Source organism: Rattus norvegicus, chromosome 18 (genome assembly GCF_021556685.1).
Source record: "Rattus norvegicus strain SHRSP/BbbUtx chromosome 18, alternate assembly SHRSP_T2T, whole genome shotgun sequence".
NCBI classification, from domain to species: Eukaryota; Metazoa; Chordata; class Mammalia; order Rodentia; family Muridae; genus Rattus; species Rattus norvegicus.
Window position 1 is genome coordinate 44,933,822 of NC_141551.1, and position 72,089 is coordinate 45,005,910.

Consider the following 72,089-nt stretch of genomic DNA (forward strand, 5'->3'; position numbering starts at 1 on the left):
CGTATATAATAAACAGTGTGAACATAGGCAGCTTCATGTATAATAAACAGTGCTTGCTACGCTTCACCCAAAAGGGGCGCTCAACGAAAATCACTATCTAGACAAATACAAGAGAGCCAAGAACGTTCCCATTCCAAGAGTTACATCTTTGAACAACTTGTGATGTCGTTTTTGTTCATAAAATAAAGTGTGTAGAAAGTCACACTGTTGGTACTTGGGGAGTAACTTCCCCATGCATTATAAACTTTAAAATATAAATTAAAATTTAAAATATAATTCACGCTTTATTCTTGCCTCATTGTGGATGCGTTGAAATGAAGATCTCATCACACTCTCTAAGCTCATGGCTCAAGTGATCCCACTGCCTGTGTCCCCTGAGTTTAGTTCATGCTTTTAAAAGACTTCCTTATATCCAATGTAGAAACTTTTTCAGTATTATATTTCCCTTTTATGTCTATAGTAGGCTTAGGGCAATGACTTGTATTTTTCCTCATCCCTTAGAACTGCTAAGAAATGTTTGGTTATATTTTTCAACTCATATTAAATTTATCAATCTGAAAATACTATTTTTATTTTTTAACCTATATAACTAAATGAAAGGAAACATTCATCCTTTTTGCCTGAGATCCGACCAGGCTTCATGTTCCTTTGTTCCCACATTTGATCGTGTGGTGGATCAAGTGACACTTTGCTAACGTGCATGATTCATAAAAGCCACGTAAGGACAAAGCACTCACCCTACCGACACTGGTATTTATCTTTCCCTCACCCCTTTCCTTCCTTTCTTCTCTTCCCTCATCTAACTGTGCACCTACAACCTAGCTCACAAACAAAGCTACCGTCAATAACATAGATCTCTTGCTATAAAAGCACAGAGACAACAACTGTGAAAATAGCAAGAAGTATGAGGAAGTCACTTTTTCTTACTGGACATGCACCGCGTTCCGCTTTCCAAATATAGCTTATGATTCTGTTATTGTACCACTGTGCTTTGCACTTGCACACCGGTGGCTGTTAGAAGAGCATTGTTAGCAGATGGGAGTCTGAGGGGGAGGTGAGTGGCAGTGTGCTGTACCCTGGGTTTCCTCAGGTTCGTATCCTGAGACAGGCATCTTAGTACACGTGCAGATTGAAGTTGTTGGAGTTAACACTCTACCCTGCTGGATAATTCTGGAAGGTGGCTAGGATTTGTCACTGAGTAATTCTCCCTGGAGGTAGCACTGTCCCTGGGGGATGAGAGAGACAGAAGTATGTCACGGAGGAGGAGAAAACAAGGCCCTTTGCTTTTGATTAGAATTATTAGTATTCGTATGAACTCGGTTTTTTAAGTGTTTGTAATGCACTGAAATATTCACACCAACATGCAGTTCTATCTAGTGGGAGCGTACCTACTGGGAGATTGAGGGTTATGTTTATGATCTACAATTCTAAATAACAGTATGATATATATGCATTATCCTTTTCTTTAAAAAAAAACTTTTTATTGATTCTTTGTGAGTTTCACATCATGTACCCCCAGTCCTGCTCATCTCCCCATCACCTCATATCTGCCCTTCACCCTTGCAACCTTCCCCCTCCAAACACACACACACACACACACACACACACACACACACACACACACACACCAAACCATAAGGGACATCTTATTATGGCAACTGGAGTATGTCAATGTGTATATCCTATCCACACATCTTAACTTGCAAATGTTCATTACAATGGATCATTGGTCTGGTTCAAGATCTCTTGACTTCTGTGACACCATCAATGTTGGATCCTCACCGGGACTCCTCCCAGTTATCTTGTTGTTACCCTGTATCAGAAAGATTCTGTAGCTTTGGATTAGCAGGACTGCCCCTTTCCCCTGTCCCAACTGTTCATAGAAGATATAGTCTTTGGGGTGGGCCACTTCAGAGCCCTGGGTCTGGGCCTGAGTAGTAACTGAACTGGTCAGCATACTGGCTCTCCCTTATCTGTACCACCAGGGCGAGCTCTCCAGCACTATTCTGGCTAGCGTTGCCGTCACTGAGAGGCAGAGTTAGTAGCTCTCCTGCTCTCTCGTCCTCACAGCCATCTCTCTTGACTACCGTAGGTGGCAAGGGAAGCATCACCTCCTCCCTAAGCCACCTCATGACATAGGAGTGGCAGGGACAGCTCTCCCTCAATCTCACAGCTGGCTCACACATGCCCTGACACCAGGGTCAACTCTGTTGTGCTGTCCAGGTGAGGTGCAAGGCCTGCTGTCCAGTGTTGCAGCTGGTGAAGGGCAGGGATTGTTCTCCGCTCATGACCTGCGGGCTGTGTTCCCGACTGTCTCAGGTGGCAAGGGGCAAGGGGGAATCAACTCTGCATCCATACCACTCCACCACAGACGAGCAGTGTGTTCAGCTCTCCCATACTCACCCCTCAGGGCCAGCTCACCCATACCCCAGCCACTAGGGTCAACTCCACTGTGCAGCCTGGCCAAGGTGCAGGGCCAGATTTCCCAAGTGTTGCTAAAGCTGAGAGATGGAGGCAGCTCTCCAGAGCGCCACAGCCAGTGACAGGGTCAGTTCTGCACAGTACCGGCATATCCATGTGGTCCCCAGAGGCTGCACACCCCAGGGATGTCACCATGTTCTCTAGTGATAATGGATATCGACACCGACACTGCCTGCTACTGTGTAGCCATGGACTCAGACATGGTCCTTAGCAGAAGCTCGGGCTGGGACCTTACCAACCTCACAAGAGGCTATTCCTGTCCACTGAGTCTCCAGTTCCATCTCTCTCTTCATAATGCCTAAGTTGTTCCACTTCTCTTTCTCTCCCATCCCAGCACCACACACATGCACATTGTAGTGGCTCCAGCTGCAGGATGGCCATATGGCTGGCAGGGCCCCTGGGAGACCTCAGTCCACGATGTCTTGCATGGCAGCAAGCAGTGTCTAAGGCCTGGCTGTGCTGTGCACTGGAGGGCAGGTCTGTGGGTGGCACAGCAGAACGCAGGTCTCTCTGTCTTCCTCCTCCTGGGCTGTGTGCTGCCTGGTTTGGTTTGATTTGATTTTTATGTGTCCTAGGCATAAAATAGCTTTGGCCACCAAGCCAGGCGTCGAGCTAGGATGAACAAAGGACTGCCATCTGCTCTGCTCCTGACTGATAATAAGAACATCACCATTCACAAGGTGTCTCTTCGCCCACTGCCAGGATATTATTACTCTTTTCTGAACAAATGGAAAGAGCAATATAAATTGTGCATAAAAAACTAAACATGTAAAATAGAATAACAATTCTCCTGAAAACGGAAGTAAGTCCTGACACCTGTAACCACAAGGATGACATTATAGGTGAACAAGGGTGACACTGTGCCAAGTGAAATAAACCAGACAGAAAAAGAAAAAAACACACAATCTCATCTACATGTGGGATCCAAAAAGATGAAAATGTATAGCAACAAACGAATGGTGCGTACCGAGGACAGAGCAGAGAGGAGAGCGGAAGAGATGGTGTCCTGGGGTTTCTGTTGCTGTGAAGAGATACCATGACCACAGCAACTCTTCTAAGGAAAGGCATTTCACTGGGGCTGCCTTACAGGTTCAGAGGTTTACTCAGTCCATTATCATCATGGTAGAAAGCACGGTGGTGTGCAGGCAAACAGGGTGCTGAAAGGGGAGCTGAGAGTTCTACAACTGCAGGCAGAAGGAACAGAGAAAGGCACTGGGCCCACCTTCAACATTTGAAACCTCAAAGCCCCATTCCCAGTGACACACTTCCTCCAGTCACATTTCCTAATCCTCAAAAAGTGCCCTCCTCATGAGCCTATGGGGGGCATTTTTACTTAAACCACCATAGATGGGGCAAAGGGTATGAAGTTGCAGTCATATAGGTGTCTTAGGTAGGGCTTTACTGCTGTGAACAGACATCTTGGCCAAGGCAACTCTTATAAGGACATCATTGAATTAGGGCTGGTTTACAGGTTCAGAGGTTCAGTTCATTATCACTAAGGCAGGAGCATGGCAGCATCCAGGTAGACATGGTGCAGGAGGAGTTGAGAGTTCTACATCTTCATCTGAGGGCTGCTAGCAGAATACCGGATTCCAGGAAGCTAGGATGGGGGTCTCAAAGCCCACACCCACAGTTACATACTCACCACAGCAAGGCCACATCCACTCCAACAGAGCCACACCTTCTAGTAGTACCACTCCCTGGGCCAAGCATACATAAACCATCACAATAGGATAAGTGTAAAGAGGTCATTATAACATAATGACATAATATATAACATAAGGAGGGCGCCTGGGTCCAAGTTTCATTATAGAGCCATAGAAGAAAAACAGCATGAACTTGGCACCAAAATCTCACATGTAGATCAATGGAATGAAACAGAAACCTAGTCATAAATCTGTGGAGCTAGAATCACATGAATTTTGACAAAAATGGCACATGTACTCACTGTAGAAACGATGCTTCTTTAACAAATGATGCTGGGGAAACCTGATACTCACATAGAAAGGAATGAAACTACTCAGTATCTCTCACCTTGCACAAACGTCAACTCCAAATGGACCGAAAACCTTAATGCAAGACCTAAAGCTTACCTCTGACAGAATTAGTAAAATATGCAAAGAACTAGAAGACTAAACAGGAAAACAGTCTATCAAAAATGGAATAAGGAACTGAGCAGAGTTTTCAAATGAAGAAATATAAGAGGAACACAATTCGAATGATGGGGTCCCGTTTCATTCCTGTCAAAGAAGCCATCAACAAGAAGACAAAGGGCAACACTGGAGAGAGTCTAAATGCAGCCACTTGGGAAATCGGTGTGGAGAGTCCCTAAAATCTAGAACCACCGTATGATCCAGCTATACCACTCCTGGGGAAAAATCCAAAGGACTGTATAATTTACTAAAGAAACACCCGCACATTCCTGTTTGAAGCGGTTCTATTCACAATAAAAAGGAAAGGGAATCAGCATAGATACCCATCCACAGATAAGTAGATAATAAAAATTTATAAATCCACAATGAAATTTTATTTAGCAGAAAGAATGAAATTATGTAATTTTCAGGGAAATTGATGGAACTGGAAAATATTAAATTAGGTGAAGTAAGCCAGGCTCAGACAAACTCAAGTTGCCTCTCATTTGTGGATCTTTGCATTTGATTTTTATGTGTGCTTATCTAGTAGGAGTGAGTTTGTATAGCACCCTGGAAACTAGAAAGGGCCCCATGACAGGTATAGGAAGAATCATTGGGGGGGGGGAGGGGAGGTCAGGGAGAGTAATAGAACACGTGTTATAAGAATAAAAGGGGGCACTACCTGAGGACCCAGCTATACCTCTCTTGAACACATACCCAAAAGATGCTCCAACATATAGCAAAGACTCATGCTCCACTATGTTCATAGCAGCCTTATTTATAATAGCCAGAAGCTGGAAAGAACCCAGAAGACCTTCAACAGAGGAATGGATACAGAAAATGTGGTACATCTACACAATGGAATATTACTCAGCTATCAAAAACAATGACTTTATGAAATTCATAGACAAATGGATGGAACTGGAAAATATCATCCTGAGTGAGGTAACACTCACAGAAAAACACACATGGTATGCACTCACTGATAAGTGGATAAGTCCAAATGCTCGAATTACCCTAGATGCAGAGAACACATGAAACTCAAGGATGACCAAAATGCAGATGCTTTACTCCTTCTTCAGAAGGGGAACAAGAATACCCTTGGCAGGGGATAGGGAAGCAAAGTTTAGAACAGAGACTGAAGGAACGCCCATTCAGAGACTGTCCCACATGTGACCCATACATATACAGACACCATGGATGAAGCAAAGAAGTGCAGGCTGACAGGAACTGGATGTGGATCTCTCCTGAGAGACATAGCCAGAATACAGCAAATACATAGGCGAATTCTCAGTTCAGGGACTCCCATTGAAGGAATCAGAGGAAGGGCTGAAAGAGCTGAAGGGGCTCGAGACCCCATATGAACAACAATGCCAACCAACCAGAGCTTCCAGGGACTAAGCCACTACCTAAAGACTATACATGGACTGACCCTGGACTCTGACCTCATAGGTAGCAATGAATATCCTAGTAAGGGCACCAGTGGAAAGGGAAGCCCCTGGTCCTGCTAAGACTGAACCCCCAATGAATGGGATTCTTGGGGGGAGGGCGGTAATGTGGGGCAGAATTGGGAGGGGAACACCCATAGAGAATGGGAGGGGGAGGGGTTAGGGGGATGTTGGCATGGAAACCAGGAAAGGGAATAACATTTTAAATATAAATAAGAAATACCCAATTTAATAAAGATGGAAGAGAGAGAGAGAGAGAGAGAGAGAGAGAGAGAGAGAGAGAGAGAGAGAGAGAGAGAGAGAGAAAGCAGGCTATTGAGGGTTTAGGGCTATGAGACTAGGGAGATGAGGAAGAGGAGGGTACAGGAGGGTCAACCAATATCTGGTAGTAGGTACTATAATATCATAAGGTAATCTACTACTGTGCATGCTAACACACACACACACACACACACACACACACCAAACAAAACAAACAAACAAACAAACAAAACAGAGGCCAGTGAATCAAGCCCGTGGCTCACTTCTGAAGTGTAAGTTTTATAATGATTTCTGCAATTTCCTCTTAGGTCTCTAAAGGTAAAAGTTGTTCTGTTTCTTCATCTACAGGTGGAGGATAAAACAGTTAATCTGTTTTCTAATTTAAAGAATAATATGCCTCACCCATGTTCTCCACCTTTGCTTTCATGGAAGCCTTTTCAAGAAAACGCGGATTCAAGATGGCATATCTGCACCACCATGGAGCTTGTAGGACACGTTTGGCCCCCAAACAACTCTTTAGAGATCTGTAGCAAGAATAAGGATGGGTACAGCCAGCAACTACAGAAAGCTGTATATAGTAATTAATTAAAGCAGTGCAATCTGAGCCACAACGATCACATGTGTTAGCTGTCTGGTGGTGGAACACACCTTTAATCCAAGCACTTGGGAGGCAGAGGCAGGCAGTCCTATGAGTTTGAGGTCAGCCTGGTCTACAGAGTGAGTTCCAGTACAGTCAGGGTTACACAGAGTAACACTGTCTCAAAAACCAAACAAACAAAACATCCTTTGTATGTGTTATAGGTACAATATGATAAATAATAATGCCCCCAAAAGGAAGGAGAAATCTACCTGAGTCACATTTCTGTCATTTCTCTTACTGACATTAAGTTAATGTAAATCTGAATCCAATACCAACAAAGAAAGAGGAGTATGGCAATCTCCAGAGTAACCTAAGGAAGTAATGAAAAGAAAGAAAGAAAAGGAACATTACCGAAATTAAAATCAGTGAACCATTCCTTTTTCAGCGTCTCCCTGTTGTCATAACTTGTTCCAGCCTTAACACAGAGTCACCTAGGAAGAGACCTCAAGTGCAGAACTTCCTAGATCCAACTAGCCTGCCACCATGTCTGTGATACATTTTCTTAATCTCTGATGTAGAAGAGCCCAGGCCACTGAGTGAAGTTCTCTCCCTGGGTAGGTGGGCCTGACTTGTATAAGAAAGATAGCTGAATACAAACCACGGGGCAAAACAGTAAGCAGAGTTTTCCCATGGTCTCTGCTTTGCTTTCCCTGTCCAGGTTCTTGCTTTGGTTTTCTTCAATGATGAGACTGTCACTTAAAAGTGTGAAGTGAAACAAACCATTTCCTTCCTGTCTTAGTTAGGGTTTTACTGCTTTGAACAGGCACCATAAAGGACAACATTCAATTGGGGTTGGCTTACAGGTTCAGATTAGCCCAGTGTCATCAAGGTGGGAGCATGGCAGCATCCAGGCAGACATGACATAAGAGGAGCTGAGAGTTCAACATCTTCATCTGAAGGCTGCTAGCAGAATACTGGCTCCCAGCAGCTAGGACAAGGGTATTAAAACCCACACCCACAACACCACTCATACTCCAACAAGGCCACACCTCCCAACAGTGCTACTACTTGGGGCCAAGCATATATAAACCATCACACTCCCCAAATCATTTTTTAGGTAGAGTGTTTTCTCACCACAACATCAAAGCAAACTAACACATTTTCAAAGTTGATGTTGGAATTTAAACCCAACTGTGTTGATCTTAAAAGATGGGTATGTTTTTAAATGAGTTAGTATCTTATTAAAGGACTAGAAGAAACTAGCATAGGCCTTTGTCTGTTTGCCTTCTTGTCACATGAGAGTAGAGTGACCTCTACAAGCAGCAGCAATAAGACGTTGCTAAAAATCAGAGTAGCTCAATCTACAGTTAATGGTTCCTACGGGAGAGAGAGAAACATTGTTCAGTAGTATAGTTACTGATAACTGCCTGTGCTCCCAAAAGCAGTGGTAATTAAACTCATTGGTTCAGACACACACACACACACACATACAGAGAGAGAGAGAGAGAGAGAGAGAGAGAGAGAGAGAGAGAGAGAGAGGAGAGAGAGGTGTGACAGTAGGAGAGCTTTCTGGGAAGAGGAAAGAGAAGAGTAGGGGTGGGATAAGAGAGCAATGAGGGAATGAATCTGATGTTAAATGAGAATATATTACATGCATGTATCAAAATGAACCTCTATACACATATACATATGTATATGTATATATACATATATTTGTTAACAAATCACTTTTAATGGGGAGAGGCAAAAGAATCTATTTAGGCAAGCAGTGAAGAAATGTGTGGTTCCTCGCTTGCCTACTGAAGTACTAGGGTGTTGCTTTGTTGGGTCTGCTGAGAGGACTGTGTTTCTGCAATAATATAAAATAACCTGGGGCTGGGGATTTAGCTCAGTGGTAGAGCGCTTACCTAGGAAGCGCAAGGCCCTGGGTTCGGTCCCCAGCTCCGAAAAAAAGAACCAAATAAATAAATAAATAAATAACCTACTGGTGATTCCGTTTAACACAAGAAAGTGGAAGCAGAACAGGTGCAGGAAACCTTCCTCCCACACTAAAACCAAATATGATTGTGGTGAGCATCACAGATTTAGAAGAGGAATAGACATTTAAAATAACCTAGAAATACCAGCAAGATAATTGAGTTGCATATTCTAGCTCAGAACAACAGTGCTGGAACCGTGACTGTGAAGTGAGTCACAAACATGAAGGCTGTCCATGTGACTACAGTGTCAGCATTTCTAGTCCAGACAAGGATCAGTGTTGATACTGACGGGGAGAGCAGGGACTGAAGCCACCATCACCCATAGCAACAGTCAGCTCACATGCCTAGATCAGCAGCACCACAAATGAAGTGACTCTAATCGTTAGCTGTGACTTAGCCAACCTGGAGTCAGGGGAGGAATTGCTGGGATCAAAACAGCTAACAACTTCAAGAGAGCTTTTCTGGGAATAGTGAGCACATTCCCCTGACAGAGTTGCTCTGATTGGCAGAGCACAGATAGCGATGGAGAGTATATCCTTATCTTCTACCTGAGCTGTCTATCAAATGTCAATCACAGCTTTGTGAACCCAGTTCGCAGGATTAAACTATTATGGCATGTTTGCAAGGATGCTTGATGGCTACCATGGCTGTCCTGTGGAGTTTTCCAGGTAGGGAAGAGAGGTCTTTGGCAGGAGGTCATCTATTGAAGTAGGCATTGCCATGCTTCCCTCTAGCAGGGATCGTGCCCACATCAAAGACCAGCACCTCCTTCTCCGGGTCAAGGTGGTCAGGTCGGAGAACGTGCATTAGCTCTTTCCTCATTACCACCACCATACAGAGATCATATGACCTGCGCTGAAGAGGAAGACGTGGAGGTCACCATGATGGTGTGGCTGGTGTACATGATGATCAGCCTGAAACTCTGCAACAGACACATAGAAGCCATGAGCAAAGCAGGTGACTTATGAACCACAAAATGGTTTCAGATATGACTATTCCTACATAAGAAAATGTGGTTTCTCTGATGATCTTGATGGACCCATGATTAATGACTTATAATACTTACTAATGATTTGACAAGAGTACTACTAGTTATCAGATTTAACAAATTCATCATGAATTGAGAGATTCCATCAAAATCAATGATTGTGGAGAGAGAGGAGAGAGAGAGAGAGAGAGAGAGAGAAAGAGACAGAGAGAAGAGAGGAGAGAGAGAGAGAGAGAGAGAGAGAGAGAGCCAAAAGTGGGATCATAACCAACAAAGGAACTAGGGCCAGATACAGAACACAGAACACATAGTAGTACTGTGAGACCCTGTGAATCTGAATTCTAAAGAGCTTCTCTAGGACTAGCAGAATCCTGAAGGACTCCTGCCTCCCTGCACCTCTGACTGTTTTTAAAAGCCAACATTTAGGCCAGAGTGGCTCAGCAGGTAAAGTGCTGAGTCCAGTGCCCTGAACTGGATCCCAGGACTCATATGGTAGGAGAGAGCCAAGTCCCCAAAGTTAACCTCTGACCTCCACATGTACATTGTACATGTATTTACAAGCCCACCCCTCTCTCTCTTTCCTCTATCTCCCTCCCTTCCCCCTCTTTCACACACACACACACACACACACACACCTTTTTCATTAATTCACTAATTAATTTACTTTACATCCTATTCACAGCTTCGAAGCTTCACCTCCCTCCTCTCCTCCCAGTCTCTTCCTCTCATCTCCCCTCCACCCACCTCCTCTTTCTCCTCAGAGAAGGAGAGGCTCCTGTCTTGGTTAGGGTTTCCATTGCTATGACCAAGGCGACTTTTATAAAGGTGAGCATTTAATTGGGGCTGGCTTACAGTTTCAGAGATTAGTCCATTACCGTGGCATGGAGCATGGCAGCATCCAGGCGGGCAGACATGGTGTTAGAGGAGGAGCTGAGAGTTCCGCACCTTGATTCGAAGGCAACCAGGAGAGACTGGCATCCTCAAGCAGTAGGAGTAGCTCTCTTTCACAATAGGTAGAGCCTGAGCATAGAAGGAGACCTCCAAAGCCCACCTCCACAGTGACAGACTTCCTCCAACAAGGCCACACCTCCTAACTGCCACTCCCTGTGGGCATAGCATATTCGAACCACCATACCTTCCAAATACATTAACCCACTTTGGTATATCTAGCTGCAGTAGGACTAGGTGCATCTTCTATTGAGGCGAGACAAAGCAGCCCAGGCAGGGGAAAGTGTCCAAAGGCAGGCAACAGTCTCAGAGACTGTCTCTGCTCCTGTTATTAGGGGTCTTACATAAAGACCAAGCTGCACGTCTCTCACACACGTGTGGAGGCCCTAGGTCTGTCTCACGCATGCTCTGATTGGTGGTTAGGTTTCTGTGAGCCCTATGAGCCAGGTTAGTTGATTCTGCAGGTTTTACTGTGGTGTCCTTGACCCCTGGCTCTTCCAGTTTTTCTTCCATCTGTTACACAGGTTTCGCGAAGCTCTGCCTAATGTTTGCACGTGGGACTACGTGTCTTTTTTCATCAGCTTCTGTATAAAGCCTCTCAGATAATACTTATGCTAGGCTCTAAGAATAGCTCACAGTAGAGTCTACAAGTAGAGCAGAATATCATTAACAGTGCCATGGTTCCCTCTCTCATGGCACTGGTGTCAAGTTGGACCAATCATTGATTGGCCATACTCTCAATTTCCGCTTCCTCTTTATCCCTGCACATCTTGTAGGCAGAAAAAACTGTGGGTGGAAGGTTTTGTGGCTGGGTTGGTGTCCCCATCCCTCCATTGAAAGTCTTGCCTAGTGACAGAAAGATAAACATAATCTTTAAGGAAAAAAACGATAAAATTAGCATTCCTCTGCTTCTTAGCTGTTAGGTATGTGAGGTATAGTGAAATCCTTCTGTTCATCAGATGAGACACTGTAGTTATTTACCAACAGGGCTAGGGTTTAAATTTTGAAGCAACAGTAGAAGGAGTGAGTTTTGCTTTTTTTTTTTTCATTGTTGGTGGGTTTTCAAAAAGTTCTTCCTCAGAATTTCACTGTGACCCTGAAAAAAGAGTTATAGGCAACTAAGAAGGCTGAGAGTTGTAGTCATTCCTAGAGCTAAAACCCCTAACTGGTTATCCCACACCAGTCCTGAAATCATATACGTACAAGTAATGCCTATATGACCTGAAGTCGTATTTACATATTTATATAAGAGAGAGAGGGGGGGGGGGAAAGAGAGAGAGAGAGAGAGAAAGAGAGAGAGAGAGAGAGGAAGAGAGAGAGTGTCTGTGTAACACTAATAATAAAGAAAAAGAGACTCTGAATTTGAGAGGTGAACAGGGTACATGGGAAGAGTTGGAGGGAGGAAGAGAAAAGGAGAAATCATGCAATTATATTTTAATTTCAGTTTTGTTTTTAATAATAATAAAAATTCCCTGCACAGAATCATTGCAAGCATCTCACTTTATGGTCACTGAAAATATCTGGTCTGGAAAAAATAAAGCAAGGGGAAAGTAACAATACTTCACATTTACATGGTATTTGTTGGAAGCACTGTGCAGAATGTATTTTTGTGTACCTAAGATAAATAAATTCTTATTGGATAAGGATAGTCCAAAATGCCTCATCAAATTTGAATATTTGAAAATGTCTTATTTCCACAAAAAATCTTATTCAAGTAGTAGATATTAGGTGGGCACAATTCAATCCATAATAGCATGATAATGTAATTAATTTACGAAGAATATAGCTCAAAGGAAAAGTGCTTGCCTGTCATGCACAAGGCCTGTGTTCAATGCCAACATTAAGCGGGGGGGGGGGGGGAATAAACACACACACACTTTTTTTTATTAATCATTCCATTTGTTTACATCTCAAGTGATATCCAACTTCCTGGTTACCCCTCCACAAGTCCTCCATCCCACAACCTCCCCTTCCTCCCTCCCCTTGCCTCTATGAGAGTGTTCTCCACCCACCCACCCTCTTCCATAACACCCCTCGAGCATCTCCCTATGCTGGGGCATCAAACTTCCACAGGACCAAGGGCCTCGCCTCCTGTTGCTATCAGACAAGGCCATTCTCTGCTACCTATGTATCTGGAGCCATGGATCCCTCCCTGTACACTCCTTGGTTGGTGATCTAATCCCTGGGAGCACTGGGTAGTCCAGCCATCGGATGTTGTTCTTCTTATGGGGTTGCAACCCCCTTCAGCTCCTCCAGTCCTTCTGCTAGCTTCCCCACGAGGGTCCCTGAGCTCAGTCTGATGGTTGGCTCCAAGCATCCACATCTTCATTAGTCAGTTGCTGGCTGAACCTCCCAAGGAGCAGCCATACCAGGTTCCTGTCGGCAAGCGCCTCTTGGCAATGGCAACAGTGTCAGGTTTGGTGTCTGCAGACAGGATGGATCCCCAGGTGGGGCAGTCCCCCGGATGGCCCTTCCTCCAGTCGCTGCTCCATTTTTTTGTCCCTGTTTTTCCTTTGGACAGGAACATTTCTGCGTTAAAAACTTTGAGATGGGTGTGTGGCCTCATCCCTCGACCCAGGGCCGTGCCTATCTGCTGGAGTTGCTCTCTACAGGTTCTTCCTCCCCTTCTCTGCTAAAATTATCTCCACTGGGTCCTGGGATCCTCTCCTTTCTCTGGCGTCTGGGACCCTCCAGTGGCTATCCCCACCCCACCCCCGCTACACCCTCTGTACCTCTCTCCTGTCCCCTACAGTATCTGATTCTACCCCTCTTACTTCCTCCCCTCATCTCTTCCTCCCAGTTCCCCCCTCCCTCCACCTCCCTCAATCATCTTCACACACACACACACCCATGTCAATGCAGGACTGAAGCATCCACACCCTGGTCTTCCTTCCTCTTAACCTCCATATGGTCTGTGTGTTGTATCACAGGCATCGTGGGGCTAATATCCACTTATCAGTGAGTGCATACTATATGTGTTCTTTTGTGTCTGGGTTACCTCACTTAGAATGATATTTTCTAGTTCTATCCATTTGCCTGCGAATTTCATGAACTCAATAAGTTAGACTTCAGAGAACCAAATAACCCTATTAAAAATGGGGTACAGAGCTAAACAAAGAATTCTCAACTGAAGAATATCGAATGGCCCAGAAGCACCTAAAGAAATGTTCAACATCTTTAGTCATCAGGGAAATGCAAATCAAAACGACCCTGAGATTCCACCTCACACCAGTGAGAATGGCTAAGATCAAAAACTCATGTGACAGCAGATGCTGGCAAGGATGTGGAGAAAGAGGAACACTCCTCCATTGTTGGTGGGATTGCAGACTGGTACAACCATTCTGGAAATCAGTATTGTGGTTCCTCAGAAAATTTGAATTAGTTCTACCTGAATACCAAGCTGTACCACTCCTGGACATATACCCAAAAGATGCTCCAACATATAACAAGGACACATGCTCCACTATGTTCATAGCAGCCTTATTTATAATTGCCAGAAGCTGAAAAGAGCCCAGATGCCCTTCAACAGAGGAATGGATACAGAAAATGTAGTACAGAGTACTACTCAACTATTAAAAATAATGACTTCATGAAATTCACACACGCACGTGCACACACACATTTTAATATATGAGTTAACTTATCAATTATGAGAAATTACTGTATTGAGAGTCTGTCTGGTGAAAATGACATTGGATTGGACCTGGGGATATAGCTCAGTGGTAGACACCTAACACGTGAAAGGCCCTGAATGTATTCCTCAGTGCTGCAATAATAATAAAAGTGAGTGTAGACGGGATATAACCTACTTGGTAGGACTGATTATGTAGCATACTTAAGGTGCTGCCTTTGATTATCAGCACCACAGAGGAAAGCAAAACTCACCATTGAATCTATTTGCCTTTTTCACCAAGTGGATCTTCACTGTCTCAGATCACAGGATAAGAAGGCTCACAATAAAATTAAAATGCTTAAATTACATGGTTAATACATCCTTTTAAAGCATCCAATGAGAAGTCTGGGGGAAGGGGCACATTGAGGCCCTTGGGATTGAATCTAAACTGTCTCCCATTTTTTATAAATCGCATCATCAGCCTTCCCCATTGCTAGCACAGTTACGAAGGTTAAAGTTGCAAGCGCAGCAAAAGATCCAGGTGTAACTGTAACTCAGCTTCTGGGTAAACTCCTGAGACGGGCAGTGACACAGCTCTAACGTAAAGGTTTACCTTTTATTCCTTCCCTTCTGACAATTATTGTTAGTTAGTTTGACTGCTCAGATCATATGTGCAAGTAGAGATATTTCCATTATACTGTTAACAAAACCCATCATTGTTGTATCGGGCATCTTTGCAAAATGCAGATGACAATTTCTGTGATAAGATAATTGAAGTAGGACTCATAGGTGGTGAAGTAAACCAGATTGTCATTACTGTGCAGCTGCTCCATTCAACCTCCCGAATTTGTCACAGTTTACTCCCCCCAAGCATGGACACAACTCTTAATTTGTCATGAAATTGGGATCTAGCAAAAAAGACTTTTCAATTCACAAATGCTCCAGAAAATATAAAAAAAAATGGTCTAGATTTATCATTTTGGCATAGTCGGCATGTAGATGAAAAGTTACAGAGTGCTTCAGGTTGCTTTATTACATTATGAATTTGCATTATACAATTAAAATTCTAAAGAACATGCATTAATAGAATAAAATGTACTTATTTTTGACAACAATAATTCCAGCACGGTAGCAAAAGATAGAATTAAAATAGCCTGAAATCTAAAAACAGATAAACAAAAAACAAAAGTTAAAATTGGAGTCTGCAAGGAGGCTCAATTTAAGGTCCTCAGCACCGATCATGCACATACCTTCTCTAGTGGAGAGATTCAGGAACAAGAAGACCTGGCCACAGTGATAACTGTTCACTTAACCGGTTGAACATGTAAGACTTAATCTATGCTTACTGTGAGGAGGACATGTGAGATCAGAATGGGAAATTAGCACAGGCTAGAGTAAGGAGGTGCATAAGAGATGACTAAAGAGATATTCATGTTTGAAAACATCTCATAAGTGAGCCCATTGTTTGTATACTAACTCAAAAGAAAGCTTGCAGTCCAGTGATGTCTTAACCTCATAAAAAGGGAAAATAGGAATCAAGAGAGATGATTGAATTAGATCTTATAAATGTACATGCTGTGGACTTACTACATTGGAATATTAGTCATGTCTTGTATCTTTAACATAAAGAAATTTTAGATCCATTTAGTGTCATGGGAAGAGTAGTTATCTCTTGGTCATCCCAATCCGTCCTTTTAGTTTAACACATTCTTGTGCTACTTGTTAAGCACTTCTCCATACTTAATGTCTGTAAAATTTCATCCGGCCCCTTTGTTGTTTCTATTGTAGATGTGCTGAATGCTTTCAAGAAGTACAGTAAGTGTACCTGCTGTCCAAGAGCATAGTACAGCTCTTCAGATCTTTTAAGACACTCCTCATTTCCTAAGTTTATCCCCCAAATTCCTTATTTTTTGTTGTTAATGCAAACAGATAATGAGGGTTTTTATACAATAATTTTGATTACATTCTCTCACCCTATTCAGATCATGTATTAAAGATGAATATTTATGACTTATAGAGTCAGATTTAATCTTGAAGTTTCCAATCTCTAAAGCTTTTGTTGTTGTGTTGGTTGGTTGGTTGGTTGGTTGGTTGGTTGGTTGGTTGGTTGGTTGGTTTTGTTTGGTTTGGTTTGGTTTAGTTTGGTTTTTTTGAGATAGTGTCTCATTATATAGTCTGGCTGTCCTGGAACTCATTATGTCTATCTGGTTGGCCTTGAACTTGCAGAGACCTGCCTACCTCTGCTTTCTGTGTGCTGAATTAAAAGGCAAGTGCCACAGCTCTCAGCTATATTCTCATTTTAAAACTAAAAGCAATAACACTTTACCATAAAATTCCAGTCAAAACTTTGAGGAGAGCTGGCAGCATGGCCTGTGGGCTGAAGGCTATTATTGAACAAGTCTGATAACTTGATCTCAATCCTCAGGATCCATATCGTGCTGGAAGGTAAGAACCAGTTCCACCAAGTTTTCCTGTGATCCCCACATGCATGTAACATGGCACTCGGATGCTTCCCCTAAAAATACTAAGTAAAAAATTTTTAAATTTGAAAACTTAAGTTTGTTTTTAAGCTACTGTGATTTAAAAACACACCATTTAAAAAGTTAAAAAGACAAGAAATAAAGTTTAAAAAACAAGAGGCAGAATGGGAAACAAAAGTTGTAAGTCTCATACCCAATAACAGATTTTAATCTGGACCACATAAAGAATTATTATATTTATGTAAAACAGCAAAATTGTTAGGTAGGCATTAATAGATGTGCCACTGAATAAGATATACAAGTGACAAGCACATGAAAAAATTCTTAAGGGCATTAGTCACTAAGAAAATGTTAATCTGAACCACAGTGAAATACCAGCTCATACCCTTAAAAATGACTATTGTTAAAATAATAATAATAATAATACCCTTGGGAGGGAATAGGGAGGCAAAGTTTAGAACACAGGCAGAAGGAACACCCATTCAGAGCCTGCCCCACATGTGGCCCACACATATACAGCCACCCAATTAGATAAGATGGATGAAGCAAAGAAGTGCAGGCTGACAGGAGCCGGATGTAGATCTCTCCTAATAGACACAGCCAGAATACAGCAATAGAGGCGAATGCCAGCAGCAAACCACTGAACTGAGAATAGGACCCCCGTTGAAGGAATCAGAGAAAGAACTGGAAGAGCTTGAAGGGGCTCGAGACCCCATATGTACAACAATGCCAAGCAACCAGAGCTTCCAGGGACTAAGCCACTACCTAAAGACTATGCATGGACTGACCCTGGACTCTGACCTCATAGGTAGCAATGAATATCCTAGTAAGAGCACCAGTGGAAGGGGAAGCCCTGGGTCCTGCTAAGACTGAACCCCCAGTGAACGTGATTGTTGGGGGGAGGGTGGTAATGGGGGGCGGATGGGGAGGGGAACACCCAGAAAGAAGGGGAGGGGAAGAGGCTAGGGGGATGTTGGCGGTGAAACCGGGAAGGGGAATAACAATCGAAATGCAAATAAGCAATAATCAAGTTAATAAAGATAAAAAAAATAGGCTGGGTGTAGTGGCACACACCTTTATTCATAGCACTCAGGAGGCAGAGGCAGGTGGGTCTCTCTAAGTTCGAAGTCACCCTGGTCTATGTGTGAGTTCTAGGACAGTCAAAGCTGTAACCCAAAGAAACCCTGTTACATACACACGCGCACACACACACACACACACACACACACACACACACACACACACACACACAAAAGATAACAAATGCTGATTTATGGGTGTGTGCCAATATCAAAAATCTCATTTGTAACTGTTAAGGAAGTAAAGTATTTAAATGCCTTTGGAAAACACTGGCAATTACTCAAAAAGTTAAACACAGAGTTGACGTGACTCAACAAATCCATTCATATTTATCCAACAGATTTCCCAAGAGCATATAGTCAAAGCATAAGACACTATTCATCAATACGAGGAAAAACTGCACTGACACAAGTTACAAGAATGAACCTTAAAAATACTATGCTAAATAAAAGAAGGAAGTTAAAAAAGGTCAGATATTGTTTGGTTCCATTTATATAAAATATCATGAGAGGCAAAACTACACACAGTACAAGACAGGAAGTGGGTTGATGTCATTATTATTGACATATCATTTTAGGCATCTTTAGTATGGGTTTTTTTTATATTTTAATACCTTATAAGAATAACAAAAAACATCCAAAGTATATTAAGTGTCTGCTTCCAAACACAATTTTTCTAATTGTCATTTTATCAATGACTTAGAATTATCATTATTTATTATTATAATCTCAATAAAGGAGACCAGAAATATATTTTCATAAAAGGCCTATAGCATTCTGGGAAATCACTGTGATCACAGAATTAAGATTTGATCACAGATCTATACTGTTGTTCCCCATCTAACAAGCAGAATTAAAGAGCATTTAATCTCTCTAAGGTAAAGTCACTCCTAAAACCAGGCCTGTCTCAGTCCCATCTCCTAGCCACCTAGGCAGCTTCAAATTAATCTTTTAGAATAAATAAATATATGTAGTTCTATTTTGCTCTCTGTTAAATGGCCCAGAGCAGTTTGCCTGCTGAAGTCAGAACCATTCCCCCTCCTAGACAATAGGCCTTTCCCTATAGCCCCATCCCAGGCTTGCACCTTGCCAGTAGAACCTGTTGCTCAGGTCCTGAGTAGCTCTGTGCTTTAAGGGAGGCAGAACCTCTCCCTTGGGAACATTTCACTCCCCTTGCCAATAATTGCTTTAGTTAAGCAATTGGCTTAAATGTTCACCGAGCTTCTGAATTTCCCCTGAGTTCTACCAACATGGCACCTGAGAGTTAAGACTATACCTAACCTGGGACCAGACACTGGGCTAGGGCTGACGCTTCAGCACTAATGGGGCTAGTGCTTTTACTTTGCCCTTTTCCCTTCTTTTCTTGAAGACATAAAAGGTTATTTTCCTTGAAGTATATTAATTTGATACATTGTAAGAGTTTTTGATTTTGCTACAATGCTTCAGGATCTACCATGGATGAAGTAGGACTTCTACATCTTCACCAGCCGCTTATCCATGTTTTTTTTTTTTTTTTTATTAACTTGAGTATTTCTTATATACATTTCGAGTGTTATTCCATTTCCCGGTTTCCGGGCAAACATCCCCCTCCCCCTCCCCTTCCTTATGGGTATTCCCCTCCCAACCCTCCCCCCATTGCCGCCCTCCCCCAACAGTCTAGTTCACTGGGGGTTCAGTCTTAGCAGGACCCAGGGCTTCCCCTTCCACTGGTGCTCTTACTAGGATATTCATTGCTACCTATGAGGTCAGAGTCCAGGGTCAGTCCATGTATAGTCTTTAGGTAGTGACTTAGTCCCTGGAAGCTCTGGTTGCTTAGCATTGTTGTACATATGGGGTCTCGAGCCCCTTCAAGCTCTTCCAGTTCTTTCTCTGATTCCTTCAACGGGGGTCCTATTCTCAGTTCAGTGGTTTGCTGCTGGCATTCGCCTCTGTATTTGCTGTATTCTGGCTGTGTCTCTCAGGAGCGATCTACATCCGGCTCCTGTCGGTCTGCACTTCTTTGCTTCATCCATCTTGTCTAATTGGGTGACTGTATATGTATGGGCCACATGTGGGGCAAGCTCTGAATGGGTGTTACTTCAGTCTCTGTTTTAATCTTTGCCTCTCTCTTCCCTGCCAAGGGTATTCTTGTTCCCCTTTTAAAGAAGGCGTGAAACATTCACATTTTGATCATCCGTCTTGAGTTTCATTTGTTCTAGGCATCTAGAGTAATTCAAGCATTTGGACTAATAGCCACTTATCAGTGAGTGCATACCATGTATGTCTTTCTGTGAGTGGGTTAGCTCACTCAGGATGATATTTTCCAGCTCCAACCATTTGCCTACAAATTTCATAAAGTCATTGTTTTTGATAACTGAGTAATATTCCATTGTGTAGATGTACCACATTTTCTGTATCCATTCCTCTGTTGAAGGGCATCTGGGTTCTTTCCAGCTTCTGGCTATTATAAATAAGGCTGCGATGAACATAGTGGAGCACGTGTCTTTTTTATATGTTGGGGCATCTTTTGGGTATATGCCCAAGAGAGGTATAGCTGGATCCTCAGGCAGTTCAATGTCCAATTTTATGAGGAACCTCCGGACTGATTTCCAGAATGGTTGTACCAGTCTGCAATCCCACCAACAATGGAGGAGTGTTCCTCTTTCTCCGCATCCTCGCCAGCATCTGCTGTCACCTGAGTTTTTGATCTTAGCCATTCTCACTGGTGTGAGGTGAAATCTCAGGGTTCTTTTGATTTGCATTTCCCTTATGACTAAAGATGTTGAACATTTCTTAAGGTGTTTCTCAGCCATTCGGCATTCCTCAGCTGTGAATTCTTTCTTTAGCTCTGAACCCCATTTTTTAATAGGGTTATTTGTCTTCCTGCGGTCTAACTTCTTGGGTTCTTTGTATATTTTGGATATAAGGCCTCTATCTGTTGTAGGATTGGTAAAGATCTTTTCCCAATCTGTTGGTTGCCGATTTGTCCTAACCACGGTGTCCTTTGCCTTACAGAAGCTTTGCAGTTTTATGAGATCCCATTTGTTGATTCTTGATCTTAGAGCATAAGCCATTGGTGTTTTGTTCAAGAAATTTTTTCCAGTGCCCATGTGTTCCAGATGCTTCCCTAGTTTTTCTTCTATTAGTTTGAGTGTGTCTGGTTTGATGTGGAGGTCCTTGATCCACTTGGACTTAAGCTTTGTACAGGGTGATAAGCATGGATCGATCTGCATTCTTCTACATATTGACCTCCAGTTGAACCAGCACCATTTGCTGAAAATGCTATCCTTTTTCCATTGGATGGTTTTGGCTCCTTTGTCAAAAATCAAGTGCCCATAGGTGTGTGGGTTCATTTCTGGGTCTTCAATTCTATTCCATTGGTCTATCTGTCTGTCTCTGTACCAATACCATGCAGTTTTTATCACTATTGCTCTGTAATACTGCTTGAGTTCAGGGATAGTGATTCCCCCTGAAGTCCTTTTATTGTTGAGGATAGCTTTAGCTATCCTGGGTTTTTTGTTATTCCAGATGAATTTGCAAATTGTTCTGTCTAACTCTTTGAAGAATTGGATTGGTATTTTGATGGGGATTGCATTGAATCTGTAGATCGCTTTTGGTAAAATGGCCATTTTTACTATATTAATCCTTCCACTCCATGAGCATGGGAGATCTTTCCATCTTCTGAGGTCTTCTTCAATTTCTTTCTTCAGTGTCTTGAAGTTCTTATTGTACAGATCTTTTACTTGCTTGGTTAAAGTCACACCGAGGTACTTTATATTATTTGGGTCTATTATGAAGGGTGTCGTTTCCCTAATTTCTTTCTCGGCTTCTTTCTCTTTTCTGTAGAGGAAGGCTACTGATTTATTTGAGTTAATTTTATACCCAGCCACTTTGCTGAAGTTGTTTATCAGCTTTAGTAGTTCTCTGGTGGAACTTTTGGGATCACTTAAATATACTTTCATATCATCTGCAAATAGTGATATTTTGACTTCTTCTTTTCCAATCTGTATCCCCTTGACCTCCTTTTGTTGTCTGATTGCTCTGGCTAGAACTTCAAGAACTATATTGAATAAGTAGGGAGAGAGTGGGCAGCCTTGTCTAGTCCCTGATTTTAGTGGGATTGCTTCAAGTTTCTCTCCATTTAGTTTAATGTTAGCAACTGGTTTGCTGTATATGGCTTTTACTATGTTTAGGTATGGGCCTTGAATTCCTATTCTTTCCAGGACTTTTATCATGAAGGGGTGCAGAATTTTGTCAAATGCTTTCTCAGCATCTAATGAAATGATCATGTGGTTTTGTTCTTTTGTTTGTTTATATAATGGATCACGTTGATGGTTTTCCGTATATTAAACCATCCCTGCATGCCTGGGATGAAGCCTACTTGATCATGGTGGATGATTGTTTTGATGTGCTCTTGGATTCGGTTTGCCAGAATTTTATTGAGTATTTTTGCGTCGATATTCATAAGGGAAATTGGTCTGAAGTTCTCTTTCTTTGTTGGGTCTTTGTGTGGTTTAGGTATAAGAGTAATTGTGGCTTCATAGAAGGAATTTGGTAGTGATCCATCTGTTTCAATTTTGTGGAATAGTTTGGATAATATTGGTATGAGGTCTTCTATGAAGGTCTGATAGAATTCTGCACTAAACCCGTCTGGCCCTGGGATCTTTTTGGTTGGGAGACGTTTAATGACTGCTTCTATTTCCTTAGGAGTTATGGGGTTGTTTAACTGGTTTATCTGTTCCTGATTTAACTTCGGTACCTGGTATCTGTCTAGGAAATTGTCCGTTTCCTGCAGATTTTCAAGTTTTGTTGAACATAGGCTTTTATAGTAAGATCTGATGATTTTTTGAATTTCCCCCGAATCTGTTGTTATGTCTCCCTTTTCATTTCTGATTTTGTTAATTTGGACACACTCTCTGTGTCCTCTCGTTAGTCTGGCTAAGGGTTTATCTATCTTGTTGATTTTCTCAAAGAACCAACTTTTGGTTCTGTTGATTCTTTCTATGGTCCTTTTTGTTTCTACTTGGTTCATTTCAGCTTTGAGTTTGATTATTTCCTGCCTTCTACTCCTCCTGGGCGTATTTGCTTCTTTTTGTTCTAGAGCTTTTAGGTGTGCTGTCAAGCTGCTGACATATGCTCTTTCCTGTTTCTTTCTGCAGGCACTCAGCGCTATGAATTTTCCTCTTAGCACAGCTTTCATTGTGTCCCATAAGTTTGGGTATGTTGTACCTTCATTTTCATTAAATTCTAAGAAGTCTTTAATTTCTTTCTTTATTTCTTCCTTGAGCAGGTTATCATTGAGTAGAGCATTGTTCAATTTCCACGTGTATGTGGGCATTCTTCCCTTACTGTTATTGAAGACCAGTTTTAGGCCGTGGTGGTCCGATAGCACGCATGGGATTATTTCTATCTTTCTGTACCTGTTGAGGCCCGTTTTTTGACCAATTATATGGTCAATTTTGGAGAAAGTACCATGAGGAGCTGAGAAGAAGATATATCCTTTTGCTTTAGGATAGAATGTTCTATAAATATCCGTTAAGTCCATTTGGCTCATGACTTCTCTTAGTCTGTCTATGTCTCTGTTTAATTTCTGTTTCCATGATCTGTCCATTGATGAGAGTGGGGTGTTGAAATCTCCTACTATTATTGTGTGAGGTGCAATGTGTGTTTTGAGCTTTAGTAAGGTTTCTTTTACGTATGTAGGTGCCCTTGTATTTGGGGCATAAATATTTAGAATTGAGAGTTCATCTTGGTGGATTTTTCCTTTGATGAATGTGAAGTGTCCTTCCTTAACTTTTTTGATGACTTTTAGTTGAAAAGTGATTTTATCTGATATTAGAATGGCTACTCCAGCTTGCTTCTTCAGACCATTTGCTTAGAAAGTTGTTTTCCAGCCTTTCACTCTGAGGTAGTGTCTGTCTTTGTCTCTGAGGTGTGTTTCCTGTAGGCAGCAGAATGCAGGTCCTCATTGCGTATCCAGTTTGTTAATCTATGTCTTTTTATTGGGGAGTTGAGGCCATTGATGTTGAGAGATATTAAGGAATAGTGGTTATTGCTTCCTGTTGTATTCATATTTGGATGTGAGGTTATGTTTGTGTGCTTTTCTTCTCTTTGTTTTGTTGCTAAGACGATTAGTTTCTTGCTTCTTCTAGGGTATAGCTTGCCTCCTTATGTTGGGCTTTACCATTTATTATCCTTTGTAGTGCTGGATTTGTAGAAAGATATTGTGTAAATTTGGTTTTGTCATGGAATATCTTGGTTTCTCCATCTATGTTAATTGAGAGTTTTGCAGGATACAGTAACCTGGGCTGGCATTTGTGTTCTCTTAGGGTCTGTATGACATCAGTCCAGGATCTTCTGGCCTTCATAGTTTCTGGCGAAAAGTCTGGTGTGATTCTGATAGGTCTGCCTTTATATGTTACTTGACCTTTTTCCCTTACTGCTTTTAATATTCTTTCTTTATTTTGTGCGTTTGGTGTTTTGACTATTATGTGACGGGAGGTGTTTCTTTTCTGGTCCAATCTATTTGGAGTTCTGTAGGCTTCTTGTATGCCTATGGGTATCTCTTTTTTTAGTTTAGGGAAGTTTTCTTCTATGATTTTGTTGAAGATATTTACTGGTCCTTTGAGCTGGGAGTCTTCATTCTCTTCTATACCTATTATCCTTAGGTTTGATCTTCTCATTGAGTCCTGGATTTCCTGTATGTTTTGTACCAGTAGCTTTTTCTGCTTTACATTATCTTTGACAGTTGAGTCAATGATTTCTATGGAATCTTCTGCTCCTGAGATTCTCTCTTCCATCTCCTGTATTCTGTTGGTGAGGCTTGTATCTACAGCTCCTTGTCTCTTCTTTTGGTTTTCTATATCCAGGGTTGTTTCCATGTGTTCTTTCTTGATTGCTTCTATTTCCATTTTTAATTCCTTCAACTGTTTGATTGTGTTTTCTTGGAATTCTTTCAGGGATTTTTGTGACTCCTCTCTATGGGCTTCTACTTGTTTATTTATGATTTCCTGGAATTCTTTCAGGGATTTTTGTGACTCCTCTCTATGGGCTTCTACTTGTTTAATTATGTTTTCCTGGAATTCTTTCAGGCATTTTTGCGATTCCTCTCTGTAGGCTTCTACTTGTTCTCTAAGGGAGTTCTTCACGTCTTTCTTGAAGTCCTCCAGCATCATGATCAAAAATGATTTTGAAACTAGATCTTGCTTTTCTGGTGTGTTTGGATATTCCATGTTTGTTTTGATGGGAGAATTGGGCTCCGATGGTGCCATGTAGTCTTGGTTTCTGTTGTTTGGGTTCCTGCGCTTGCCTCTCACCATCAGATTATCTCTAGTGTTACTTTGTTCTGCTATTTCTGACAGTGGCTAGACTGTCCTATAAGCCTGTGTGTCAGGAGTGCTGTAGACCTGTTTTCCTGTTTTCTTTCAGCCTGTTATGGCGACAGAGTGTTCTGCTTTCAGGCGTGTAGTTTTTCCTCTCTACAGGTCTTCAGCTGTTCCTGTGGGCCTGTGTCTTGAGTTCACCAGGCAGCTTTCTTGCAGCAGAAAAGTTGGTCTTACCTGTGGTCCCGAGGCTCAAGTTCGCTCGTGGGGTGCTGCCCACGGGCTCTCTGCAGCGGCAGCAACCAGGAAGACCTGTGCCGCCCCTTCCGGGAGCTTCAGTGCACCAGGGTTCCAGATGGTCTTTGGCTTTTTCCTCTGGCGTCCGAGATGTGTGTGCGGAGAGCAGTCTCTTCTGGTTTCCCAGGCTTGTCTGCCTCTCTGAAGGTTTAGCTCTCCCTCCCACGGGATTTGAGTGCAGAGAACTGTTTATCCGGTCTGTTTCCTTCAGGTTCCGGTGGTGTCTCAGGCAGGGGTCCTGCCGATCCTGGGCCCTCCCCCACGGGAGCCCAGAGGCCTTATACAGTTTCCTCTTGGGCCAGGGATGTGGGCAGGGGTGGGCAGTGTTGGTGGTCTCTTCCGCTCTGCAGCCTCAGGAGTGCCCACCTGACCAGGCGGTGAGGTCTCTCTCCCGCGGGGTCTGGGAGCAGAGAGCTGCTGCGGGCCGGGATCCGCGGGCGTGGGACCTCCGGTAAACACAGGAGGTGCCCAGTCCTAGAGGAATTCTGCCTCTGTGTGTCCCGAGATCACCAGGCAGGTCTCTTGCAGCAGAAAAGTTGGTCTTACCTGTGGTCCCGAGGCTCAAGTTTGCTCGCGGGATGCTGCCCAAGAGCTCTCCGCGGCGGCAGCAACCAGGAAGATCTGTCCCATGTTTTCTTAATAAATTAGAATATATTCAAAGTATTATGCATCAATAAATACATTGGTGCTGAATAAGTAAATTTTAACATTCAGCCATTTATTCTTGCTATTGAAAACCTAATCATACAGTCATGAAAAATTAAACACATAATTACAAAAGAAATAACTTTAGAAGTATATTCCAGATACTATGGGCAAACAGAAGACTAACATTTAAAAATTGTTCTCCAAGACAAAGGAACAGCATTTTTCAAGTAGACAGGAAGTTGTGCAATACCCTTTGTGCTAGAGTGAAGATCTAAGGTTGGTTTATTCTCATGCCTCTTTCCTTCCAACACCATCTCCCGGCTCTACTGCCTGGTTATGTTAGTCTCCTGCTTTCCAAGCCTGCACTAGACAGTTCAGGCTAAGAAGCGAAATTAGAATGTTACAGGATAGGAAGAGGACAGAGGCCCAACAATGAGTCAAAAGTAAGGGGAAAGTATGGGACAAGAAAAAATAGAAACATAAAAAGAAAGAATACTGGATCAGTTGGAAGTTAGGGAGAAAGCAAGTGGACAGTTCTCAGCTTGAAGAAACTAGCAAGTGTGTGAAGGAGCCTGCGACATCTCCGAGTGTGGCTTCCATCTAGAACTTCCTGGTTTTGCTATTGTTGATTATCTTCTTAATAGCAATGACACATATGCATTTTTGCTTTTTTCTGAAAAGTACTGTGATTATGGTGATTTGGACACCTCAGAGGTCCTAGTGGCAGAGAGTCCCTAGTACGTATTCTCTATGTCCCTGTTTCTGTCTCTTCATTTTCCCCCAGACATGCTAGTTTCTTTCTCCCTCTTCTAATTTCTCTGCTCTTTCCTCCAGATGAAGCTTCTATCTTCGCCCCAGTCATTAGGTTGACATTCTGAGCCTGAATAAAAAATAAAAAAAATATTTTGCTAGATGCTGGGGTAGGAAGGTGATTCATGTTCTCACGCTCTGCTCTCAGTGCCAAAGCTGGAAATTACCTAACACTCGAACAGTAAAGACATGGTTACATTAGTTGTGAGATGGATAGAAAATAGAGCCTTTACAGAGCCGAAAGTCATTTTTATGAGAGCACAGAACAATGTGAGGAAATTCACACGACCTCCTGGCAGATGAAAAGCTTGGGTCAGGACAATAATAGAGGACACTGACTTTATCTTTAGAGTGACAGCAGACGAAGTTCCAAAGTCACCTCACACTATTTCTAAACATATGAGCTTGAACGAGCTTTACATCTTTCTGAGCTTCAGTTTCTTAATTAAAAAATGGGTACAGTGAGAGTAACTGTTCTCAAGAATACCCTTGGCAGGGAATAGGGAGGCAAAGATTAAAACAGACACAGAAGGAACACCCATTCAGAGCCTGCCCCACATGTGGCCCATACATATACAGCCACCCAATTAGACAAGATGGATGAAGCAAAGAAGTGCAGGCAGACAGGAGCCGGATGTAGATCGCTCCTGAGAGACACAGCCAGAATACAGCAAACACAGAGGCGAATGCCAGCAGCAAACCACTGAATTGAGAATAGGACCCCCGTTGAAGGAATCAGAGAAAGAACTGGAAGAGCTTGAAGGGGCTCGAGACCCCATATGAACAACAATGCCAAGCAACCAGAGCTTCCAGGGACTAAGCCACTACCTAAAGACTATACATGGACTGACCCTGGACTCTGACCTCATAGGTAGCAATGAATAGCCTAGTAAGAGCACCAGTGGAAGGGGAAGCCCTTGGTCCTGCCAAGACTGAACCCCCAGTGAACTAAATTGTTGGGGGGAGGGCGGCAATGGGGGGAGGGTGGGGAGGGGAACACCCATATAGAAGGGGAGGGGGAGGGGTTAGGGGGATTTTGGCCCAGAAACCGGGAAAGGGAATAACATTTGAAATGTAAATAAGAAATACTCAAGTTAATAAAAAAAAAAAAGTAACTGTTCTCAGAGCACCCTGGAGGTGATTGAGAGGACAGATTCAAAGTACTTGACTCGTAGTAAATGGTCAATAATTGCTACCCATTATTAATGTAATAATATTCTAATGATTAAAATGTGCATTAAGTATAGGTAGGGGCAACAGGTAGCGTTTTTATGAAGATAAAGACTGATATCATATCTGAGCAATATGACTACAGGCAATTGTGCTTACCATCCTTGTACTTTTGTGTATTTTCTGTAACCTTTATCTTTATAATAGGAACAAAAGAGTTTGGTTGGTGACTCATGCCTATAATCAAAGCACCTAGGAGTTGAAGCAGGAGGATTGCCATAACTTCAAGACCAGTCTTGAATACATAATGAGTTTTAGCCTAGTCTGGACTACAGTATGAGAGCCTGCCTCTTAAAATATTTACTTAAAACAACTGTGAAAGTTCTTTAAAACAAGTTAAATAGTTTTCAGTTTGTTTGGATTTACAAGTCAAATTATACATCTTAATCAGTAAACTTAGAATTTGATTCTATTTTAGTAACATCTTTTTTTAACGTGCCTAAATATTTTATTTCACAAATCAGCAACTATTAAAACATCGTTGACACTGAAGTAGGATTAAAAATAAAAATATACCAAATGTGCTTAGCTTACAAAATCCTTAAAATGATTACATTCTTTTACTGAGACTGTAAGATGTATGTTTGCGTGTGTACCCAGTATGAAATGGCTCATAAGGTAGCAGATCTTGACTTACTAGACAATAAAAATGGTGTTGTGAACACTGGACAAAGACTTAGGAGAGAAACATTACCAGTCTCTCGGGCAGATGATATCGCTCACACAACAATTACATAGAAAAACCATGTGGTCCTCTGTAAATACAGTTCAGCCTTGTCTGTTCAATATGATCTAAGGGCTTCCCATTTCACTTAGGATCAAAACAAAAGGCCTTGTTGTGTTGTATCAGGCCCTATACAGATTGTGCATTGTGATGTATCAGGCCCTATGTAGATTGTCTATTGTGATGTATCAGGCCCTATGCAGATTGGTCTCTCCAAAAGGCTCTTTGCCCATCACCTGCCAATCTTCCCCCCTCTTTCTTTCATTCATGTTGCTCTTGCTTCAAACAAGCAGGCTATACCAAGGTTTTTGTACTGAATATTATTTCAGTCTAGAATGTTTATCTAACAAATAATATGGATCCCAGAATTTCAAGAGGTCTTGAACAAAAAAGACATGGGCATGGAGGTCTTCCTTGGCTAAAGTTAAACATTCTAGTCTTTTATGCATTCCACATTGCCTCTTGTTATATAAATTATTTAACTTCTTGGGATGATGTGTCCTAGGTATTTAGATGTGTATCTGTTTATCTACTGAAAACATGGACTAAGTGGAGGTTCACTAATGCTTGACGGTTCTTACTGTCTATGATTGATTCTATTTTCTATCGTTACTTTTGTTAAAAAAAATTCTGATGTTAAGCCACTAGATTGACTTCATGAACCACCCATAAATTATTTATAGGTGCTGTAATGGGTACTTTTATTGAATCTTGCTTCATAGTAAATCACAGTCAAGGCGTGTGTGTGTGTGTGTGTGTGTGTGTGTGTGCGCGTGTGTGTGTGTGATTTCCCGCCATGTACTGCCTTCTTCCATAGGGGTGATGAGGAGTCAGGGCTAGCTCAGTCACTGTGCTTTCCAGCACCGACTGTAGTTCTGTAACAGTGTAACAGTGTGAGTCAGGGGAAAGCACACTTGGGGAGAGTGGAGAATAAACCTGTGAGCATCCGTTCTTGCCTTCTACCACCTGGGTCTCCAGGGGTTGAGCTCAGACCTTCAGGGTTAAGGTAAGCACCTCTCCCTCCTGAGTAATCTCTCCAACCTGGATCTTACATTTTTAAATGTTCAACATCTAACATAACATATTTGTCATTAAAGTGTTTATAATTATGTAGTATATACAACTTGACTAGTTATATGGTTGAGTCTTTTGAAATTTTCAAAAACATCAACTTTTTATTTATTCCATTGTTTTTACTTTTTATTGTTATGCTAGCTGCTGTTTTGTTTCCATTTTGCCTTCCTGCCTGATCTCCTTTCAAAATGCCCTTATTTCATTTATTATCTAGCATGACTTTTGCTTCAGTACTTCCTAAACACTTATTAAGAGGCCATACCTACTCCATCTTGGAGCTGGCCTCCATCTTAAAAGAAAAAAAAAGCCTGAGAACTTGACCTATAGCTAAACTCAAGTTCCAGGAGGGACCCGTCGTCTTGTGCTCAGCAGAGTCACTCCCTGGCCACTTCCTAGCAACAGTTATCAAAGATTAGCCCGACTGTTCCAGATGTACTTCCATACCGTTTGCAATTGTTTTCTGTCTTGCTTCACAGCACCCATCTGTCAGTTTACAATAGGCATTCAACTAGATGCTTGCCAGAATGGAAACTCCCTCCCTTGGTTGCCACTTCCTATAAAACCTTGTCCTGATGAGCATCAGGGGCTGCCAAACCATCCTGTGGGTCTGGCGTGAGTAGGCCCAAGCCTGAATCTGTAATAAAGAGACCCTAAAGTGCTTAGACCGGAGTCAGCTCCTTGATGACTTGGCTTCCTGGCACAATAGGATTTCTTCCATACCATCAATTCCAGTATTTGATCAACATTTGTATTTTTATGAATTGACTCAGTTTCATACAGGATCACTATCTATCCTGCTCTAATTTTAAAGATTTATCCTGTTTTTAAAAAAAAAAACATTTTTGAAAAGATTGTGTGTGTGTATGTAGTTGTCTTCAGACACACCAGAAAAGGGCATCAGATTCCACTACAGATGGTTGTGAGTCACCCTGTGGTTGCTGGGAATTGAACTCAGGACCTCTGGAAGAGCAGTCAGTGCTCTTAACCACTGAGCCACTTCCCCAACCCACCTGCTCTAATTTTAAACTGACAGTTATGAAATTATTGTGTGGATGTGCTAATTATGTCTATGTTGCTATTAAACATCTTTACATCAGTTTCATTTTGGAAAACACTAGTATTATAGAGAGATCACAAGATGCAGAGCTTCAAAATCTAGTCTTTCTGTTCTCTGTGAATGACTGTTTGCTACCTGGACCATTTTCCTTTTCTTCTCCTGAGTTATTGTGAAACTGAAATTGCACAATACTTAATACTATTATCCCAAGAACCATGCAAAAGGGGGGAGAAGCATGTTGCAATGGAGAATTCAATATTAAAATATAAAAACAGCATTAGAGAAATCAACTCATTTTATGTTTACCATACTTAAATGCCATTTAAGCTGCAAGATTCTGTCTTTTTTATGAAAGCAAAACTCTCGTATAGTGATGCACTTTGTCCCGTTGATAAGAAACTATGAGGAACAGTCCTTGTCTTCTTGGAACTAGAGAGATTCTATTCACGTCTTCTCTTCTAACCTCTGCTTCTTTAAAGGTTACAGACCTATGTGGGAGCAGAGGTCCCACATAAGAGGTCCCAGAGGAAAGCTGAGCACGATGCAAAAAACCAAGGCAAACTGACTGCAGGGTAATGACAGAAACATTCAAAGCTTGTGTATTTTTTTTCTTAACCAGTAAAGCTTAAACAGTGGGCCCCAGTGTGATCTTATAGGAGAGAGCAGCGGGGTGGCTCTAAAGCCTAATATAGAGCTACCCAGAGACTCAGCCATCTCTTGGGATCATACACACCCAACATCAAAGGCACCTTTCCTGCACACACCGAGATTTCTGAGTATTGTGACGTATACTGGGGAACATTGCCAGGCTTACTGTGTGCCACGTTGGTGTTTATCTGTGACCATCTTTATATTGAGCATTAAGGATCAAACACATATGTTAGGTGTTATGCTATTTAATTTTATACTTTGCTGATATTGGCATGCATACTCTCATTTTACTACTTACAAGAATGCCACTGTTAACTGATGTAAGTTATCACATCCATCATGTCATAAGGAAGCATTCGTACTCAGGCTAGCATTATAGTTCACCGGGAGAGGGCTTTTGTAGCCTCTGTACCTCCTGGAGTTTCATCATCATCCCCATAACAACACCAAGTCCACAGTTCAGATTTACAAGTATTCCCATAAATAATTGGTCTATCAAGTGAATTCCAAATGCCTATGATGATCATGAACCTGAGTATTTTTTGACCATCTTACATTGTTTATGGATATGAATTTTACAAATATTACGTGTATCAGTGGTAACGGTGGAGCTAGAGAGTATCGCGCCTTCTCCATGCTACATGGTGAGATCCACCAATAGTGTGGTGGCCCTTGTGGCCCTTTCCAAGGCCACGGCTCCTGCAACCAGCAGATGTCAGCCCACGAATCTCTCTGTGCTTGTGGACTGGTTTGGTGATCCACTGAGTGTCAGGATTTCTTCTGATAGCTTTATGGACTGGCTTAATGAGGATAACCTCAAAATATTTATATGTGGAATCTTCACCAACCCAGTAGGAATTCAGGACCTTCAAAGTCTCACAATGGCTCCCAGCTCTCTCCTCAGCAGCAGACTGAAGGCTTCCGGCAAATTTCAGCCGGTTAGCACCATGGTGGACAGGCTTGCCATAAGTTGCACCCTTAGGAATCGGGTGTTTGTGACCACCACGTTGCACACGAATCCTGTAAATGACATAAACTTGCTTAGCCTTGTATCCCAGCCTTCCTGCTTTATCAGGCCGGTGGGACTGGAACCCCTCTGCAGCTCAGAGAGCTGGTGGTATTGCTCAGAAGAAAGTGCATCATGTCAGATTGCTTCTTCCTCCATAGCTCATGGATGTATTTGTATGCACCCATCTTGGCTCACCTAATGGTTGCCGCCAGAGGAAAGGAAGAAGCCTTTCTCCAAATCTGAATATCTTATATGCTGTGTTTGAGATGCAATTTCTCAAGTCATATATGGTTATATAGTATCAAAATTATTGTTTAATGTTTATAAATGTTCATTTGTTTTAAACTATTATTGAGGTTCTTTTCCTGTTCTTGTTCTTTAATGTAAGCGCTATTAGAATAACAGTGCAGTACAACTAGAAATAACAGAAATCAGGGCTAAACTCACACTTGACTCACAACTCTATCTCATAACATCTAATGCAGAAAAATACATGTATGAATTACTAATTTTGAGGAGGAGATAACAGTTTATAAATTCCCAAAATTAGCTGGTTGATGGTGGCATAAGCCTTCGTTCCCAGCACTTGGGAGGCAGAGGCAGGAGGATCTCTGAGTTCAAGTTCAGTCTGGTCTACAGGGTGAGTTGCAGGACAGCCAAAAACCCTGTCTTGAACAACAGAAACAAACACAAACAAACAAAATTCCCCTAATTTTCAGAAACCAGAATATACATTTTTAAAAGCTTGTCAGCCATGCTTAAATAAACCTGGAAAATTGTACAGTAATAATACTATTTAGAAATGCTAAAACATATGGATACACAACAATCAGTAATTCAGGTGTTTCAAAGGGACATTGGGAGCAAGTGGTAAAACTCCCAGTGGGCAAAGCTGGACTATTTCACACCTTAAAATGAAGTGATATTGGGCTATAAATAAATATGTCAAATAAAAACCAGGCTGCATATGAACCAGTAATTCATATCTCAATAATTGAGAACACTTGTTTCTCTTTCAGAGGAACCAAGTTCAGTTCCCAGCACTCACAAGGCTCTCCATTTGTAACTGCGACCTGACCTATGATACCCTCTTCTGACAAGTGGAGCCTGGTGGTGGTCTGAGGAAACGACGCTGCCTCTGTATTCCTTCTCCAAAACCCTCGTCTGTATTTCAATTTGGCCATGTGGGGTGGTGGCTAGGATTGGAGCTCAGACAAATTTCAGCAGAGGGACAGTTTACAAACTGCTTGACCAGTATTCCTCAAAACCAAAGAAATTTATGAAAAACAAAAGTCATAGCTAACCAGCGCCCACAAAGTTACAATAACCAATTCTGGTAAGTTTTTTTAGCAGAATACTGGGGCAAAAGTTAGGACATTGGGTAAAACTAGGATATCTTAATAAGCGATATACTTATTTAATAATGTATCAATATGTTTCAATAATTCAACAAGTAGATCACATGAAGTATATGGGAACTATAAAGTCAACTCAATTTTTCTCTCAATCTGAAACGTTTTTTATAAAAACTTTCTGTATGTTTTTAGCTATTCAAACAAAACCTGTTATTCACACCTCGTATCAGACTTTCCATTTACTCAGAATAGTTTAGAATGATAACATTAATCAATCTTAGAAAATCAATGGTGTAGACAGGTTTATTACGCTTAACCAAAGTAGAGTAATCAACTTTCTAATTAATTTAATTTATTGTAGTTTCCAGGTATGATATTTTTAAATTTAACCGGGAAAAAGTCTGCTAAGTTAAATCCAATATTGGATGTTTCTTTTTACTTATTTTATTTAGCATTGTGACCAGAAACAGATACTACCAAACTTTTTAGTAAAGTATTTCATTAAAAACAAAACAAAACAAACAAACAAACAAACAAAAAACCAGCTGGTGCTTTTCTCAGCAGTCAGGCATGTGCTCCCCTGCCGAAGTGCCCTACTAGGTTCTGTCCCCAGCAGCACAAAAGAAAAATGGATAGAAAGACCTAAGAGAGATGTGTGATTTGGAAGGGAGGTATAGTTTCTATGGTCTGAAATGAAATAAAAATGTTGGAAGTTTTATAAAACTGTATGTTAAATGAGATTTTAATCCTGCAGTTGTCACCTTTTCTCTGCGGATCCCAGCATCTCATAAGCACCTTATGGTACATGTACAGTGACATTTCCTAATTGAAAGAAATTGATGAGTCAAATGACTGTACCTGATTCCCCATGAGTGAGAAGTGGAACTATTCTCTTGATTCATTACTTGTCCATCTGAAAGTGACTGTCAGATTAAGCATATACTTCTAAAGCCAGGGCGAAGAAATAAAATGGGTCATATTTCTACTAGTTTTCAACAGAGTAAATTGCTTAAAAGCAAATTTGTTAAGAATTACAGATACCGTAGAGCGCTTGCCTAGCAAGCACAAGGCCCTGGGTTCGGTCCCCAGCTCCGAAAAAAAGAAAAAAAAAGAATTACAGATACCTAAAGACAATTATAAGATTCGAAGACACATTGGTTATATCATCGGAGGGACAGAAGAGTAACAAGCCAGCTACAGCTGACTTCTGCACCACACTCTTTTCTTTCTAGCTTTTGTTTTGTTTGATTTATGTGTGCCTGTGCATGAGTGTGTGTGTGTGTGTGTGTGTGTGTGTGTGTGCCTGCCTGTGCATGAGTGTGTGTGTGCCTATGCATGTGTGTGTGGATATGAGTAAGCACATGTGGGTGTGCACATTTGTATGTTGATGCATGTGTATGTGCATGTGCTGTACATGTGGCAACCTTGACTACTGTAACCCAGCAACCATCCACCTTCTCTTTTAAGACAGGGTCTAATTAGACTAGGGTGGCTGGCTAGCAAGCTCTAATGATCTGCCATTCTCTACCCCCATAGTTGGGATTATCATCATGCTGAAGTTTTTCGTGGATGCTGGGGATGAAACGGAGAACCTCGTGCTTGCATGGGAAGCACGTTCCCGGTTAGGATCTCAGCTCTTCTTTCTGCTTTTGTCTCTAGGTAGGAAGCAAGAGGAAAGCTTCCCCTCGGCTGCCATCACTATCTCAAGGTCTTGCTTTATAACTAACCTAATGAGTGGCGTTGGGGTAAAAAGCAAAATAATGAAACTATCACATGACCTAACTGAGAATGTCTAACCACTGAGCCTTTGGGGCTTTCTGTTGTGATAAAATTTATTACGAGAACAGATACTGAAATAAAACATCAGTGTTTCATAGACAATTCAGATTTTTAGAAGAACATTATTTCTTTGGTATGTCTCTTGGTTCTAGACAATCCGGTACATATGAAGTACAACATCATGTTGGTAAAAGGCTACATTTGTAACCATTTGAAGAGTATCAAGGTTTTGATTTGTTTGTTTTGTTTCGTTTTTGTTTCTGCCTCTCTGTGTAGTCCTTCCTGTTCTGGAACTCACTATGTAGACCAGGCTGGTCTTGAACTCAGAGGTCGGCCTGCCCCCCCACACCCCCTACCCCCGTACTTGGATTAAAGGTAAGCATCACCATCCCTAGCCAGGTTTTATGCTTTTTTGTTTTATTTTATTTTGTTTTTTTAAATAACTAATAAATAGGAGAATCCTTTACTGAGGCTGGACAGCGGCAGGAAGATTAAACATAAGGGATCTGATAGTTCTAGAGACGCTTGATATCGACCCTTGTTGGTGGAACTCCTGAGAAAGTAAGAATTGTGTATCAAGCAAACAGCTGATCTTAATCAGATCCTGGTCACAGTATCTATAATGAGAAATGAAAACACTGTTCCTATTAGTTAGCACATGTCTTATTATTAAAAATATATAGTGATACAACTAGAAAAACCCTGAGGCCTTGGTATAAGATGCCGTATAGTTTAATATAAACTCAGTGAATCCAGCAAGTAGGATTAACTCTAAGAAATACTGACAGCCCTCACTGGAAAAGGGTCATACTGTGAACTACTAAAATGTGTGGAGAATACTTTAGCTCATACCTTCTCCACCACACTCTTCTTACAGTCTCAGTACAGCACTCATTGCAGGGAGGACTGCAGACCTTCAGGATTGTCAAAAACATTTTCCTCTAGGATTGTGTAAGAACGACCTTCACAAGCACAGATAGCCTGTTTCACTGAATAGCCATTTGTAACTCTGTTTGAAGGATCACTTCCGGTGTCCCCAGTCCTAAGGCAAACTATGCACCTCAGCAAGTTACATGGACTGGAAACCACCACACACCAATGTTCCCTAACACCATTATATCCAGCATGGCTTGTTGTCTTTCTGTATGGAACACTGAACCGAGGGTCCCTGCACCGAGCTGGAGATACAGAGTTTCTTTTTAAATCTTTGGGTTTGGCTGTGTCTCACAAAGTTGCTCAGGCTTGCCTTAAAGGGGTGATCTTCCCAAGTAGCTGGGATTACATAAAATCCCAGTGTGTGTGTGTGTGTGTGTGTGTGTGTGTGTGTGTGTGTGTGTGTGTGTGTATGTGTGTGTATGTGAGAGAGAGAGAGAGAGAGAGAGAGAGAGAGAGAGAGAGAGAGAGAGAGAGATCCTTTCTCCTCTCTCCCTCCCACGGATTTCATGCTGTGACTGTGTCTACGTATTGCAGCCTTAACGAGCTCAGAAAAAAGCTCTGAGAAGACAAACATAGACACAGAGACACTGAGCAACTTCTCAAAGTGTAAATTCATAGGTTTAAGGATAGAGAACCATGTTAAAGAAAAGGGGGTGACTGGGGGTGGGAGTGGCATACCAACAGTCACAGCACTGAGGTGTCTGAGGCAGGAGGAGGGGAAGTTGAAGTTCCATTCTAGGTTGCATAATGAGACCCCATCCACCGCCTCAAAAACAAACAAACAAAATAACAAAAACAAAAAACAAAACAAAAACAACCCCCCCAAAAAAACAGCAAGAAGATTCGAGATAGGGAGAAGTCTCTATTACAATTGGATTGAAGCAGAGTTTGACATTCTCTCACATGACAAGATTAAAAAAATGGAAGCCTTTCATACACAAATCATCCTCTTCACTGACAAAACCAAGAAGATGTTTTGTTCAAATGAGGGTTTCATTATGTTGAAATTTTCCCTTTTGGAAGTCCTGTATTGAAAGAGTCCAGTGGGAAGAAATAGCTCTTCTAGGTGACAACTGAATCTGACAGGTAGAGAAGAAGCTAAATGTCTGATTGATCTAAATGAGATGAGTCAAAAAACAAAATGATGACTACAACTTGGCAGGCAGAATCAGAATCTTGAGATCTAAGCCAGCATGAACTGCAAAAGAAAACCCTACTCCCCAGGATACCTCCAAAAACTACATAAATAAAACAAATACAGTTCAAGGGCCTGGGGAAATGGCTTGTTGGTGAGGACTTCCTCACACCTGTGTATAAAGCTAGGCATAGCTGCAAGTACCTGTACCCCTAACACTGGAGAACAGAGACAAGCAGGTCTCAAGAGGTCACCAGCCAGCCCGCCTAGACAAAACGGCAAGCTTCCAGTTCAGTGAGAGATCCTGTCTCAAGGAAATAAGGTGGAGATCAATAGAGGAAGAGATACAATGGCCTGCTCTGACCTCCACCTATGTGCATTCACACACATATTTACATATTACATACGTAGCACAGTCATGCATCTACCACACAAGCACACAGAGGGAGAGAGGAGAAAGGAGCACTCTCTCTCTCTCTCTCTCTCTCTCTCTCTCGCACGCGCGCACGCGCACACACACACACACACACACACACACACACACACACACACACACACAGATTTCTTTCTGGCCAAAAGTGATCTGGTAACAAAGAGAAACACATCTCACACTGTATCGTTTTTTATCTCTTGCATTTTATTTACTTATTTCTCCTTTGTGTGTATATCGGAACATGTTTGTACAGGTATGAACATGTACACAGATGGCAGAGGTCACATTGGGGTGTCATTCCTTGGACATCATCTACTTTGTGTTCTGATACAGGGTCCTGTACTGATTGGTAGGCTCACCAAGTAGGTAGGCTAGGCTGACTGGGAGGAAGCCCTGGGGATCTGCCTCCTCTGTGCTGGGACCTCCAGATCCAGCTCTGGGGATTGAACTCAGGTTCTCATGCTTGCCTGCCAGCCACTTTATCCACTGAGCTAACTCCTCAGCCCCTGTTTTGTTGTTCTTGTTGGAAGGATCTCACAAGTTTCCTTAACTAGTCTCCAAATTATGTACTCAAATAATCCTCCTGCCCCAGTCTCTAAAGATTCAAGGACTGAAAATTTATACTTCTTTCTTCCATATTTATATCATAAATATCACGTTATCTACTTAAGGTCAGAAATAAAATTTGCAGGAATTATTAAAGATAGAGCCCAGGGTTTGACCCTTTAAGCACATACTATTGTTATATTATCAGATAATAAACATAATTTTTTAAGAAGAAACTAACACATTTCTCTCTTAAATATATTGAAGCTCAACAATATAACCTACTGAAAAAAAATCCTATTCTTTTATAAGTTTATACACAATAGTGGGTTTCACTGTGACATGTACATACATGTATTTAATGCATTTAGATCATATTTACACCCCATGACTTACTCTTGTCACCCTCCCACACCTGCCAATTCCTACCCCCACCTCTGCTGCTTCTATGTCTCCTTTTGTTTGCTTCTAGACCCAATGAACCTCATTAGGGTTTCTCACAGGAACATAGATGAGGCTTATTTACAGGGGTATAGGCACTTTACCAGCAGCTATCCCACTGCAGAAAATGTTTCTCCCTCCCTCAGTGTCTTATGTAGGGTTTCATTGCTATGAAGAAACACCATGACCATGGCAACTCTTAGAAAGGGGAACATTTAATTGGGGCTGGCCTGCAGTTTCAGAGGTTCAAGCTGGTATTGTCGTGGTGGCAAGCATGAGAGCATCCAGGCAGACATGGTGCTGGAGAAGGAGCTGAGAGGTCTACATCTTGGTCTGCGGCAGCAGACATAGAAGTGGCACTAGAACTAGCTTGAGCCTGCTGCCACAATGACCCACTTCCTCCAACAAGGCCACATTTCATAAAAGTGTCACTCCCTGTGGGCCACGCATCTAAACACATGAGTCTATGGGCACTGTTCCTATTCAAACCACCACACTCAGCAACCATTAACTGCCCATAGATCTTATTAAAGGGTGGGAGGTTATGAGCCTCTGTCCCTCCATGGAAGGACTTGGCAGACTCGATTTTGTGTAGCTTCTGTAATCACAGCTGCTGTGACTTCAAGAATGCAATGGCCATGGGGTGCTCAACAGACAGAATCCCTCAATAGTCCCAACACTCAACCTCTTCCCCTGGCTGCTGCATTTGTCCCCCCCCCTCCTCATGTTCCTTGATGGTTTTATATATGTTCCATTTAGAGATGAGCATTTAATAGTCAGTTTATTCTTAATACTTTGACCAGTTATCAGTCTCTGCAGTAACCTCTGCCACTACCAAAAGAAGCTTCCCCAACTAAAGCTGACAAAAGTCCATTAATCTATGGGCCTAAATGCACTTATTTCCAGGATACACTGACAGGTACAGTATGTCCATTTTAGCAATGCCACAGCAATAGATTCTTGACTAGGCTGTGTGACCTCCCCAACTGAAGCTTCTGACTAGGTTTACATCACCAGAACGAATTCTGTCCTGTGGAGAAGACCCCAAATCCATTCTCAACATGGTTGATTTAACACTATTGCATCAGTGCTCTCATCTTACCTGATAGGTCAAGAGTACTGTGCCCAAGGGCTATACTAAGACCATTGATAACAATTTCCCAGAATCCTGCACGAACCTTCTGGCATTATAATGACTATCCTGTAGGGAGAAGTTCAACCGGAGCTTGATTTCTCTATGACCTTTTCCCAGAGCACAAGATATCCTCATCAACAGGTTTTTACCATCTAGTTCTGTGGGCAACCAACAGGAGTGGCAATTGCCTGTGCTATTTTGGGGACTCCTGAGCCTCTCTGACCAAGAAAACATAGAAAGGCAACTGATGTCTGGTTCTGGCATTTTTGTTTAATAACCTATGACTTCTAAGTGAAGCTTTATCTGCCCTCACAGGGTACCTCCCTCCGAGTTTTTATTTTATCTTTAATTAGCTCACTTTCAGTGCTCCTTCTGGCTTTGTCATGCATACTTAGTTTTGGTTGATTTACCCTACTTCTCTCTCTCTCTCCCATCTCTGTCTCCCTGGCCTCTGCTTAAATCTTTCTACCTCCTGTTTATCCTGCTACATTTTTATATCACACACATTCTATTAACCTTGAACAACCATCTTTCAAACCTCAATAACCTCTCATGGCCCCATGTAGCTCCTTGGGCTCTGTATAAACTCTCATGTGTGTGCACATATGAAAATTAGAAGCCGGTAAGCCACATGTGAGGGAAAATATGCAGTCTGTCTTTCTAAGAGGTTGGTTCACCCAGTATATTTTCCAGTTTCATTCATTTTTCCTAAAACATTAATGATTTCACTTTTCTTTATGGCTGATTAACCTCTCTCTCTCTCTCTCTCTCTCTCTCTCTCTCTCTCACACACACACACACACACACACACACACACACATTGCACACATATAAATTATAAATACATACATGCGTACACACACACACACACACATATATGAAGTTAAACAATAGATAAGGGTTGCTCTGTCCCCATATTTTTGGCAGCATTGGCTGTCATGTGTTTTCTTATGACAGTCATTCTATTATGACTGAGACATCTCAACAATTTAACATTGAATTTCCCTGATGGCTAAGATGATATACACTTTAAAAATGTTTATTAGCCATTTGTATTTCTTCTTTTCATAAGGCATTTTTTTGTTTGTTTTTAGATTTTAAATACTCATCTTCCGTTATATGTGCAGCTGGTAAAACTTTTCTCGCATGCTGTAGGATGTCTTTCACTTGATTAGCTGTTTTGTTACACTGACGCTTTGGTTGCCTTTGTTGACTGTTAGCCTCGTTTCCTTAGCGACCTGGATCCTATTCAGAAATGCTCTTACCTGTGCTTCTACTTTGAAGTTGAGAAAACCCTGTCGTAAAAACTGCAAATGTCACTCTTACCCCAGGGTTGTACTGTTCTACAAAGAGAAGAATGCACTCAATCAACGGGGTTCTGAAGACAAAGAAACCTACTTCAGGAAAGGTACATGAACAATCGCACCTCATTGTAAGTCATCATACATCATTTAGCACATGCCTTGGGGCAGGGAATAACAGTGCTCCCCAAATTAAATCTTTCAGCTGCTGTGAAGTAGTTAGAGTAGAACATCAGGAAAATAAAGGTCTTCTTCTTCCTCCTCTTCTTCCTCTTCCTCCTCCTCCTCTTCCTCTTCCTCAGTCTCAGAAGCTTTTGCTGATCTCAGTGATGACAGACTGTTCAAAATAAAACTTTGAAAAAGAGGATTGGATTAAGCACAAGAGCATGAACAAGAGATGCATTAACTAGTTAGTGTAGTCTATTTTAAATTCCACATCAAGACTGTATTGCTACCATTCTTGAGCATTTACAGGACTGAATCTGCTCATTCATAACAAAGAAGATAGGCTGAAATTACTTCTCTTTAAGGTTAGCATCACTTTTTAAAAAGTTGAAGTATGGTAATAACAAAAGCCAAAACTCACAGTAAGTTATATAAGAAATTGAAAGTAGGCACACAGGTGTGCAAAGACATACATGCAGTCAAAACAACCGTGCACATAAACATATCTTTTTTTTTTTTTTATTAACTTGAGTATTTCTTATATACATTTCGAGTGTTATTCCCTTTCCCGGTTTCCGGGCAAACATCCCCCTCCCCCCTCCCCTTCCTTATGGGTGTTCCCCTCCCAACCCTCCCCCCATTGCCGCCCTCCCCCCATAGACTAGTTCACTGGGGGTTCAGTCTTAGCAGGACCCAGGGCTTCCCCTTCCACTGGTGCTCTTACTAGGATATTCATTGCTACCTATGGGGTCAGAGTCCAGGGTCAGTCCATGTATAGTCTTTAGGTAGTGGCTTAGTCCCTGGAAGCTCTGGTTGCTTGGCATTGTTGTACTTTTGGGGTCTCGAGCCCCTTCAAGCTCTTCCAGTTCTTTCTCTGATTCCTTCAATAGGGGACCTATTCTCAGTTCAGTGGTTTGCTGCTGGCATTCGCCTCTATATTTGCTGTATTCTGGCTGTGTCTCTCAGGAGCGATCTACATCCGGCTCCTGTCGGTCTGCACTTCTTTGCTTCATCCATCTTGTCTAATTGGGTGGCTGTATATGTATGGGCCACATGTGGGGCAGGCTCTGAATGGGTGTTTCTTCAGTCTCTGTTTTAATCTTTGCCTCTCCCTTCCCTGCCAAGGGTATTCTTTTTCCTCATTTAAAGAAGGAGTGAAGCATTCACCTTTTGATCATCCGTCTTGAGTTTCGTTTGTTCTAGGGATCTAGGGTAATTCAAGCATTTGGGCTAATAGCCACTTATCAATGAGTGCATACCATGTATGTCTTTCTGTGATTGGGTTAGCTCACTCAGGATGATATTTTCCAGTTCCAACCATTTGCCTACGAATTTCATAAACTCGTTGTTTTTGATAGCTGAGTAATATTCCATTGTGTAGATGTACCACATTTTCTGTATCCATTCCTCTGTTGAAGGGCATCTGGGTTCTTTCCATTTTCTGGCTATTATAAATAAGGCTGCGATGAACATAGTGGAGCACGTGTCTCTTTTATATGTTGAGGCATCTTTTGGGTATATGCCCAAGAGAGGTATAGCTGGATCCTCAGGCAGTTCAATGTCCAATTTTATGAGGAACCTCCAGACTGATTTCCAGAATGGTTGTACCAGTCTGCAATCCCACCAACAATGGAGGAGTGTTCCTCTTTCTCCATATCCTCGCCAGCATCTGCTGTCACCTGAGTTTTTGATCTTAGCCAATCGCACTGGTGTGAGGTGAAATCTCAGGGTTATTTTGATTTGCATTTCCCTTATGACTAAAGATGTTGAACATTTCTTTAGGTGTTTCTCAGCCATTCGGCATTCCTCAGCTGTGAATTCTTTGTTTAGCTCTGAACCCCATTTTTTAATAGGGTTATTTGTTTCCCTGCGGTCTAACTTCTTGAGTTCTTTGTATATTTTGGATATAAGGCCTCTATCTGTTGTAGGATTGGTAAAGATCTTTTCCCAATCTGTTGGTTGCCGTTTTGTCCTAACCACAGTGTCCTTTGCCTTACAGAAGCTTTGCAGATAAACATATCTTTTTAAAAAAGAAACCGTATTGGTTACTTTTATGTCAACTTAACACAAGTTCGAGTCATCTGGGGGAGAAGGACTCAGTTAAGAAAATGCTGTCATAAAATTGGTCTACAGTCTTTGGAGCACTTTCTTGATCGATGTAGGAAGGCACAGCCCACTGTGGGAGATACCAACCCAGGGCAAGTAGGCCTGGGTGATATAAGAAATGGGGCTGAACAAGCCATAAAGAGTAAGCCATAAGCAGCATTCTTCTGTGGCTTCTGCTTCGGTTTCTGGTTTGAATTCCTACCCTGGCTCCCCTTAGCAATGATGTAATGTAACATGGGAGTTGTAAGCTGATAAACCCTTTCCTCCCCATGTAATTGGTCATGATGTTTTATCTCAGCAGTATAAGCCTAATACAGAGATCAGAAGCCTAGTCAGGATAGTATTTTTACAGGCCACTCCTCTAAAGCTATAATCCCTCTCTCCCTCCTTCCTGTGTCCCGTGCCTCCCTCCCTCCCACTTTCCCCCTCTCCCTGTGTCCCCTGCCTCCCCTCCTCCCTTCTTTCTTTTCTTCCAAGATAATTCAGACAGAGGAAGTTGTGGAAACCCTCTTCTGGGATGGGATGCATATACAAATAACTACAATAAGCTGGGTGGTGGTGGTCATGGCACACGCCTTTAATCTCAGCTCTCTAGAGGCAGAGACAGACAGATCTCTGAATTAAAGGCTAACTTGGTCAACAGAGTTCCCAGACAGCCAGGGCTAGCAAGACAAGGCCTGTCTTAAAAAAATAACAATAACAACAACAACACATAGCCCACAGCCTCTTAAACACTAAGTACCATAGACAAGACTTTACAGACACACATAGAAGTGTGACTGACTCATTCTGATCTGGCCACATTTTAAAGCCACGAGTCCTAATGTTTCCATAGCAACATGAAGATAAAGTTTGGATTAAGAATGAGGCAAAAGGAAATTCAATAGAAAGAGTCTATTGCAAGTATATTAATGGATAAAACCAACCAACTCTAATTTCCTTTGTGTTAATGACAATTTTTTCTGCCAAAACATTTTGCTACTTTATGAATACAATTTTACAAGCATTTATTGCTTTACATGATGGGTAGAAATGATTGGAATCTTTGAGAACAATTCATAATGTAGAACTCGTTTACTTTAGAAAGCCATTGAGGAAGACAAAAGCAAAGCATCCGACTTCCTCAGTCCATTTTGCTTGAACTAATACCAAAATTAATTTTAATCTGTTAGGACAATAATGAGCTTTAAAGCAGAATAAATTGGATAAAAAAATGCTACTAACTTTTTTCCTAGAATTAACCCTTAGAGACTGTAAATCAAACTCCATCACATATGCAAGGCACTTAAAGTCAAGACACTGTTTCTATTCTTTTCTTCTAACTCCTAAAAGCAAACCCCAACCCCAACCCCAACCCCAACTCCAACCCCGTACTTTCTCAACGTCTAGCTCTCGTGCCAACTGGTTATGGTTTCTTTCAGCTGCTTCTAACAGATTCAAGTCAAAACCCAGATACTGCCTACCTTGTGCTGGCATAAACAACGTCCCTTTGCCTAATGGACTTAAGCATGGAAGTGAAGCTACGCAATCTGGAGCCTCTCAGACCAAGTTGAGAGGGTCGCAAAGGAAAGGGAAGCCTTCAGTGTTCCCACAGCAGCACTCCTTAGGCACTTGAGTGACTACTGTACACCAGACATAGCTTTGCTTTAGGTTTCTTTACTCTAATTCTACAGTGAGAAGTCTCAATTCTGACCACATTAAATTTGCGATACTGGTAGGATACTCAGGGGGATCTGAAGGGACTTACATCCTTCCACTAACATTAACACCGCTAAAAAACTACTCTGTCAGAAAATGGGCTGATATTTTATGTGTATTATCTTAAACAACTTCATGAAGAAGGTGCTATTTTTAACCATTTCACAGATAGAGAAACCAAAGTAAGGCTACGTAGCGGGGTGCCATGGCTGACGGACAAGCCCATGTATCCAGCCTGTGTGCTGTACCTTTCTGAATTTTAACGATGAGAAGGAGAGAGCTGATATTGTTTATGACGTTATAGGTACTGGTATCTTAAGAGTTACCATTATGGTTTTTTGTTTTTTGTTTTTTTTTTTTTTTTCAGTTAAAATGACCTCCATCCAAATCGGCAACCAACAGATTGGGAAAAGATCTTTACCAATCCTACAACAGATAGAGGCCTTATATCCAAAATATACAAAGAACTCAAGAAGTTAGACCGCAGGGAGACAAATAACCCTATTAAAAAATGGGGTTCAGAGCTAAACAAAGAATTCACAGCTGAGGAATGCCGAATGGCTGAGAAACACCTAAAGAAATGTTCAACACCTTTAGTCATAAGGGAAATGCAAATCAAAACAACCCTGAGATTTCACCTCACACCAGTGAGAATGGCTAAGATCAAAAACTCAGGTGACAGCAAATGCTGGCGAGGATGTGGAGAAAGAGGGACACTCCTCCATTGTTGGTGGGATTGCAGACTGGTACAACCATTCTGGAAATCAGTCTGGAGGTTCCTCATAAAATTGGACATTGAACTGCCTGAGGATCCAGCTATACCTCTCTTGGGCATATACCCAAAAGATGCCCCAACATATAAAAAAGACATGTGCTCCACTATGTTCATCACAGCCTTATTTATAATAGCCAGAAGCTGGAAAGAACCCAGATGCCCTTCAACAGAGGAATGGATACAGAAAATGTGGTACATCTACACAATGGAATATTACTCAGCTATCAAAAACAACGGCTTTATGAAATTCGTAGGCAAATGGTTGGAACTGGAAAATATCATCCTGAGTGAGCTAACCCAATCACAGAAAGACATACATGGTATGCACTCACTGATAAGTGGCTATTAGCCCAAATGCTTGAATTACCCTAGATGCCTAGAACAAATGAAACTCAAGACGGATGATCAAAATGTGAATGCTTCACTCCTTCTCTAAAAGGGGAACAAGAATACCCTTGGCAGGGAAGAGAGAGGCAAAGATTAAAACAGAGACTGAAGGAACTCCCATTCAGAGCCTGCCCCACATGTGGCCCATACATATACAGCCACCCAATTAGACAAGATGGATGAAGCAAAGAAGTGCAGACCGACAGGAGCCGGATGTAGATCTCTCCTGAGAGACACAGCCAGAATACAGCAAATACAGAGGCGAATGCCAGCAGCAAACCACTGAACTGAGAATAGGACTCCCGTTGAAGGAATCAGAGAAAGAACTGGAAGAGCTTGAAGGGGCTCGAGACCCCATATGTACAACAATGCCAAGCAACCAGAGCTTCCAGGGACTAAGCCACTACCTAAAGACTATGCATGGACTGACCCTGGACTCTGACCTCATAGGTAGCAATGAATATCCTAGTAAGAGCACCAGTGGAAGGGGAAGCCCTGGGTCCTGCTAAGACTGAAACCCCAGTGAACTAGACGGTTGGGGGGAGGGCGGCAATGGGGGGAGGGTTGGGAGGGGAACACCCATAAGGAAGGGGAGGGGAAAGGGGATGTTTGCCCGGAAACCAAAGAATTATTATTAAGTATTAAATAAATTAAAAAAAAATGACCTCCATCTACATTTTACCACCCAGCTGATCCACAGGAACCTTGAACCTTGAGTGATGCTAAGGTGTTAGTCTAATTGATGAGGTGGATACTATTTTGGTCATCCTTACTAAGGCCCTGGGAGGAAACCCCAGACTTCACCCAACTCTTAAATTAACATTTGAATGAGCTAGTTAGAATGACTAATCTCGTGTTTTAAGAAGTAAGAGTCAAAGCAAGGGGCCTTAACACAACCACACTCTGAAGCATAACTTTCTTGTTTTGCTGCTAATGCTACAGCGAACTGAATCATGACATAGCTGAGCATTAAAAAAGAAAGGCTATGGGCTTTCAAGCAGCCCAGAGGCCTGCCATATCAGCCCACCCTGGAGGGCTGGTCTGCTCACTTCTTACTTTAAAAGCTGGCAAGGTTCTTTGAATACTCATTATTTACTGTGTAAGAAGTGTGGTTGTTGTGGATTTCCGAATACCAGTCCCTCCTGTTGTCACTACTGTCTTCCAAGTTCATAACCTGATAACATTCAAGGCTGTACACTTGCTCACCTGGGAAATGTCTTGTTAATGCCTGAGTGGAAGGAACACTGTAAATACAAAACATTAACTATTCTTATCTTCAGAACCATAAACATAACCAGAGGTTTCAATATGATACATAAATTAGCATTTATTTCATTTTCAAGTCTTGCACACATATTTATAAACATTTCATATTACTTTCAATTTCTAGATGTAGAAACAGAATTGCAGTGTCACAAAAGACATCTCCTTGAAGTCACATATCATTTCAGTAGAGATTCCTGTCCTACATTCAAAGCCCCTGTGACACTGACCATTAAACAACAGAAGCAAAAGTACCTTGAGCACTTACCATGCACTAGACTGTGCTCACCCCCAGGAGTAAACTCTAACCATCACAACAACCTTCTAAGTGCTTGTTATTATACCCATTTAAAAGATGCAGAAATGGATACTCATACAAGTTATCTCTTTTGGCCAAGATTGCATGATTGTTATCTTTTACTGTATTAAAGTGATCTGTATACTACGTGATCTAGAACTATGGTTCAACCCCTGCCTCTACCCATTCAAAAACACTTCCAAGATTGCATTTCCAGCTAAAGTCTAGGAAATGGTAGTACACTTAGGGAATGATTTCCTTACCTTAACCATAAGTGATGGCAGTGAGGTATGAGTTCACTTTACCCGCAGAGCTGAAGTCCCAAAAAAAAAAAGAAAACAGGTGTGGAACATATTTTTCTCCTTGTTAATAGCTTCTCTTTTGCTTACATTCTGAAAATGTATATTCACACTAATGTTATATTATTACCTACATGATTATATGCTGCTGTGTGCAGGCATTAAAATATGACCCAGCTTAGTGGTCCAGCTAGTTTATTACAATATTTCCTTTTATTTAAAATATTTGTTAACATTAATGCTATACAATAATTAGAAAACCATAGATCACCACATATTATCTTGGTTAGATATTAGAAAAATAGATAAGGGTGACTGGGGTGAGGCTCAATAGTAGACTGCTCGCCTAGTGTGCACAAGGCTCTGGGTTGGATCATCGGTACAGACACATGCACAAATATTATGCTAGTATTCAAACATAGGATTTCAGCCAATTTCTGCATATTTAAAATATCAGAGCATACCTGCTTTTATTTGAATAACATTGTTAATAATAGACTTATAGGTGTGAATTCATGCTTATACAACAAGCTTTTAAATTTTTCAGGAAAATTATAAAGGAAAAAGAAAGCATTTTAATGTAATAGAAGATAGACATAATTCTATTCTCAGAGCTAAGTATTAGGGTATAAGGTAAGGTTATCAGAATCCAGACAATAGTACAAGAAATTTATCAGATAAAACATTCTATTTAGTCATCAAGAATTATGCTTTTGGCAGAGGCAGGTGAGTTTAAAACCAGGTTGGCCTACACAGCAAATTCCAAGATCCCCAGGAGAGAATCCGTCAAAAAAAAAAGAAAAAAAGAAAGAAAAGAAAAGAAAAAGAAAAAAAGAAAAGAAAGAAAGAAAGAAAGAAAGGAAAAGAAAATGAGAAGCAAAGAAAGAAAGTAAAGGAAGGGAAGGAAGGGAGAGAGAGAGAGAGAGAGAGAGAGAGAGAGAGAACAAAGAAGGAAGGAGAAGGAAAAAATGAAGGCAGGAAGGGGGAAGGCAGGAAGGGGGAAGGAGGGAAGGGGAAGGGAGGGAGGGAGGGAGGAAGGAAGGAAGGAAGGAAGGAAGGAAGGAAGGAAGATGCTTCCAGAAAATGCCTTCCTGAAACAAGGAGCAAGGTCCACACACATTCCCCAGTGAGCTCGTTGTCTCTGATTGCTCCCTGACTGCCCCAGACACAGGCCATGTTAGCAGGCCTCTGGACACTTAGTTGTTTAATAAACTTTGCTTGGCCTGCCTTTGCTTATGCTGCTTGCTGGCCTTGGCAAGCTCCCCCCTTTCCTCTCTTACCCTCACCCTCTGAAGGTTGACTTGAAGGGCAGGCACCCTTGCTTTTGAAAGTACTCCATATCTGGGAACAGTCCAGTTTTACTTCAGAAGTGACCATTGCCTCCAAAGAGGGCCTCCAATTACCACTCAGCTTCCTACTGTCAGAAAGAAGGGTTGCTTCCCTAGTTGCATTCTCTTGCTTAAGTTTTTGCTACCCAGCTGGACTTTAAGATCTGGGAGCACAGTAGTAGATGCCTTTGAAATTCTCCCAATAGACTGGCTGCCTTGCTGTTTGCTTGTTTGTTTGTTTGTTTGTTTGTTTCTATTGAGATAGATTCTCATTGAGTAGCCCTGGCTCACCTAGAACTCACAGAAAGCTGCCAGCCTCTACCTCCTCAGTGTTAGGATTAAAAGTGTGCAGCACCAACCACATCTGGCCTGATAGACTGATAAGCTTATATATTTTTTATTTTTATTTTTGAGGTATCATGAATGCTGTTGGGACTTTCGCTAGATACAAAAACATATTCTTTGTGTGCATTTCTACTTTAAAAGCATGTGTATACATGTATGCACACGTGTATGAGCACACGTGTGTGTGTGTGCGCACGTGTGTGTGTGTGTGTGTGTGTGTGTGTGTGTGTGTGTGTGTGTGTGCGTGTGCGTGTGTCCCTGTACTCCTGCTTTTATAACAGCTCTCTCCTTGGGAAAACCAGAATATTCAGAATTCATATACTGGTATTTTAAAAAATCAAACCCAACACGCTAAAGGTACAGCATTGATAATAAATGGATCATAGTATTAAACCCTGTCTTCTTTATAACAGGGCACTATACCCCAGCCAAACTTGGTTTTTTGGGGGGAGTTAAAATCTTGGTCTGTAGCTTAGGCTGACCTTGAACTCCAAATCCTCTTGCCTTAGGTTCCTGAATGCTGGGTTTCTAAACCCATATGCCTGGTTCCTGACTGTTCCTGATTGACTCCTCCTAAGGGAAAAACCTTGTTTGTTTCAGAGCTGTTTGACCTCACTGACTGCCCCCTGACATGCCTACTATCTCTGTGAGTGCAATCTTGATATCAAGTTAACAAGCTCAGTCCCACCGTTCAGGCAAGTTTCTACTGCCTGCCAAAGGTTTATACTTTAGGGTGTGTGTACAGGGCTATGGGAAGGTGTTCATTTTTTACTTAATGCTTTTGTTTTTATTTTGAAATATAACTTATCAAGCAACTGAGCTAAGTTTCTATTTTCTGAAGGTTTTTTTAAATCCAGTCAAAATATAGTTGATGTAATAGATGTCATGGTTTTCTTATTGGGATAGTGAGAAAAAAAAATGCAGGACTTAAAGTATTACTGTAATGAGTAGAAATATATAGCAAAGGCAATAATAGAGTTCCATAAATTAAGTTTATCTCCTTAAAAATGTGCTACATTCAGTGACAACCACAGACTGAGCAAGAGGGATGATCAAATTTGAAGGAAAACCCCCAAACTAATTGCGAAAGTCTCCAGTACTTTAGCTGTGACCTTAGTTAAAGGAAGGCTAGTGGGGGCTCTTTAATTCATTAAAGGCCCGTTCATGTTTAGGTTCCAAAACAAAGGTTTGTTACTGGAGATCAGATAAAGTTATAGCTGTTTAAGGTAGTGTTCTGTTGCTGGGAAGAGACATCATAACTACTGCAATCCTTATGGAAGAAAGCATTTGATTGGGGTTTGATTACAGTTTTCAAAGGGTTAGCCCATTCTTAGCGTGGTGCTGGAGAAGTACCTAGGAGTCCTACATCTGAGTCCACGGGAAGCAGGAAGAGAATGAGAGACTGGGCCTGGTTTTGGCTTTTGAAGCCTCAAAGCCCACCCCCCAGTGACACCCTCCAACAAGGCTTCCTAATCTTTCTCAAGTAGTACTTGCTCCCTGCTGGACCACTCGTATTCAAAGCACCACAGCTACCTTGAACAGACACCAGAGAACGACATTTCAGGAATGCTGGAAACTGAGTGTTGTGTGATATCCACCAGAGAAGACTACTTGGACACAGGTTTAATTCAATAGAATGTCCTTATTAACAGGCTGGCAACTACCCTGACGTTCTGGACCTTACTGTAGCCCCAAGCCTTTCTCAGGGTGGACTTCTAGGCACACATCCTGGGTGACATATTTCAGTTAGCAAGAACAGTTGGTCAGAAGAACTCAGAAGCCAAAAAGTAAGGGAGACTTTCTTAGACAACTATGAACTTCAATAGATTAGGTCGTTGTGTTTGTTTTGGCAAGTGCTGCAGCCATGGTGGGTTCCAAGGTCTCAGTGGTACTTCTGTCTGGTGTCAGTGGTGCTAAGGTCTGGGGACCTACAATGGTCTAGGGGCCTATTACAACAGATTGAAAAAAAATGCCTCTGGTGTTCCAGATCAGTCGCTGGTCTGGAAGCCTGTAATCTGTTAACTAAACCATTTATTCCCTGGGGACACGTCATAGTTTAATGATAGTGCTGTTACAGCACCACCACCACTGCATGTGACAACCCTAAGCACCTAGGAGATGGGACTTTAGGGAAGATGACAAGGGGAAAAAAGCCCACATGAATGAGATAAGCACAGTAACACAGGGGCAGCCTCTTGCCTCCCCCCACCACGTGACACATTACTATAAGGCATTTTCTACAAGGGAAGCAGGAGCTAGGCCCTCATCAGGTGCTGACTATGGACTTCTCAGTCTTATAAATAAATTCCTGTTGTTTCTAACCTACCAATCTATGATAAAGCAGTCTGAGCAAGCAGGATAAAAGTCATGCAACCTAACACGCCCTACTTTGGTAGTTAAACATTTCCTCGGAAACCTTATAGCTCTTTGAGGTTAAAAACATACAAGTATGGAATAATATTAGAAATCACCTCAGTCACAACAAATGGTCTTCCACACTTATGATACAAGCAGGGATACTGAGAAATTTATGTTCTTTGGAGCCTAAGTTGAGAACCTGAACAGAAAGGGTGCGCCTGAGCCTGAAAAAAATTCTAGGCATCGTTGTCCTGGAATGTCACTGAGTTTTCCAGGGAGAAGCACACAAGCTGTTATTAACTATCTTAATTTAAGAATGTCAAATAGCTGGGGATGGGAGAGGGAACTGGGAAAGGGGATAACATTTGAAATATAAGTACATAAACTATCCAAGAAGAAGAAGAAAAAGGAGGAGGAGGAGAAGGAGAAGGAAGAAGGAGGAGGAAGGAGAGGAGGAGGAGGAAGAGGAGGAGGAGGAGGAGGAAGAGGAGGAGGAGGAGGAGGAAGAAGAAGGAGGAGGAAGGAGAGGAGGAAGAGGAGGAAGAAGAGGAGGAGGAAGAGGAGAAGGAGAAGGAAGAAGAAGGAGGAGGAAGGAGAGGAGGAGGAAGAGGAGGAGGAAGAGGAGGAGGAAGAGGAGGAGGAGGAAGAGGAGGAGGAGGAAGGAGAGGAGGAGGAAGAGGAGGAGGAAGAGGAGGAGGAGGAAGAGGAGGAGGAGGAGGAAGAGGAGGAGGAGGAGAAGAAGAAGAAGAGGAAGAAGAAGAAGAGGAGGAGGAGGAGGAGGAAGAAGAGGAGGAGGAAGAGGAGGAGGAGGAAGAGGAGGAGGAGAAGAAGAAGAAGAGGAAGAAGAAGAAGAAGAGGAGGAGGAGGAGGAGGAGGAGGAGGAGGAGGAGGAGGAGGAAGAAGAAGAAGAAGAAGAAGAAGAAGAAGAAGAAGAAGAAGAAGAAGAAGAAGAAGAAAGCTATATTGTTGAATCAAAAAAATAAAAATAAAAAAGACTGTCAAATAGTGAAATTTCCTGAAAGAATCATAAATTATTCAATGGGACTTTTATTCCAAGATTAAACCCAAAACTTCACATTTCAGGCTGGGTGTTATGGTGAACACCTTTAATCTTAGCACTTTCGAGACAAAGGGAGGGATATGTTTGCGTTCCAGGCCAGCCAGGGTTACACAGTGAGACCTTGTCTCAAAACAATCAAACAAACTTTTATGTTTATATCTGCCAGGTCTAAACTATAGCACTCATATAAACAGTATGACGATCTATAGCCAATCCTAGCCAATACCCTCTTTCTAGAGTCTTAGCTAATAATACCTGGGAGGCTGAGGACAAATTTCATTTGTCTTTAGGAATCTGAGATATACTTAGGCAATAAAATGACATTCCATTTCAAATAAAAATCTGCCTTAAATTATGCTCCAAATGTCAGTAACTATCTCCCCATTTTCCTTTTTTAGCCAAGACACTATTAACTATCATCTGTACAAATGATCTTTCCTACTGCATTACTCCATTGTCCATCATTATAACCAAATACATGAAAACTGGAGCTTTTTTAAAAAGTAAAGAGTGTCATGTGCAACGTCCTGGGTCTGATCTCCAATGAAGGAGAGAGAAGAAAGTAGAGTAAGGGTGGACAGGAAGGGGAGAGGAAAAGGGAAGGAGAGAGGGGCTGAAGAGATGGCTCCATGGTTAAGAATACTGACTGCTCTACCAGAGGTCCTGAGTTCAATTCCCAGCAACCACATGGTGGCTCACAACCATCTGTAATGGCATCTGATGCCCTCTTCTGGTGTGTGTGAAGACAGTGACAGTGTACTCACATACATAAAATAAATAAATGCTTCTTTTTAAAAAGGGGGGGAAGGAGAGGAGGAAGTGCTCCTTAGTTAATCATTTCCTAAATTCAAGGTCAGTGTAAACATTACAAGAAGAAATCACGGGGTAACACAAGTACCAGAGAGATTCAGAAGTCAGAGTCACTCTTACAAACAACTCACTCTTTGAGTGTCTAAATGAGGATCCCAGAAGTACATTAACCCCTTCCAGAGGCAGCATCCCCATCAATCCAACCACTTTCTATTAGGCCCTGACTCTTCTTAGACAGACCTGCCACTGCTTGAATCATCTGAGAACTGTGGGGAAAATACTTAGACCATATCAAACCTACAGCATTGCTATAACAACAAACAGCTTTGTCTGACCACCTGATAGGATCAGAATCAATTGTCCCTGGAGATCATAGGCAGTGTCTAAGTTTCTAATTTTAAAACACGTAGTGGAGCATACAATATCAGTATTTGCTGATCAAATGGATGTTTGCCATAATTTGAACCCTAAACTACTCAGGACTTTGGGAAGAAAATTTTTCAGAGAAAATGGTTCTTATGATGTGTGGCTCCACTCTGGAAAGCCTTTGATTCGAGTTACCAGATTCAGCCATAGAGAGAACTATAGTAACAAATCTTTCTAGGACTGTGGAAATATGTCTGATATGCTAATGATACACCCATACCATTATATACTTGTCAAAACTTGGATTGTCCACCATTAAGAATAAACTGTAAACTGTGGCCTTTGAGTGACAATGATATATGCATAATGATGATGGTGGTGGTGGTGGTGGTGGTGGTGGTGGTGGTGGTGGTGGTGGTGGTGGTGGTGGTGGTGGTGGTGGTGGTGGTGGTAAAGGTGAATGCATCAGCTATAACATTTACAGTTGGAATCATAGATAATGGGAGGCTAGACTGTGGGGGGAAAGGGGTATATTTAATAAAATAAATTGTATCTATGTTACAATAAACTGCTTTTTAAAAATATATATATTTAAAACATGGAAAAGGCAGGCTAGATGTTTTGTTGGGTGATTGTGCTTGTTACTAAATTTGATGACCTAACTCAGTTCCTAGGACTCACACTGTAGAAATAACCAGCTACCACGAGTTGTCCTCTGAATTTAGATTTACTTGAATTTTAATAGAAGAAATATATCTCACATTATTTGAAACATTTATACAAAATTTTTTTAAATATCATTTTGTATTTTAAAGTATCTTTTTTATTGGTTATTTTATTTATTTACACTTCAAATGTTGTCCCCCTTCCTGGTTTCCCCTCTGCAAACCCCCATCCCATCCCCCTCCTGTTTACCTCTATGAGGGTGCTCCCTCTCACCCATCCCCTCCCAATTCCCACCTCACCACTCTAACATCCCCCTACGCTAGGGCTTGCAAATTTAACTTGGCTGCCTGCATTTGTCTAGGAATCCTACTTCTTTGTTGTTGTTTTGTTTTGTTTTTGTCAAGACAGAGTTTCACTGTGTAGCCCTGGCTGTTCTGAAACTCATACTGTAGACCAGGCTGGCCTTGAACTCAAGGACAGTCACCTGCCTCTACTTCCCAATTGCTGGAACTAAAGGTATGCACCACCACCCTGGTTATAATCCTACTTACTAATAGAACACATGTGGGCATTTTTAGGTTGACACATGGTGAAATGGGACTTGGAGGGGACAGAATGAATGTGTACTTTTGACAAGGGATAGGGCACTTAATGTCCTGAAATTGTGGCTTAGTAACGTGCAATGAAAACACTCATTCACAGAGTTAAATTAAAAATCACATTCAAAAGGGGCTGGGGAGATATCATAAATATAAATAGTACCACTTCTGAAAATTGATAGACTTCCTAAGGAGCAAAACCCATGTTTTCTGATTTAGGTATAGCGATGGGTCTTCTAAAATGGACAAAGACAGATTAAGACGAGCAAAAGCAGAAACCCATGAGCATTAGGAAGCTAAGAAGAGGAGAAGCAAGTAGGTCATTAAGTCATTAGCTATGCATGTAAGTAATCTAGTCAGGGAGAAAGCATCTATGGGCGAGCATGGGGCTTCCCTAAGAGAGAGGATCTTCAGGAGAAGGAAGGAAAGGGAGGTAAAACATTCTGTCAGAATATCTTTCAATATTATTAGGGAAGAGTGACTTCTAGCTTCTTTAGGCCACACAACTCTTGAAAGATGAAATTTCTGATGGAGTTCGTCTCGGCTTCCTTCCTGGGAGCAAAAGCTACTCTGAAGAAGAAATTTATGGACCTTGAATTTTTTTTCTTTTTTTAAAATTGGATATATTTCTTTATTTACATTTCAAATGTCATTCCCTTTCCCCGTTTCCTGTCCATAAGCCCCTTATCCCCTCTCCCTCCTCCATAAGGGTGTTCCCCCATCCACCTCCCCTTACCAACCCTCCCGACATTCCTCTACACTAGGGGGTCCAACCTTGGCAGGACCAAGGGCTTCCCCTTCCCCTGGTGCCCCAAAAAGGCTATTCTCTGCTACACGTGCAGTAGGAGCCCTGGGTCAGTCCATGCATAGTCTTTGGGTAGTGGTTTAGTCCCTGGAAGCTCTGTTTGGTTGGCGTTGTTGTTCTTATGGGGTTGCAAGCCCCTTCAGTTCTTTCAATCCTTCCTCTAATTTCCCCAAAGGTGGTCCTGTTCTCAGTTTAGTGGTTTTTCTGCTAGCATTCGCTTCTGTATTTGACATGCTCTGGTTCTGTTGTTGAGAGACTTTTAATGAAAGCTTTTCTTCACTAGGTGTCATAGATTTTCTCCTTTAAAGTATAATTGTATTTTCTTTTTTATTTATTTTTTCCATTTTTTTAAAATTGGGTATTTCTTATTTGCATTTCAAATGTTATTCCCTTTCCTGGTTTCCTGTCCCTAACCCCTCCCCTTCCCCTTCTATAAGGGTGTTCCCCTCTCCGTCCAACCCCAACATTCCCCTACACTGGGGGTCCAACCTTGGCATGGACCTTGAATTCTTGAAAGTTGTACCTGATGGATTTCAATGTCTTTAGTTTAACATCATCTTTCTACAAACACTGGAATTCTGAGTGAATATGATTTTTAATTTAACTGTGTGTGTGTGTGTGTGTGTGTGTGTGTGTGTGTATGTGTGCACGCACGCGCGCGCATGTGTGTGTAAATTTTGAAAACAAAAATGGCTTGTTGCTTTGGGGCTCAGATGATTCCTTTTTAGAAGTATCCCTCCCTGAACCGGGAGTTCTACTGTACCACTGTTTAGAGTGGGACATATTAGTTGTTTTCCCTAGTGCTGGGACAAAAAGTACTTTAGGGAAGGAAGAGTTTATTTGACTCACACTCCGAAGGTACAATCCACCGTGTGGAGCAGGAGCATGAGGTGGCCGATCACATGACATCAGCAGGCAGGAAACATGGGACGATCCCTGGATCCTCAGCCACGCCATGGTGACACATTCAGTAAGTTTTCCTAACTCAGTTAAACCTCTCTGACAGATATACTCTGAGGTCTCCCACCTGGGTGATTCTAGATCTGGTCAAGTAGACAGTCCAAGGTGAACCATTACAGAGTTTTGTGGTTGTTTTTTGTTTGTTTTGAGATATGGTATTTCTGTCTAGCTTAGTCTGGCTTTGAACTCTCAGGCATCCAGCCTTAGCCTCCAGATGTTGCAACTGCAGGTATGCACCACTATGTCCCGCTCCACTGCATCACTGTTGACATCATCTATAACGTCCTGAGGGTGATGTCACTGACATTACAGCCCACAGATTGGGCAACCCCCAAGATTTCTGTAAAGGTTGTTATTTGGCTATTAGCTCTGTATCTGTTAGCCAATGCTGACAGCCCCATCAAAAGTGGTGTTTCCACTGTGTTACTGTCTTTCACTCCTTATACCTTGGGTGGTTTCTTGAAAGTTTTGCTGTCCAGGGGCAAAGGCAGAAGATTCCACCTCAGCCTAGTCCTGTCTAATTTAAATGGAGTTTCACTGCAATCTTCAAGACCCCTTAAGTCACCAGTTGCTCGGCAATGTAATTACTTATCTTTTGAAAACAGACTGGAACAGTGTTGGTGTTCTTTGGTGTAGTTTTGGTGTGAACATCATAACTTGCATACTTACATATATAACTTTGATATTTATTAAAATCAGATAAAATGAGGGAGGTAGTTGCTGTCAGATAACCTAGATTTTAGATGAGTAAAGAAAACTGTACCTCTGCCTCCTATGAGCTGGAAGCCAAAAGCAAGACTATGACTAACATCCCTGATTATACTCATTATTCGGTAACATTTTTTCCCTTACTTTTCATTAGGGGAAAGGAAACCTTTGGAATACCCTAATACTTTAGTGGAAAAGGAAGAGAGAAGACTGGAAACATGAGCGTCCTTTAAGTAGACATTTGAGATCTACTATGAGCTCAATACCTCACTTTTTTTTTGCTTACTTGAGAGCACATGCTATAGTGTGTGATCAGAGGACAATCTGGGGATGTCTGTTCCCTCCTCCCTCCATGTGGATCCTGGGATCCAGCTCAGGTATTCAGGCTTGGCAACAAGAACCCTTACCTACTGAGGCATCTCATTGGTCACAAACTCAACACTTCTATGATTCTATTTCTTACTCTAAAAATGTTTTTACTGATATCTAATTCTCATTGTATACAATTCATACTGCCTCTCTGAAATGAATTTGCATGCTACTTCACAGAAAGGGTGAAGACCACCAAATTTAACCTGTTTAAGCTCAAGTGTATCTTCCATAACTGAACCAGAGGTTCTTGACCTGTGGGTTGTAACCCCTTTGGCAAACCTGTTTCCAAAAAAAAAAAAAAATTTACATTATGATTCATGGTAGTAGAAAATTATAGTTATAAACTATCATTGAAAATAACTTTATGGTTGGGGGTCATCACAACATGGAGGACTGTGTTAAAGGGTGGAAACATTAGGAAGGTTGAGAACCTGATCAATCTCTGTAGTTACCCACTAAGTTCAATCCCTCCACCTTTATCTCTTCTATTGTTTTGGTTTTTAGTCTTTACTTTTATTTATGTGTGTGTATACATGTGCATGTATGGGGCACAATCTTATGTATCTCGGGTTGGTCTCCAACTTGGTAAGTAGTCAAGGCTAGCCTTGAACTCTTATTCCTCTTGACTCTGCCTCCTGAGTACTATGATTATTTTGTTTGGTCCTTAGGCTAGATTCCAGGGACTCATGCATTCTGGGCAAGCACTTTACAACTAAGCTATGGAGGAGCTAAATCTTAAATGAGCTTTTCCAAAAGGCATAGACAGTAAGTATGATGTAAATGGGCTTGGTTAAGCAGTGTGGTAAGACAGTTGGAGGTTTGGGCAAGTCAAGACTATTGACCAGACAGGCAGCAGACTTTTTTAGTTTAGGAAGCTTTAAAGCCTCCTTTAAAGGTAGCAATCAAGGTCAAGGAAGCAAACAAATTAGGCCACGAAGGACAGTGGTCCAGAGACACTGCTAGAAAGAACTTATTCTGACTGATAACAAGGAAGCTATAGCCTTTTTTATCTAGTGCTAGTCTAGTCTTCAGTCTATTCCCTATCTAAAGATAGAAAGGCAATTTTTAAAACTTCATAATTCATCAAATCTAGCTAAACAAAAAAAGACTTGTTTGCTTTTGTTTGTTTGTTTGTTGAGAAAGGCTCTAACAATGTAGTCCAAGCTGGCATGGAATTCACTTTGTGGCTAGGCTCAGACTCACAGCCATACTTCTTCTCAGCCTTAAACATTCAGGAAAATAAGCATGTGACACTACTCTAGTCTCAAGCAAAAATGTTTTTGTTGTTTAAAGAAAGGTAGAAGAAAAGAAAAAAGAAAGGAATTCTATCTCCATATATTCCTGTTTTGGGTGTATAGGTTTTATTCTAGGCTTGGCTGATAATTGAGACCCCCGTGGCAGGCAAATTCTTCAGAGCTGTCCTAGTTTGCTTTCTATTGCTGTGGTCAATACCATGACCAAAAGCACCCTGGGAGGAAAGGGTTTATTTGGCTTATACATCCCTACCATAGTCTATCACTGAGAGAGGTCTAGGCAAGAACTCAAGGAAGGCAGAAACTTGGGGCAGGAACTGAAGTATGGAGCTATGGAAGATTGCTGCTTACTGACTTACTCCCATTGTTTAGTCAGCCTGCTTTGTTATAGCACCCAGGACTACTAACCCAGGGGTGACACTATTCACGGTGGACTCTCACACATCAATTGTTAATTCAGAATTTCCTCTTCCCAGACAACTCTAGGTTTGTGACAAGTTGACAAATTCTTGACCTGCTCCGTCATGACGTGAGGAATGCTCCTGCTTCTGCTGCTATACAGGAAGCTAGCCCAGCTATCAAACTTTTAACTCCAGTCACCCTGAAAGCCTTTAATTATTAAGAAAAGTAGCACAGTGTCCTTCTAACAACATCTTTTAACAACATCCATACCCTCTAACAAAAGAAGTGCATTCACTAAGGACTTTCTAAAATCCTAAATCCAATGCCGTCCTCTTGGATTTAATTATTTGTATTACCTGGAGTAACAGTCTGTTTCTTTTATCAATGGACAAGCAACATGTTTTTTACAACCACCTCCTGGCCCTCAAAGGCATCAAGGTAGTCACGTCTCCTTACTACCTCACACTACAGGGTTGTCACACATGTAGTTCTTGGTTCTCCCTGATCTGCTTTCTCTACCCTCTTCCCTGTAAAACCTACTTCCCTTCCTGAGGTTGAACTCTTGACACAGTGACTAGCTGCCAGGTGTGTGTTGGTAGTACTGATATAATTCCTGAGCTTCAGTCCCGTCTCTTCAAACATCATCTGTAATTACTTCAAATTCACAAACTAAAATTATACCTCCCTCACCAAAGTGGCTCATCCTGCTATTTTCTCCCTATTTTTATTACATTAGTACAATAACATTTCCTTAGACACCTAACCCTCTAATCAGTAGCTTATCTCAAGTCCTACTCTTCTAAGAGGAACCTTAAAAACATGTTCCCTCATTTTATCCAAAGCAAAACTTCTCTACAAAAAATATTAAGCAAATGTGTATACCATAGCAGGCATCAAATTGTGTTATCTACACCAGAAAAATAGAAATATGTAAGCATACCATTTTATTTTTGAAAATTACAAGTTACAGGACAAGATTTTTTTCTCAGAGGAAATATAGGTAACATTTATCTACTGCTAGATTTTAAGGATTCTGAAAGTGTACCACCTACTATAGGAAATCTGACTGAATTCCAGCATTTGGGAGGCAGAGGTGGGAAGATCCGTGAGTTCGAGGCCAACCTGGTCTATGGAGTGAGTTTCAGGATAGTCAGGGCTACAAAGAGAAACCGTCTGGAAAGCAAAGCAAAAGTCTGATTGCCTGCAATGTGTAATAATAATAATAATAATAATAATAATAATAATAATAATAATAATAATAATAAGTACCATGACTTTTAACAACTTAATCTGTCTTATAAATGTTGTGTTTTCTTGAAAAACAGAGAAGGAAAAAGCTAGATGAAAGATGGAGTAGATGGACGGTCCCTCCATTGGACCGTTTTCTTTCCTGTTGTTCAGTCTCTCTTAGGATGTTCGTCTGAGGAATTCTCTCAATTCCACTCTTCTATTTTTAAAATACGACCAGCAGTAGCTGGAGTTTATTGTAGTTAGTTATATGTAAAGTGTCTGTAAGAGTGGTATTCTTCCCTTCCTAGAATTTCTGAAACCCTTCTCAGTGCTGATTCACATGCCAGTATTTTTCCAAAGGTGCAGAAAACAGAAACTCTTATGTAAAAAGAACTGACTTCAAACCAGCATGCATTGGGGTAGGCTGGCCGTGAAGCAGGCTTGGACCAACGGGTCAGATGAGGTTGTCATGACTTACTTGTACTTCCTTATCCTCTCAAAATTGGGATTTAGTTCAGTTTTCTGAACTATCTAGTTGTCATCTGTGTCTAGGAAATTTTCAAAGCTGAAAAAAACATTCCCTGCTAGGTGGAGATGAATTCTGATAGGCATAGCTGGGATTTCAGCTCTGAACGAATTACCATGAAGAGGGAACCTGGAATAAGGCAGGGTAGCCTATTAGAGTCTGTGCTCTGTTGTTAGACATCCTTGGTGAACTTGCATGGTCCTAGGAAGTGACTCATATTTGCTGTTGAAGTTTCATTATCTGTAACCTGGAGGCTATTTTGTGGAGACTATAGTCTATGTGAGAACACAGAATGATCCCAAAACAAGTATGCTGGCTACTTTTATGTAAACTTGACACAACCTAGAGTCATCTCAATGAGAGAACCTCAACTAAGATAATTCCTCCATAAGACTGCACTGTAGGCAGGAAAACCTGTAGGGTATTCTTATAACAGCAAACAGTGGGGGGAGGCACATTGTGCTGAAGCCATCTCTGGGCTGGTGTGTTATGGGATAATTGATCACATTGTGACCCCCAAGATTGTGTTATTTGCTGGAAAAACATGTTTTTGCTTTGCTTTGTTTTTAGTACACACCAAGAGCTTTCTACTTGAACATTGTATACAGGACTAAATCAAGTCAACCACAGGTCAAGAGGCAGAGCAAGCAAACAGTTGGCAGGAAGTGAACATAGGATTATTAAGGAAAACCATAAAGAGTAAGAGGGAGTCAAGGTGACAGAGTGACACACAGGAAGTAGAAAAAAGGGATGTTGAGTTTGAAGGAGGTTGGTTGAGACAGTATAAGAGAAGGAAATTCCTGGTGGGATGTTGGCTGAGAAGGACAGTCAGCAGGGCATTTTCTCGGCCTCTCTAGGCTAGCAGGTTTTCACTCTGGCATCTGGGAGTCTTCATTGGTAAAATCAAACAATTGAGACTTTGCTTAAAAACGACACTGGTGACCTTGGTTTTATAAGAAAGCAGGTTTAGCAAGCCATGAGGAACAAGCTAGTTTTTCCTCCATCTCTTCATGGCCATGGCTGCTGTGTCCTGCCTCCAGGTTCCTGCCCTGTTTGAGTTTCTTCCCTGTTTTTCAAGAAGAACTGTGATAGGGAAAGTATAAGTGAAATAAACCCTTTCCTCCACATGTCACTTTTGATTATGGCATTTCACATCAACAACAGTAACCCTAAGAAAAGGAACAAAACACCAAAGCAATATATGTAGACAGAAATCTTAAAGACCAGGACAGAATTCAGTGAAATGAAGACTCAACAGTGTAAAGAATGAAACAAAGAGTTGGTTATACATGTATACACACGTATGTAATCATACACTCACGTATGTCTAACATGTAGTGAGATCTGTCATATTGGATACTGAAATTTTAATTAAAAATAAAACATTCTGTATAATCCTCTCTTTGGTTAAAAAAAAGTGCATAGCATACCAGGAAAGAGCATATTGATATTATCCTTTGAGTGGTAAGATTTGCATTGTTTGTAATCGGGACTTCTTCATTGTTTTATTTTTAACAATGTACATAGATCTTTAAAAACATAAGAATAACTAGCTATGGCAGCACCATCCCCCCATTTAATCCCAGAATTTAGGAAGAAGAGTCAGGTTGATAATTGGGGGTGTAAAGCCAACCTGGTCTTCATAGTGAGTTCTAAGGTAGCCAGGGTTTCATAATGAGATCCTGTCAAAACAACCACAAAAATAAAAACAAAACAAAACAAATGTTTGCTCTTTTCAAGTAACCCTCTTATTTTCTGAGAACCACTTTTTCACCTTCTGTTTGTGAAACCCTTAATAATCTTGTTTTAAGATTCTTGTTCTCAACTTATATTTTATTACTCTTCACTTCTTTTATATTTTTTTAGAGACAGGGTCTTTCTGTGTAGTCCAAAACCTCAAAGCTATGATATTTCTGCCTGTTCTGGTTGGCTTTTCTGTTGCTGTGATAAAATACTTACCAAAACCTATCTGGGGAAGATATGGTTTATTTGGCTTCCCAGTTATGTAGTCAGTCCACCATAGAGGGAAGGCAACGCTGGATGCAAGGCAGTCCAGTCTCCACAGAGAGGCATTTTCTCAGTTGACGTTCCTTCTTCCTACGTGATTCTAGGTTTGGCAAGTTGACAAAAGCTAACCGGCACACTGCGTAAGCCTCCAAGCCTGCAATGTTTATATTTTAGCCATGTATCACTATACCAGACTTCTGAGTTATCTGACGTTTTCTATTAATTATATCACCTTTACATATAAAATTTGTTCTGTGCCTAGTCTACCTATTCTAACTTTGCTTTTGTGTGTCTGTGAGTCTCTCTCTCTCTCTCTCTCTCTCTCTCTCTCTCTCTCTCTCTCTCTCTCTGGGTGTGTGTGTGTGTGTGTGTGTGTGTGTGTGTATGCATTTGCGTGTAAGTGCAGGTACATGAGTGTCACAGAACACAAGTGGGGGGCAGGGAACAACTTTCCAGAGTCAGTTCTTCTCACTTGATTGAGACAAGGTCTTGTTCATTCTGTCCTATGAACTGTAGCGTAGCTAGCCCGTTAGCTTCATCTGTCTCTGCTGCCTGCTCCTCAGCTCACCACAGAAGAACTGGGACTGCGGATGTGCACCACCACATTCAGCTTTTATGTGGGTTGGGTTATCAAACTCACTTGCCAGGCTTACCCAGCTAATGCTTTTACCAAGCTAATGCTGGGGGCTGGAGGTTGACTTGGTGAATCTTCCTTGATCACTCTCATTGTTTGAGACAAGGTTTCTCTCTGAATCTGGAGTTCATTGATTCTACTAGGCTGGAGGGATCTAGCTGTCCATTCCCCTCCCCATGCAGTGCTGAGATTCCAGACATATGCCTGTATGCATGAGTGTTGGGGATTGGAAATCACTTCCTCATGCTTGCCCAGTAGGTACTGTACTAACTGTGCCATCTTCCCACACTAACAGTTTGACTCTTAGAGTTTTGCTGGCAATGTCGATGAGAAATGTACAGAATAAAAATTTTTTTTCACAGACTTCCCTTTTAGGAACTATCTTCCTGTTTTATTTCTTGGAAAATAAAGAGGAAAAAAATGCAACGTCATACAGCACACCAGAAAAGGACAGAATCACACGATTCCTCCTCACTAGAGGATAATCAGGTTAACACTTATCTCTGACCTATGAACGGAAGGTAGAGACTGTGAGAAAGCAAGATGCCAGCAGGCAGAGCTGTGTCCTAAGTCTGCAATAGCAAGAGGGGGAAGGGAGGACAAGGAGGAAGGGAGCAATCTCCTTCCCCCTCCCTTTCTTCACTCTCCTGTTTGTCCCAGAAGATGGGGAAGTTACAGGAGCCAGGAATAGACTCATGATCGAACAGAGCCACATTAAGCCAAGTTGTATGTTAGGACGTGAACTCTGAGAGTTAGCAGCTTGCACGCATTAAAGAAAAACAACAGGGGAGGGGGAGCAAGATGACTTAGCAGGGAAGGGGCTTGCAATCAAGTCTGAAGATGAGTTCAGTCCCTAGGTCCTACAGGGTGGAAGGAGAGACTCAAGTCTTACAAGTTGTCCTCTAACTTCTACATAGGTGATGTCACTCCCTCTCCCATACACACAGTAAACAAATACATGTTTGAGAAAACAAACAGACAGCTATTGCTTTAGACTGTGCTCCTATACAGACCTGGCCAGAGATAAAAATAGACAGTCATGCTAACATTCCCCAAGCTGAGACCAAGCTCTGACCTGAGAAATAAAGATTCTGAAAAGAGGCAGCTTTTTAAATATGCATATTTTACTAGGTATGATAATGAAGCCTCTTTTGCTTTAATACAAAGAACATTACTTGAAATAACCTGATGTTACTTAATAGGTTAATTTTGCTATCGTCCTATCTCCCTATCCTTATCTATAAGAAAATAAACTGTGAAATAACCAATTTTGTTTTTAGATTTTGTGTCTATTATAATATGAGCCTTATTTTGGTATCATAACAAGCTTTCTCTTTCTTTCCTTCTTTCTTTCTTTCTCTCTTTCTTTCTTTCTTCCTTCCTTTCTTTCTTTCTTTCTTTCTTTCTTTCTTTCTTTCTTCCTTTCTTTCTTTCTTTCTTTTTCAAGACAGGTTTCTCTGTGTAGCCCTGAATATCCTGGAACTCAGTCTGTACACTAGGCTGAACCTGGACTCACAGAGTTTGGCTGCCTCTGCCTCCCAAGTGCTGGGATTAAAGGCATGCACCACTACCATTGGGCAGAATATATATTTCTTATTAACAAGTACTAATTATATATATTAATGAAATTCAGTGTCATATTTCAACAATAACAGCTATCATTTTCTACTTTTAATCATTTCTTTACCTTTAGAGCCTTCAAGATTCTCTGTTGTAGATCTTCATAAATACATGTTAGATTTCTCTGCCAGGCATATCTAGACTGTAGTCAGTGGGCTACAGGCACCCAAGCACTGAAATGAATGCCACCCAGTATAAAACTGTAAACTTATTAAAACCATACGAGTGTTTATTTAGAGAGAGAGAGAGACAGAGACAGAGACAGAGAGAGACAGAGAGAGACAGAGAGAGACAGAGAGAGGAGAGTATTGACTGCACAGTTCTCAAGCATGTCACTGACCTCTGTAGATGACATCATGTTACTGTGTCAAAAGTCCACATGCCCTTAAAACTGTAGTCTTCCTATTGTTCCACAGAACACAAGAGTATTTTCCTATTCATGTTTGGCACTCATTATCACTCCTCCTTTGTCTCTTCTTTCCTTCATTATTCTAAGCTCCTAGTAATTATTTTTCTACATTAAGGTTACCTTTAAATATGCAAATACATTGCTGGTAAGAAGCCATAGTAATAATTCATTGGTGGCAGGATGTCATGTCTATTATAATACATGCCTTTTATGAGTTATGGCTGACAGTGGAGAATGATAAGGGACAGGAGGAATTGATAGGGACACTTTTATATTCTGTGTCATAAGGATATGTCTGTACTTCATGTTGTAGAAATGAACCAGTATATATACACTGTAAACAGCTCAACATGAACATGCTGCTACTGGTTTGCTATTGTAAGTCAACTCCTAGTCTGTATAACTCTGAGCAAGAGATGCAAGGCTCAACAGCCTTGGGAGGATGCAACCCAGGCACACTAAGAGATATGTTCATAAGCAACAGGAGATGAAACAAGCACCGGCATCCCATTTTCAGAGATGAGGCTGACTTACTAGAGAGACCATAAGCAAAGTTCCCAATCTTTCTAGTTTGTGAACTAGTTGTTTCTAGTGCTGTGACCCTTCAGTATAGTTCCTCATGTTGTGGTGATCCCTAACAATAACATTATATCCATTGCTACTTCATAACTGTAATGTTGCTACTGTTATGAATTGTAATGTAAATATCTGACATGTAGGACATCTGCTATGCGATCCCCCAAAGGGGTCTTGACCCAAAGGTTGGGAACCTCGGCTTTAGAGCGACTGATTGCTCTTGTTTCCATCCTGTGTAACCTGTGGGATGGAGGTGTGATGAAAGGCAGGTGTCTAGGATGTTAATCCACTCTTTTCTCAGATGACTAGCTCTCTGAAAAACATACGGTTTAGAAATTCAATACCCATCTCTACTGAGTAGCATTTTCTTGTCAGGCAGTATAAACTCTGGTACTCTGATCATAGCCTTGCAAGTCATACAGTCTCTGTGTTGAAACTGCCCACTTTTGCATGCAGTGTGCAAGTACATAGACAACATAAAAATGATTTTACATAGCTAGCTATGTTCTGGCAATGCTAATTTATGTAACTTTTAGAAATTTTTCTTTTTCCTTCTTTCCTTCCCTCTCTACCAGTCACTTCCTCCCAATCCCATGCTGGCGCTCTCTCTCTCTCTCTCTCTCTCTCTCTCTCTCTCTCTCTCTCTCTCTCTGTGGGGTGTGTGTGTGTGTGTGTGTGTGTGTGTGTGTGTGTGTGTGTGTATGGTGTGTTTCTGTGTCCTGGAGATTGATTGTGGATGCTGGTCAAGGACTTTACTATCAAGCTATATCCTATCTGTTTTTGAAATGAAGTCTTGTTGAGTATCTAAGCGGGACTCAAAGTCAATCTGTAGGCCAGACCCACAGTAGACTTATGATCCTCCTGCCTCAGCCCTCTGAGCAGTTGCGGTTATGGGCCTGCACTGCCCTGGCTAAATTTCATAAATATCCATGTGTTATGAAATATTATTCTTTTATTGATTTTTTTCAGCTATTTAAAACTATAAAAATCATTCTTAGGTCAAGGACTCTGCAAAATAGATGCAGACTGCATCGGGGCCTCGGGCCACAGGCTCACCCCAATGCCTCACTCTATTTGGGAATACGAATGCCTAAAGAGTTAAACTATCTTTCCCAAGGTAACCTGGGCTAGTGGCAGGGATAGAATGAACACTTGTGCCCCCTCACTGTTCTTCAGCCACTTTATACAATTTGCCCTTCAGCTTACAATTCTATGCGTAGTTTGGTCAGAACTCGGTTGACAAAAATCACATGAGATGAACATTCATAGGTAATTTATATAGTAAACCTTTTTTTTAAAATCTTTCCCCCAATAAATAAGGGATCATAGCTAAAGGAATTTTTTTCATCGAAGTAGATAAAACCAAACCAACCAAACAAACAAACAAAAAACAAAAAACAAAAACAAACAAACAAAAAAACCCTAGCATTAAATGGCTTGAGTAATTCTGTCATTCATACAGATTGTTTTGTGGGCAATTTAATATTAAAGAAAATACTTTATGTAAATCAAAAGTAAGAGTTTAATTGGGGGGAAATGGTTCTTAGGTTGTCAGCCCTCAGAACCAGAGCAGGTTCAAGGGCCCTCCTCTAGCTGCAGTGTGGGCAGGAAATAGAAATCAGTTGCTTATACTTGGCCTGGCTCACTACAGGTCAGGATTTGTCTTATCAGAACAAGGTATTATCAGTTGATGGCCTGTGATCGGCTAACTCTCACATGCTTGTGAAGTCTCAAACTCTTGTAGTCCTTAGCAAAGGACTATGGGTAGACTTTCAGTTTATGTGTGTGTCAAGTACGTTACCTGTAGGGAACTGTGTGATGAAGACATCTTCGAGTCAAATTTAATTTAACTGAGCACGAGGTTGTCCTTCAGGAAGCCATTGCACTTTCTAGCCATTCACTCCTCTAGGCTTTACTTTTTCCTTCTTGGACACTGGCTCTGAATACGTAAACTGGACTGTTCTTGAACTCCTGATCCTTCTGCCTCAACCTGAGGACCACAGGGTTGTAGGTGTGTGCCACCTCACCTGGTTAAATCCTTGCAAACATTTGAATACTGATCGGGAGGATCTCAGAACTGAGAACCTCAAATATCACGGAGAAATTTGATTAAGATGAAAAATGTCTGGATAACTTAAGAACAAATACATCAACAGGTTAGGTTTATTTAAAAATAACAATGACACAGAACATTTATTGGCTGCTTTCTACATGCCGCAGATTGTTCTCTTTTAAATCTCATGACCATTCCATAAAAAAATGATCACTGTCCATTCTATAGTTAAAGAAAGCAAAAGGAGATTGCATGATCTGTCTAAGAGAGTAGTCACCGCAGCTCTCAGGCAGTCTGCCGGAAGGACTGCACACGTGCTTAGAGAGCTTAAACAAAACCAAAAGAAGCACAGAGCAGGAGAAATGTCAAAACAAAGCAAAATGCTGCTGATAATGAAATTAAGCTTCCCATTTTTATAGATGAGGAAATGAACTTCAGAGTTAATAAACATATCCAAAGTCATATATCTAGTCCCTATGCAAACCAGGACTTTGCGTCCAGTTTCATAACCATCAATTCATTTCGTTTCTATTTATTGTATCACCTTGAATGTGCTTCCAAACAAAAACTAGGCACAAGAGAAAGAGTAAATATGACAAACATGGTCCAGCCACAGGATTTTTGCATGTCCCACACCAGGACATAAAACATTTCAAATTTCAGCCTGTAAAAGCACCCTAGCCTGCACAAGGCCCTGGCTTCCATCTTCGTGCACACATCTTTCCCAGAGTTAACTTAAAGTTGCTTTACATAAATTTGAAATGATAAATGAGAAACAAATTCAAGCATGCTCGTGGCTGTATTTGTTACTTTTTTCATTACCGGGACAAAACATTTGACAAAAGTCTGGTAGAGAGGAAAGGCTTGGGGGTTTTCTGTGTCACTATTAGAGGGGATACATCAGGTGGGAAGGCAGAATGGGAGGAGCATCAGATGGCTGGTGTCAAGAGACAGAGATAAATGTTGCCGTTCCTCTCCCCTTCTCCATTTTTAGTCTGGGCCCATGGTGTGATTCTGTCTACATCTCTCATGGGTTTTCCTTCCTCAGTGAAATGTATCCAGAAATGCTCTCACTGACAAACCCAGAGATATGTCTCCCAGGTGATTCTTGGACTGCACTGTAGATCAGTAGTTAAGTGCTTGCTTAGCAAGTATGAGACCACAGTGAGTTTGCAACTCAAGATAAAGCCAACTTAGATTTCACAAATCTCAACAAAATATAACGTTTTGTCTTTTGTCTTCTTTTGAAAAGGGGTCTCATGTAGACAAGGCTGCCCAGTCTCAACCTTTCTATGTAGCCAAGGCATTCCTGAGTCTCCTGCCTCCTCCACCTTCCAAGTTCTGGAACTAGGCATATGTCACTCCATGCCTGACCTACTGTTGTCCATTTACGAAAAGACTGGAATTTTGAACCCATTTTCATCTTTCTATTTTAAAAGGGGACATGGCTTATAGAATATTATTATTTTGTTTGATTTTTGTTTTTTGAAATAGGGTTTCTCTGTATAGTTCTGACTATCCTAGAACTCATCCTCTAGACCAGGATAGCCTAGAACTCAGAGATCCACCTGCCTCTCTGCCTCTGGAGCGCTGGGATTAAAGGCATGTGCCACTATTGCCTGGCCTCAGGTATTTTTTAATTGCAAAAAAGTAAATGTATATTGCGAATTTCTTAGGAAAAGAACATAAATGGTTACTAGTATTTGTCACCAAAATATTAGTTTTAAGATTCTTGATTTATTTAATTTTGAGACAGGAGCTCTCTCTGTAGCTCATGCTGTTCTATTAACACTCACAGTTAAGCCTATATTATTATTATTTTTTTTATTATTAAACCCCACCTGCGCTTCATAAACTGGATAGTCCTGAAATTCTTTTCTGCACCCAAGCTCCAAATTCCGGTTTGGCCTGAATTGAAGTTTCTAATCTATGCAAGCTCCTTAGGAGCCTTGTCCCCGCCAGCGGGGACCCAGTTATTCAGGGTCCCGAAGAGGCTTTCTACCTGTGGGCCAAAATGGGGGTGAAGAGAAGAAGGAGACCAAGCAAAAGTTCTGTTGTCAAGGTCTCGTTTATTGGGGTGAATGTTACAGCTTTTAAGGCTTTCAGGTAGGGGGAGTGTCCTTTGTGAAACACAGAGGAGGGGGAGGTGCGGATACAGGC

General features: G+C 41.5%; 3 long non-coding RNA genes, 1 other non-coding gene and 1 pseudogene across 6 annotated transcripts in view; 2 read left to right on the top strand and 3 right to left on the bottom strand.

Moving 5' to 3' along the window:
• LOC120098148 (uncharacterized) overlaps window positions 1-276 on the top strand; it is a 5,970-nt gene extending 5,694 nt beyond the window's left edge. The window contains exon 2 of the long non-coding RNA XR_015642952.1: window positions 1-276. This exon is cut by the window's left edge and continues 2,562 nt beyond it. This is a non-coding gene — a long non-coding RNA (uncharacterized LOC120098148).
• On the bottom strand, window positions 188-4,558 carry LOC147999784 (uncharacterized). Its single transcript, XR_015642959.1, has 3 exons — window positions 4,516-4,558; window positions 4,127-4,181; window positions 188-3,200 (listed from the first exon to the last, which is right to left on the bottom strand). It is a non-coding gene; the product is annotated as an uncharacterized LOC147999784 (long non-coding RNA).
• Window positions 3,044-3,188, bottom strand: LOC120098372 (small nucleolar RNA SNORA48). Its single transcript, XR_015643187.1, has one exon. It is a non-coding gene; the product is annotated as a small nucleolar RNA SNORA48 (small nucleolar RNA).
• A 5,648-nt stretch (window positions 4,559-10,206) lies between the features above and the next one.
• On the top strand, window positions 10,207-36,026 carry LOC147999785 (uncharacterized). Of its 3 annotated transcripts, none has more exons than XR_015642954.1 (3): window positions 10,207-10,313; window positions 33,810-34,126; window positions 35,805-36,026. It is a non-coding gene; the product is annotated as an uncharacterized LOC147999785 (long non-coding RNA). The 3 variants fall into 3 exon arrangements; XR_015642955.1 differs by having other exon boundaries at window positions 10,223-10,313; window positions 35,682-36,026; XR_015642956.1 differs by having other exon boundaries at window positions 10,247-10,361; window positions 35,682-36,026.
• On the bottom strand, window positions 30,336-32,975 carry Rpl15-ps11 (ribosomal protein L15, pseudogene 11; annotated as a pseudogene).
• Window positions 36,027-72,089: the final 36,063 nt, after the last annotated feature.